Source organism: Nansenia antarctica (genome assembly GCF_963989245.1).
Source record: "Nansenia antarctica genome assembly, chromosome: 1".
NCBI lineage: Eukaryota > Metazoa > Chordata > Actinopteri > Argentiniformes > Microstomatidae > Nansenia > Nansenia antarctica.
The window spans coordinates 67,176,363-67,237,968 of NC_137674.1; the positions used below are offsets into that span (position 1 = coordinate 67,176,363).

General features: G+C 45.7%; 2 protein-coding genes across 2 annotated transcripts; one reads left to right on the forward strand and one right to left on the reverse strand.

The window, feature by feature from the left end:
* Window positions 1-7,887: 7,887 nt before the first annotated feature.
* Window positions 7,888-33,146, forward strand: slc24a4b (solute carrier family 24 member 4b; the record flags this gene model as incomplete). Its single annotated transcript, XM_080525247.1, has 17 exons — window positions 7,888-8,050; window positions 12,721-12,840; window positions 23,011-23,087; window positions 24,276-24,350; window positions 25,547-25,631; window positions 25,722-25,825; window positions 26,929-27,003; window positions 27,107-27,132; window positions 27,235-27,288; window positions 28,178-28,272; window positions 29,173-29,342; window positions 29,533-29,683; window positions 31,178-31,344; window positions 31,901-32,015; window positions 32,417-32,529; window positions 32,710-32,775; window positions 32,997-33,146. 17 exons carry the CDS (start codon window positions 7,888-7,890, stop codon window positions 33,144-33,146), a joined length of 1,806 nt encoding a protein of 601 aa, XP_080381373.1.
* A 10,162-nt stretch (window positions 33,147-43,308) lies between these two features.
* Window positions 43,309-44,253, reverse strand: tmem121ab (transmembrane protein 121Ab; the record flags this gene model as incomplete). The annotated part of the gene is made up of 1 exon (XM_080540446.1): window positions 43,309-44,253. The coding sequence occupies one exon, from the start codon at window positions 44,251-44,253 to the stop codon at window positions 43,309-43,311; it is 945 nt and encodes a 314-aa protein (XP_080396572.1).
* Between the last annotated feature and the right edge of the window lie 17,353 nt (window positions 44,254-61,606).

Here is a 61,606-nt window from a genome sequence, read left to right on the forward strand (position 1 = left end):
CTGGTCGAATGCAAGTCTATAGCAGGCCAAATACTTTTGTCTTACACGTGAGCTGTAGCAGCGCTCCAATTGGCTGTCTCCTATTTCTCGGCCGGGGCGCAAAAATTGCGCCCTGAATATCCGGTTGTTAAGTCTGACGTCAAACGTGACGTTTTGCAATTTGCGGCTCCAAACCAGAAATACAACATTGTGCGCGCGAGCATCAACGCCTACGTGGTGTTCAGGGACGACGAGGACGCGGTGAAGGCCTTGGAGAGGTACGCAGGAACCAGCTAGCTAGCTAACTAGCTAACTAACTGACTAACTGACTAGCTAGGTAGCTAACTAACTGACTAACTGACTGACTGACTGACTGACTGACTAGCTAGGTAGCTAACTAACTAACTAACTGACTGACTAGCTAGGTAGCTAACTAACTAACTGACTAACTAACTAGCTAGGCAGCTAACTAACTAACTAACTAACTGACTGACTGACTGACTAGCTAGGTAGCTAACTAACTGACTGACTGACTGACTAGCTCGGTAGCTAACTAACTAACTGACTAACTAACTAACTAACTGACTGACTAACTAACTAACTAACTGACTAACTAACTAACTAACTAACTAACTGTCTGACTGACTAGCTAGGTAGCTAACTAACTAACTAACTGACTGACTAGCTAGGTAGCTAACTAACTACCTACCTAACTAACTAACTAACTGACTGACTAGCTAGGTAGCTAACTAGCTAACTAACTGACTAACTAACTAGGTAGCTAACTAACTCACTGATATAGTGATATATAAGATGTAGTTAAGATGTAGCGATATATAAGATGTAGTGATATATAAGATATAGTGATATATAAGATGTAGTGATATATAAGATGTAGTGATATATAGATATAGTGATATATAAGATGTAGTGATATATAGATATAGTGATATATAAGATGCAGTGGCGGCTGGTGATAAACATTTTGGGTGGGGCACGGGTTATGGGGGCATGCTCCACGGGGAAGAATATCAACTTTAAAATCTGGATTTACAGTCGATTTTAGCATGAGAATATATATACAGTATAACTGAATTATTTTTAGATATAACTTATTAAAGGGCAAACTGCAAACACAACAAAAATATGATGCACAACAACTGACAAATCAACGGGAATAGTCTTTGTTAGCAGAGTAGACCTAATGTTAACAGAATGGACTTATACCCTTTGTCTATCTGTGCAGCGGTAAGGTGAATAATTCTAGCAGTACTGTCCAGACAGTTGTCTTGTTTAGCCATTCAACTAGGCATTATTTATTCAATGGAGAAAGACATGGAACACAATGCAATTGTGATAATAAATGTGTTCTTTGTTACTTCTTTAATTAAATTAAAGTGTACCTTTCTATTATCATACAATATTTCCTTGAACATGTAAACTCTATAATCATACAGTTGTCTTTCTATTAGTTGTCTCTGTCATACTGAACTGTTTGTTATCATCCTGAACTATCTCTGTTGCTCACCTCACCTCAGTTCTGTCTCTATTGCTCTCCTCTCCTGTTGCCTGTCTCTCTGTTGCTTTCCTCTCCTGTTGTCTGTCTCTCTGTTGCTCTCCTCTCCTGTTGTCTGTCCCTCTGTTGCTCTCCTCTCCTGTTGTCTGTCTCTCTGTTGCTCTCCTCTCCTGTTGTCTGTCCGAATATCGGTTGTTAAGTCGCGACGTGTTTCCGGGTCCAAAGTTGGCTGAGGCGCTGTCTTCTAAATGCCGCAATAATAATAATAATTAATTATATTTATATAGCGCTTTTCCGAGGCTCAAATACCCTGACAATATGGGGAAAACGGGAAAGTGCTGTGTCCCTTGTTGTATGAATAGATCCGAGTCTAAAAAACGATTAAACTGTCATTCTACAACTGTAGTACACTGGTATTCTGGTGCGGAGAATTTCTGGTTTGGATCCGGAAATTGCAAAACGTCACGTTTGACGTCAGACTTAACAACCGGATATTCAGGGCTCTCAAGTCTCACGCATTATTTTTTTTACTACCCCTAGTGGTAGTGGCCCTAGGCTGCAGCCTAGGTAAGCCTATAATCTGCGCATGCTCGGGGCGCATTTTTTGCGCCCCGACCGAGAAATAGGAGACAGCCAATTGGAGCGCTGCTACAGCTCACGTGTAAGCCAAAAGTATTTGCAGTGCCATAGACTGCCATTCAGCCGGCGCCCCGACTCCTCCCCTATGTATTTTCACAGTGAATTTTACACACACACAGATAAAATGTTTATTGTATTGGAGGATTTTTAATGAATGCTGATAGGCGCCGACAGAATATCAGCCGCATTTTATGAATAAACAATGTTTATTTTTAAAAAATCTTTTACAAGTACCAACTAGGAAGTGGGGCTGCGTTGGAAGGTGGGGGCGGCGCCCTAGTGCCCTCTATTGGCCAGCCGCCACTGAGTAGGACTGTGTAGGACATTACTGAAGGCCTAGGTGTGAAATGCACCGCCTGCCACTGGTTTTTAGTGAGCATCACAAAAACACAAAACAACAGGACGTAGGCTATTGCTGTCACCTTCCTTCACCTCAGAGCAGATGCTTTGATGCAAAACCACCACAAACAGCTTTGAAATAAAAGTGTGTTGTATGAAGATACATACACATTCATTTGGGATTGTGAAATAAAGCACATGAATCATCACAGCTACTATCATTCCAAAATACATTCTTCTGCCTCTAATCCTAGAAAACTGTTGTCCACTTTCTCTTCACTTCTTAATCCACCTCCTCCCCCTCCTCCTTCCTCCCTGTCCGCCGATGACTTTGTCACCTACTTTGAAAAAAAGGTGGACGACATCAGCAGCACCTTTTCCCCCCCACCTCTCCCTCCTCCTACTAACAATGCTAACACCCCTTCCAAACTCTCTCCTCGACACTCGGTCTCCGGATTGTCATCTTTTTCCCCCCTCTCCCCCGATGAGATTCTCACACTTACCACATCAAAGCGGGCAAACACATGCCCTCTTGATCCCATCCCCTCCCCCCTTCTCCAATCCATTTCCGCCGACATCCTTCCTTACCTTACCACCCTAATCAACTCCTCCCTATCCACAGGATCTGTCCCAGCGGCCTTCAAAATAGCCAGAGTAAAGCCTCTCCTCAAGAAACCTACCCTTGACCCATCATCTGTCCACAATTACAGACCTGTATCCCTTCTCTCCTTCCCTTCCAAAACCCTTGAACGCGCGGCATCTAAACAACTGACTGACTATCTCCGGAAGATGGATCACTTAGACCCCCACCAATCCGGCTTCAAGGCTGGGCACTCCACTGAGACTGCGCTCCTTGCTGTCACGGAAGCCCTCCACTCTGCCCAAGCTTCCTCCCTCTCCTCTGTTCTCATTCTCCTTGACCTGTCTGCTGCCTTCGACACAGTCAATCACCAGATCCTTCTCTCCATCCTCTCAGACCTGGGCATCTCTGGCACCGCACACTCCTGGTTTTCTTCCTACCTGGCGGGCCGCTCCTACCAGGTGACCTGGAGAGAATCGCTGTCTTCTCCACGAACCCTCTCCACTGGCGTACCCCAGGGTTCTGTCCTAGGGCCCCTACTTCTCTCTCTCTACACCAAGTCTCTTGGCTCGGTAATCTCTTCACATGGGCTCTCCTACCACAGCTACGCAGACGACACTCAACTCTTCCTGTCCTTCCCCCCGTCTGATGTACACGTGGCAACCCGTATCTCAGCATGTCTCGCTGACATTTCAACTTGGATGGCTGACCACCATCTCAAGCTCAATCTTAACAAGACCGAGCTCCTCTTCATCCCCGGGAAAGCCTGCCCTCTCCAAGACTTCTCTATCACAGTGGAGAACTCTACTGTAACCCCCTCCCTGACAGCCAAGAACCTTGGAGTGATCCTGGATAACCGACTATCCTGTGCGGAGAACATTGCAGCAACGGCTCGCTCCTGCAGATTCTTCCTCTACAACATCAGAAGGATACGACCATTCCTTACCAGAGAGGCAGCGCAACTCTTGACCCAGGCACTGGTCATCTCCCGCCTGGACTACTGCAATGTACTCCTGGCTGGGCTCCCCGCTTCAGCCATTAGACCTCTGCAGCTCATCCAGAATGCCGCTCACTCCGCTCCTCCACCTCGGCTGGCCGACTGGCCCCACCTCCTCTACACAGCAGTCGGGCTGCCCGATCACGTCTCTTCACAACACTGGCTCCCCGCTGGTGGAATGAGCTCCCCACGGCTGTCAGAACGGCAGAGTCACTACCCATCTTCCGTCGTAGACTGAAGACCCATCTCTTCAGGTTACATCTTAACTGCTCCTCCTGAGACATCTTCTGACCCTCACCACTACGTCTCCTAAAGACACCCGCTTTTCCCTCTACTGTGTCCCTAAGAACTTCTATTGCCCCCCTTGTACTGTTTCTCAGTTTCTCCAGTGAAAAAAAAGTTTTAGAAGAAGGTGATAGGGAGAAGGTTTTTCCTTCTATCAATGGCCCCGGGCCCGAGCTAGATTACTCTTCCTGCAACGAATCGTGGATTGCTGATTCACATGCTTAGTATTCAAATGTATTGATTGTAAGTCGCTTTGGAATAAGGCGTCTGCTAAATGCCAAAAATGTAAAATGTAAATGATAGAAGTATGTGGAGCTGGAGCATGCATTGCTTGGTTCAAGACACCGATTGTTCAGTGTGTCATCATCCATTGTTGCTACCCTTGACACTTGTCTCTGCTATACAAGGACATGACACATGCTTGACATTTAGTCCCAGCAACACGCAATCGCACTTGACTGATGTTTATTGTGACAAGCCCCCTGCCCCCCCCCACACACACACGCACACACACAGACACACACACCCACGCCTTCTGTCCAACATCCATGTTTTTGGAGATTGTACATATACTGTACATATTGTATTGATAACCATTGCCCCTGCTCTGCTCTGTACATATCTACTGTATGTGTCTTACTGTACATATCTCGCCCTTGTCTGTACATAACTACATACATCTTTATGGCTTTTATCTGAATAGATGCTGAATGCATTTCGTTGTCTCTGTACTTAAAAAATGGAATCTGAATCTACACACTGCTGTTCTACATACACACTACTGTCTACATACACACTGCTGTTGTGCTTCTGCTGCTCTGTCAGAGACCAGGAGGAATAGACACTGTGTCCTACCGACCGCACAGAAGGCAGAAAAGGCTGTGTGTGTGTGTGTATGTGCAGCTCCCTGGATAAAGCACTGTAAGCAGGTCCTGGCAGAGGTGCCCCGTTTCGCTGCCTGCCTGCCGTACGGGCTCTGGCCTGGGGGGGGACTAATCCCTTGGCAGGGCGTGGGTCACACATGTAGATGTGTGTGTGTGTGTGTGTGTGTGTGTGTGTGTGTGTGTGTGTGTGTGTGTGTGTGCTGAGGGGCCAAGCTGCAGGAGGAAGACAAGAACCTGCAGCCCGATAAAAAAATAAAAACCCTCACTGATGATAAAAGATGACTTCTTCACTTTCCCCCCTAGGGACATAAAGAAGACAGTGTTTCTGAGACCGGGGTGGGGGGGGGTGCGGGGTAGGCGGCTGGTGATGACCTGATGTCATGTAGGTCTGCTGGAGATTGTGAGCCGAGTGTTGTTGACTTTGACCTGGACATCCTCCGTGGTGGGGGGCCGGGTGGTAGAAGCTGTTTCTGACGTGTCAGCCTGCGACCTGCAGATAGGTGGACAATAAGTGTCTGTTATCTCAGCAGTTAAGGTGACCCAAGGGCCCAGGGGGAGTGGAGCAATCTCTGTTCTTCTTCTTCTCCTCCTCCTCCTCTCAAGTTCAGGTCTGCCCTTGCCCCTTTGAGACAGGGGTGTGTATGGTTTGTCATTGTGGTGTGTGTGTGTGTGTGTGTCATAGACATTTAATTGAACAGGGCAGCAAGCTATTTTTAAAAGTTCAACAATGGGAATTGAGTTCATTATTGCATGAGCGGTCTATAAATACAGCTGGTTAATAGGGGTGGCCTCAGCACACTGCAGTGGAGATATGGAGATCTGCTTTAAAGGCCCTATAGAATGAACAAGCTTAGCCAGGGCTGAGGGACTAGCGTTAGCACTGACACCACTGCACACATGTTGTCGTGCACACACACACACACACACACACACACACACACACACACACACACACACACACACCTACTTTAGCGGAGTCATATATTACAGTAGCCCAAAATATATTAAATGCCACCCACATATTGACATCTTCATTGACGTTGGTAAGTAGGTGCTTTGTCCAATCATCTCTCCTGCCTCTCAAGGTGACAGCTCAAGGTCACAGCAGCTCACACACCCAATGATATCGATACCCAATGTCACGTTGCCTTACCACAAGCATTACAAAGGCACACATCTAGAATACAATATGGTCACCATTTCTTTACTCCATCACTCACTGCTATAGGACTCGCTGACCAATCGCAATGAATGTTTCTAAATCTTGTAAGGACTCAACCTTTTCATAAAATGATCACTTTTGCTGAGAAAAATATTTCACTGTGCTTAAAATATTTTCTGAGGACAGGAACATAATATGTATTCCTCTTGAGCTTTAGGCTACTGCGGGGCCACGGACAAGACACAGTACCTCCAGTCTCAATCAATCCCCATGATCATCACACTGAGAATATCTTGTCAGAATGAGTCAGTATGTATGAGGATCCAGACATGAGGTTGTGTTTCTACTGCAGCAAACCAACTCAGTTGGTTCCTCTGGGTCGCATTATAGGGCTTGCTGCCTCGTCGCCTCATCCACACAGAACTCTAAACCTATATTTGGTCTCAGTGGCGACCGGCAAATAATGTGTGGTGGTCAACGACTGACAAGTTCTTGGCGGTGATCGATGCGCAGCTGTCAGGATTTCAAGGTGGACGTCCAGTTGTTCCAGTTGCAACGGAGGAAGAGAGAGAGAGAGAGAGAGAGAGAGAGAGAGAGAGAGAGAGAGAGAGAGAGAGAGAGAGAGAGAGAGAGAGAGAGAGAGAGAGAGAGAGAGAGAGAGAGAGAGAGAGAGAGAGAGAGAGAGAGAGAGAGAGAGAGAGAGAGAGAGAGAGAGAGAGAGAGAGAAAGAGAGAGAGAGAGAGAGAGAGAGAGAGAGAGAGAGAGAGAGAGCAAGAGAGAATGATCTATTGCTGCAAACTATCACGTGTCCGCGCATGACACCGATGGAAAAGTTGCAGTTGGCGGAATCCAGTAAGGTGTTTTATCCTATGAACCCTATGAACACTACATAGGACCGCACCTGGAACAGAGTTGATGATCCCCTCACCAGCACGCCTATTCTAGGGGAGGGGAGGTGCCCGACCTTTGGTACCCGAATCTAACAATTAACCTTGATGAGATCAGATTGGTGTCAATTAAGACAAGAGGCGTGTGTAGTTTTGCGACCACGTGCGGTTGAATCATTTCGCAGAGGATGAGGATGACTTCTATCTACGGTCAATAGAAACAAGGAGAGAAACATATACTTTCATGACAAATTCGGGATATCATTTTTTTCCATTTCAAAATGCTATGGAAGCATGTTTGCATTTACTGATATTTAAAGGGCAGAATCTGGGATCTTCGATAGATATGCTGAATTGATTGGAGACCTCGGAATTACCCGCCCGGTCATTGCCTCTTGTGGCACGGCTGTTCTTACAACCCAGCAGCTGAAGAGACAACATTGTCTCCAACCTGTCCCTCCACCACTTCCCCATCCGCGTCCCCGGCCACTTGAGATGAGGACCGCGTCCCGAGCCTGTCCTGTGTGAAAACGGGCCAATTCCTCCGGTCTCAACCCGCGTCCGTCCGCAGTGAGGCAGCAAGGACGACAAGTCGCTGTTGGACCGCGCTGCTGCAGCCATGGACCCGCAGGACGAGAAGGACACGAGCGTCTCGAAAAAGACCATAATTGCAAAGATTTTCAAAGTTCGTAAGCGGAGAGAGATGCTTTTCGTGCAAGTGTGTTTTGTCTGCAGTGTCCTCTTCGTGGCGTGGAGCATGTCAGCAATGCTGACAAAGACAGGTGAGTGTGAGCCGGGACGGGGAGGACGGAGCGGAACAGCTGAGCATTCTGCAGTGTAATCGTGCACCCTCATTAATTACATTGAGAAATTTCTTTCTTTCACTAAGCACATACTAATGCATTGCATCTTCAAGGACAAGCAAACATATGATTTAGTCTGAGTCATATTTCTAACTAATTTGAGTTTTTCCAGGGGTTTTAGCTGCAGCAGACGAGGGGAGGATGGGACATAGGGAAATAGTGCACGGATTCATCCGTCTTAATTATTCAGTCCAAAATGCGTAACGATGCGATGGTTCATATTAGTGGCAAGGGGATGTTCTCCCTGACCAGGGAACAAGTCATTTGGTCTCATTGTCAACGCAGACAATACTGCATGTATCTGACCCGCTACTCTAATGACAATACTCAATATACCTGTTATTGTAGGGTGGCCTTAACTCGGTGATATAGGTCATTGGATAATATTTTTCCCTCCCCGTGTTTCCGAGTATGCGTCTGTCTGTCCGTATGCCGCAGTGTGCGCGGCGGCGACGACACGTTTCTAATTTAAGAAGCACGCATGGTGGCTCGTACACCTCGAACAACCCACATCACCTACGATGCACGACGAGACTGGCAACATATTTTTGGTGCTGGTCGAGATTTGGTTTGAGCGTTGTCATGTCTATGGCGATGTCCCTGTGCAATGTGCCTGTGCCAGGCGCGAGGGGGACTAGTCTGGTGCATCATCAGTCACACAGCGGTGTGAGGCTCGTGGTGGTGGTCATGCTGCCCGGGGCTACACACACCACTGCACACTGGATCCCCTTAATCACTCTCCAGCATCATGCTTCAGGTTTCCGCATGAGGGTCGAGAGATACGATTACGCAGAGGCCATGGACGATCATTTGGGAAATAAACATCGGGCTTGTGCTCTAGCTGATGTATTATTCACAGCTGCTCAGAGGTGTGCTTGCTCTGTGCAAAGCTTTGAGTTTCAGATGGCTGGTCATGCGTTGTGTATGTGTGTGTGAGAGAGAGACGTGACCAACACTCAAAAGGACAAGCGCTCCCATGCACATGTCAAAACATTCACCTCAGGCACGTGTGAACATTGACATGCTCACAGAATCATGCACGATGATGTAACCTCATCACATAGACAATTGGCCCTGTGACTTGGCTTATGAGAAAGCGCATAGATTGTACTGAATCGAGATCAATTACAATAAATCATGTCCATCCAAATCCATGGTTTATGAAGCATTATTTAAGAGGGATGCAATAATCTTGGATGGAGAGCATCAGTTAATCCTCAAGTTTCAAAATTGATATTGCAAATATTTTGGTTCAGTGGAATACTGCATGCTTCCTGGCTGACACACCAGCCTGCCTGAAGCCTAGCACTTCACTGACAGGGAGGCAAGAGCTCTATCTGATTTGTCCTGAAGTGCTTTTAACCCTGACCCACAACCTCAAACCCTGAAGTGGTAGATCTGTCCATCTGCACCCACTTAGGCCCCTGAGCCTGGCAACGGACATAAATTGCCACACTGTGCAGTGTATGGTCGCTGCGGATGTATTGGGAGTTTTTATTAATTACATTAAAAAACAACAAGGCTTAAAAGCTTATTCTGGACTGATATCATACAGAAGAGCGCAAATCTCTTATCTCCAAAGGCAGGCTCTGGGGACCAAAGTAAGCTTTTTGGGGGGTCTGTAATGGTTTGCCGTTTCATTTAATCAAGCTTGGATGACACGTACAGTGATCATTGCTACAGGGAGTATTTTGATAGAGGGAATGACGGGAGTTTGACCCTCCTGAGGTGAGGTGGATGATCAGAGAGATGTGGAACTCCCATCTGACTGCTCTCCCATCACTTCCGAATACCAACAAGCATTACTCATGTCCTAACACACCCACCATGCCCCCTCTTGACTCCTATTGTATTGATGGAACACTGAGGAGTCGGTTTATGTCTGAGAGACTATGTAGAGTTGTGCTGAATAGGTCAGAAGGATGGGGTTTGAGTGATGGACTGTATGCAGGGGGGTTAGGCCTGTGAGAGAGGGGAGAGCATTTGTGTCTCTGTCTTTATTGGAGCAGGTGTGTGGTGGAGGGCAGGATAGTGCAGGTGTTTATAGAGGCAGAGCCAGGCCAGGGTCTGACAGGTGAATGGTGGAGGGCAGGATACTGCAGGTGTAGAGGCAGGGCCTGGGTCTGACAGGTGTGTGGTGGAGGGCAGGATACTGCAGGTGTTTATGGAGGCAGGGCCAGGGTCTGACAGGTGTGTGGTGGAGGGCAGGATACTGCAGGTGTTTATGGAGGCAGGGCCTGGGTCTGACAGGTGAGTGGTGGAGGGCAGGATACTGCAGGTGTAGAGGCAGAGCCAGGCCAGGGTCTGACAGGTGAGTGGTGGAGGGCAGGATACTGAGGCAGGGCCAGGGTCTGACAGGTGTGTGGTGGAGGGCAGGATACTGCAGGTGTCTATGGAGGCAGGGCCTGGGTCTGACAGGTGAGTGGTGGAGGGCAGGATACTGCAGGTGTTTATGGAGGCAGGGCCAGGGTCTGACAGGTGAGTGGTGGAGGGCAGGATACTGCTAGGGATGCTCCGATCTGGATTTTTGGGGCCGATACCGATCACCGATATTTTTCCTCAAGATCAACCGATACCGATACCGATTTTTAAAAAAATACATAACTGTAGGCCTACTGACTGGATAGCCTACATATTTTTTGCTTTTTAGACAAAAGTTTTGATCCATTAGGCACCAAGCAAACGCAGACCCATTTTTATGGCATAGTAAAAGTCTGGCCTATCACCCAGTTAGGGCCTGAAGCCCAAGTCAGTGATATGGCTGTATAAAAGACATCATAAACGTGGCCTTCATGGTTTACATACTGTTACATCCTCCTATGTTTTCTGTTCAGTTATCTGTCTTCCCCAGGAAAAAAAAAAAAAAAAAGATCGTTTTTTGCGATCGGCCATTTTTGCCGATCACCGATCGAGTCATTTGGAGTGAAATCGGCCGATTTAAATCGGTGGCCGATAAATCGGAGCATCCCTAGATACTGCAGGTGTTTATGGAGGCAGAGCCAGGGTCTGACAGGTGAGTGGTGGAGGGCAGGATACTGCAGGTGTTTATGGAGGCAGGGCCAGGGCCAGGGTCTGACAGGTGAGTGGTGGAGGGCAGGATACTGAGGCAGGGCCAGGGTCTGACAGGTGAGTGCAGCAGAGTGATGGTGACGGCAGGAGAGAGAGGGTGCAGTGTCAGGACGAGAGGAAGTGCGCTCACCAAGGAGAGCTTGTGGCACAGGAAGTGACAGAGATTGATGGGTGTCCTTGGTCTGTCTCCCTCTTCCCCTGCTGATTGGACAGCATGGGCGAATGACATCGCCCAGCTTTAGTGTGGCTCTCTCTATACACACACACACTCTCTCTCTCTCTCTCTGACAGACAACACACACACACACACACACACACACACTCTCTCAGACAGACAACACACATACAGTCACATACACACTCTCTCAGACAGACAACACACACATTCACACAGGGAGTACAGTTTGTCTCTGTTTGGGTAATTTCTTTGTTTCTGCCTCAAGGCTGCAAATTAGTTGTGGTTATCAGCGCCTATTCTTTGTAACCTGCCTTGTTCTTTGCTACAATTTTCATGGTTTCAGCCTGAAGCTTATCTGGTATAGCGTGCAGATGATGTAACGCATCATAATTGAGTTCCCTCAAAGCTTCATTCTTGTTGGTCTGAGCTTGATCATGACTTTGCTCTAAAAATCTGTACCCAAAGGAAGGGTTATAGTTAAAGCGTGAATTCTTTTGTGTATTTTTCTCCTCAGCCCACCATTTTCATGGTCGTGGAATATCATAAATGTTTTATCCAACAGAGCCTCATAGTTATTCTAACAGCAGGTTAAAATGTACTTCCTGGAATAGGCTTATGATGCGTTTTGACACAGAATGTATTCCTATGAGACTATTCCAGGAAGTAAATCTGAGCTCACAGCTAGGATACCTGAGGTGTGCATACACAAAGGAATTATATGTTGGGACCATGTCAATGGTGGGCTGAATATTAGAGAATATTATTATGTTTTTTTTGTGTGTAAAATTCTGCTTTAAGGCCGTAATCATTTTTTGTGTTGGTGGTCACAGTCGGGGGAGTCTAATAGCAAAGCTGGGTTCTGTGCTCATTAAAACCTAATTCCAACGCTTTAAAAACCATTGAAAAATCTCTGAACAAAAGCCACGAGAATTGAAAATGATCTATGTAAGGCTAATTTGCATGCAGTTGTCAGAAATTAAACCCCCAGTCGAAATCTGTGAGGCATTCAAACCTGTACTGAACAGAAAAAACTAATCGTGGCGGAATCCCAACCTACAATGTGACTCATAATCATTCTGTAGTTGGTGGAATAACATTTCAAAGAGAATGAATATGCATAAACATCCCCCGTAAGTAGCTCGCCTGGCACATGTCTACAGCATACTGTAAGATTCTCAGAAATCAAGTTGTGCTTTTATCTTATCAGTGTTTTGACTACCGGTACCTTCTTTTTTCTTTTTCTCAAGAATAATACCTGTCAATTTCAATGCTGATCTGGGATGTAGGTAGGTAGGTGATGATGTTTGATAAGAGTTTCTTTGTTGTGCGTCTTGTCTTGCAGGGCACGGGATGACGGCCGAGGTTGAACACGGGGAGCACGAGCGCTGGGGAGGGAGAAGACTGATGTCCTCGCCGCCCGATGACGGCAACGAGACAGAGGAGAGGAACTGCACGGAGCCAGGTACGTACGGAGGAGACAACACCTGTCATCCCTGTCCTCACACACGGGTGCTTTATGGTCGGGGGACTGTGACATTGACCAAGGTTCCATTGTTTTGAGCTGTTTGGAACTCTGATCACATAGTTCGTTGGCAGTGCACTTTTATAGTGCCTTATCCTGACGTTTGTGGTAGAGGGAGAGGTACAGCTCCGAATCCATTTGGATCCACATCCTATCAACTAAAAGGCTTTATGATAAGGTCAGTTATTGATCATTTTTTAGTGCACCCTGGGTACACTTATGGGTAGCAATGAAATGTATGATTTAGATATGTCGTGTAGTACACAGGAGAAAGCACTGACATTGCTCAAAGGACATTTGGCTTTATAAAACATTGATACTTGGTGTGTCTTCTCATTGATTAAACAATCCACGGGGTAACAATGTCCATCAGTGAAATATCGAAAGTATTTTCAGGACTTGTCTTTCTTTAAAAGTGGTGGCACCAGGGGAGAGACACTTTGGGAGGGGACAATAATACAGGCGCTATTTATAGCTCCTTTGTGACACTTTGTTTGACCCCATGAAGATTGAGTGTCTGTTTTCTCATTACTGGTCAGCACAAACCTATAAGGGCCTTTTTGAAGTCAGTGTAGCAACCTTTCTGCATCATATTATAGGGCCGTGTGTGCGTGTACCTTTAACTAAACTGAATTGATTTGAAGTCATTTTACACTGAGTATGATCTTGTGATGTCTGCAAACATTTAAGTTTCCATTGTTTCAGCGTTCAACTTTAAACACAGCGGAGGCCTTTGAGCTGAGTGCCAGTTGACAAGATTTTGGGCTGGAAATCGTACTTCTAATCCGCAGGGATTACCTTTGTTCCTTTCACAGGTCTTGCTCACTGCAGCAGACTGCACCACTCATCTCCCATCCCCACTCTTTCACCCCCCCCCACCCCTTCCTTTTGTTCCACCTTGTCGACACAATGCCTTTTATATGAAATCATGGCCGTATTTCGCGGCTCGCTCATTTAGTAGTACAGTGTTGTGATTCCAGGAACTGGCCAGCGTGATGGAGATGACCACCTGGTGCTCCGCAGTAGCCCCCCCCCCCCCCCACCCCCTCATCCCCCTGGGGCAGTACCCCCCCTGGTACATGATGGTGGTGGTGATGATGGTGATGACACCAGGGTAGAAGATGATGATGATGGTGGTGATGGCAGCAGGGTAGATGATGATGACACCAGGGTTGATGATGATGATGACACCAGGGTAGATGATGATGATGATGGTGATGATGATGACACCAGGGTGGTAGATGGTGGTGATGATGACACCAGGGTGGTAGATGGTGGTGATGATGACACCAGGGTAGATGATGATGGTGATGATGATGATGACACCAGGGTAGATGATGATGGTGATGATGATGACACCAGGGTAGATGATGATGATGGTGATGATGGTGATGATGATGACACCAGGGTAGATGATGATGGTGATGATGATGACACCAGGGTAGATGATGATGATGGTGATGATGGTGATGATGATGACACCAGGGTAGATGATGAGGATGATGGCAGCAGGTTAGATGGATGAGAATTATTATCTGAGTCCATCCCTTTTATGCCGAGTGGGTACACGCATCTAAGCCCTGCTTAATTAGGGGGCTGTTTGGAGGATGCATAGATTACACTTGGCCTGCTTTGGGCTGTCCTCCTCCTCATTATTTGTAAGCTGAGTGAAAGCGCTGTTCTTGTTTCATGAGGGGGGGTCCTGATGTTGATCGGCTTGTTCAGAGGCTCGAGTGCTGCTTGATGATGACCATTATCATTACAGCGAGCGGTTTAATCGTCATTCAGCAATATCATGAATTCGGAACACAAATGTTATTTGAATACCGAACGACTTTGCTGCTGAAATATGAAGCATAGAAGCACAATGACACAATAACATGTTGTTGTTTGAGTCGCTGCGTTCCCTGTCGGCGTTTTGCTGTTTCCTTATTCTCTTTTATGCCCATCACTCACAGGACTTGATGAGTTGTTACTCCCCCATCTCTTAACTAATTAAAATGAGCCGTTTAGAGATTTAATTCCCCTTTGGGCCGATAATTAATGGAACAAATTCTCCAAACGGTTTCTGCCTAATTTGACAGTTACAGTACAATAACTCTGGAATGAAAGCAATTGTCTTTTTTTTTATTATTACAAAATTCTAATGTTTTATGTCTTTTACAGGCTTTGTGAATGATGTGATCGGCCAAATGCAGCTTAGTTTTGACATTTAATTTTTCAACACTCAAATGTAGTTTTTTTGGTAATGATTTAAATCTCATGCAAGCTACTAATTTAACACTGAGGGAAGATGTGCCAGGATGCATAGATAGAACATATTGCACAACTCTTGGCCAATACATTAAGTGCTCCTCTTTCCCTAATTAACATGCTTACGGTTGTATTAGAACTGAACAACACAGAACTGGACAATAAAGCCAAGGTTTTAGCATGGCTCGGTTTGTAGTAATAATCCCAGAGGATTTTGATTCCAGTGGCTTTAGATACGCCATCACGCTAATCTGAGGGAGGAGAGGGGAGGGTTCCATGTTGCATGTATCATATTTTTTTGGCATAGAAAGCAGGGGTGGCAGATGAGTCACACTGCCCCAAAACTGTAACACCATCGCGCAGGCATCCCTGAAAGTGTGTGTGTGTGCGCGGGAAGGAGTGGGGTAGAAGTGTAGAGCGTTAGGGTAATTGGGTGCATTTGAAGGCAAGTGCAGGGGGGGGTGGTGCAGGGGCTTGGGCAGATGTGGTGGACGAGGCCTGGATGGGCCCATCACTGCTGACCCCCCTCCCTCAGTGTGGCCTACAGATGTGGTGGACGAGGCCTGGATGGGCCCATCACTGCTGACCCCCCTCCCTCAGTGTGGCCTACCCCACACTCCCTCGGTGTGGCCTACCCCCCACCCCCCCCCCCCCCCCCGCTGGTGTATCCTACCCCCCCCCCCCCCCCCCCCCCCCCGCTGGTGTATCCTACCCCCCCCCCCCCTCAGTGGCACGCATGTTTGTGAACTCCAGGGAAACAGCAGAAGGAGGCATTTTAAAAGGGGAATTACACAGCAGGATTATACTGCTGCTCATAATGGAACCTGACCTCACTTTGCTTGTCTCTGGCATGCCAACAGAAGAGAAGTAGTGGGGGGGGGCGGTAGGCCTTGGGAGGGGGGGAGAGGCCCTGGGAGGGGGGGATCGGGGGGTGGGGGTGGGGGGAAGAGAGGCCCTGGCCTCAGCACCTGCATCGGCTCATCTTATTTGCTTCAAACATGCCCGACCTGCCTTATGCATTTATTTATTCATTCATTTATATTCTATTCCGCCTCACGCCTTCGTGGTTTGACTCAACACCTTTTACATCGTTTAATATTTATGGATGTATCTAGTCCAACTGGTAGTTTTCTACTGGGAAATACTAGGTACTTTTTTCTTTTTTTTAATATATAGTTATTACATGACTTTGCCACACCACTACAAGTGTACAGTATGTATACAGTAATGTGTTTACTTTCTGCCTCCATTGTTGCACATCCATCTATTACCCAGGTGCAGTTGTGGTTGTGTTTCGCTTATTTTTCCTTTCCACAGCTGAACGTGTGCGTATCACAGCGCCCCCCCCCCCCCTTTAGGTTATTGAACCAGCAGTGTTCTGGTCCAACAAGCCCCCCCTCCCTTAACTACCCTGGTCCTCCACCTGTACTCTCACATGACCTCTGAACTGTCACTTGTTGTCACATGTTGAGAATGTACATGAGCATAAGGGGTGTGTGCGCGTGTGGTGCGCGTGGTGCGCATGTGTGGTGGGCGTGTGTGTCTTTGGCCATTCTGTTGTGTGTTTACCCAGCCGTGTGGGAAGGTTGAGGGAGATTGGAATGTGACCGGGAGCCACAGCTTGGTCTGTGTGTCAAAGGGCACGTGCCAACTGTGGGATCTGCTATGCTGACATGACTTCTGGGTGACATGACTCCTGTGTGCCACACTGCCACAGCTAACAGCACATTCCAGAGCTAGCGCCAGACCCAGCCGTCCTCCTGTGACTGTGACGTAGGCCTCCCCTTGTTTACACCGTGTCTCAGGCCTGCCTGTCACAATGACGCCTCCTGAAGCTAATGGTGTTTGAAGTCTATGGTGTTTGAAGCCTTTCTGACTAGTAATTATGAATGATAAAATCCAGGCTTAATCCAGTCTCGTGAGACTTGTCAAAAATAAGCCTGGATTTTCCTTTAGCAACGTTGATGGAATGCCCCCCTGGTCTGGTCTGAGCAGCCTGTCTGTACACAGAAATGGGTCTGCACCAGCAGACAGGCCTTATACTGAGACCTGTTATGCCTCAGCATAGTGTACATATATATATATATATATATGACCAACAGACTGTAATTTTGTAACACACTACTGTTGTTGGTTTTAGTGGATGTCTTGCTTGTTCTGTTTTCTTTTGTTTACTGCTCGTCCGACAGTTTATTGCAAACATGCCATTCCAACGTTATAACATGCGGATAGATCTAACCTAAGTTGCTTCCATTTTTATATACTTGTGATGGTCCTTATACTTTAAAACAATCTAATCGCTTAGACCTCCATGTTAAAAATGTGCATTTCAATATGGTGCCCAAAACACCCTGCTGTTCTTGCGCTACTTAATTTATGCACTCCAAACCAACTTTAAAATGTGAAGTAAACCTCCAAATTATGAACCCTGTAAAAAATTATTCTCATACCTATTATACATTTTAAACTATTTAACTTTTTGTAACTGAACTGAAATTGGAGTTGGCTAACTTAGTTTTTTTGCTAACTTGCAAGGCAAGTTTATTTGTATAGCACATTTCATACAACACGGGCAATTCAAAGTGCTTTACATACATTATTTAAAAATACAGCAAGAGCATAAGGAGCATAAGAAAATAAAAATTACAATGAATAAAAGCAAATATAAGAAGTAAATAGATAAAACATTTAAAATGACAATAGTTAATGGGAAAAATACATTGATAGAAGTGTTTGTTTAATCATAACTGGTACAAAACATTGCTTAGATTTTAATATTTTAAGGGTTATGGTTAGTGTGTGTGTGTTGTAACCCTAACCCAGGGCCTGTTTGATTTCTTCAGGGAGTTTGTTCCAGGAGCATGCAGCAGCGTGACTGAAAGCAGCTGCACCGTGTTTGGAAGTTACATTCTTAGAATGCTAGAAGAACTTACAGGAAGTTCATAGTGGCTATTGAATTGCTTGTTCAGTTGTACATGAAAATACATTTGTTTTATGAGCTGCAGTACTCAAATGTTGTAAATATGACACTTGTAAATTCAATATAGCCAGCTAAATCACTACCAAGCCAGAATAACAAATTACTTTTCACTGTGAGACACCAGTAAAAACATGCAATTTCATCCAATATTAAATCCAAAATGTTCAGCAGCCAACACTCCAGTCTCTGTTGCCTAGTGGTAATGACAATGCCTTCCCTCCCTTACAGAACAGAGCTCAAGTCCCACCTGTGGAAAATATATTCTCATATCTTGTTGCTGTTGTTTTTCCCTCTTTCTTTCAACAATTTAAGTACAGTATAAACATTTGCGTTTCCTATCGACTTACTTAGGTTTAACTACCTACTATAAGTTAGGTTTAACTACCTACTATAAGTTAGGTTTAATTGACTTCTAGTAGAAGACTCTTTCCACTCCACTGAATTACACCCAGAACCATTCAGCTCCAACACTGTTGAAGCTCAGAGAACTCTAAATGAAGAACCCTGAAGAATAATTGTTTTGATATTGTACAACTCAACATGGGTTTTAATGGTCACCAAAAGCTTATTGATCTTGCTTGAAGATATCTCATAGAATTATCACTGTTCTACTAACGTCTTTCTCTACCATTATACTTTTAGCCTGCTGAGCCGCACACAATCTCTGCTGCAACGTCCTTTTCTCGTGTATTTTATAGTCACCCTCTCATCTGAAATTGAATGAGTATCTGACATAAATGTTGATGAACATACTTTATGATTAACGAATCAGCTTATTTCCTACTCTCAGCGTTGTCTTTAATAATTATTTTCTCATGTCTCTCCGACTAATTGCATTTAGTGTGCGTGTGTGTATGCGTCAGAATTATTACGACAGAATTATGGAAACTTCTTCCCCTACCGTTATACTTTTATCCAGCTGAGAATGCACCAGGTTTCTACTAAAACTAGGAAACAATATTATATAACATTCACAATAGTCTAACTGTAAAAACAGAATGTTCCAATAACTGTTTCTTGTGAGTGTTATTGATTCATTGATGAGCAGTATACCTACAGTATCTAAATAAAAAAATCAGCATTCACAATCTCATGGTGGGTGTAAAGAGTAATCGATTATTCAATTGGTTTTTATATTCAAGGTGTTAAAATCACCAACCACACAATATCTGATGCAGTTTTCCCTCACTTCTTTCTTCAGGTATACTGACATTTGAATTGAGTTACTCTGAGTCTGCAGCACAATAACACCTCAATAACACCTCTGTTTGTTTGTTGTTTTCAACCTGTCTGACAACCCTTTGCAGCTGAAACAGCACCTAGCTCTGGTCTGTGGTGGTGGCCTCTCTCCCCAGACCCATTTACAGAGCTGCACATCTATAATAATCATATTTCCCCAAATTCACTTATGCACTGCATAATTCTTGTCATATTTTCTTTTCGTTTTTGTTTTCCGAAAGATTGTACACTTGACTCATCCTTTTGAATAATGAAATACTTCTTTCCTCCTTCCACCCACCATGAGAATTAGCTGTCAGACATCTAAAAAAGATGGCCTAGATATCAAAATGTTGCATCATTTCAACAGATGTGTTAGGATGGCTGTTTAACTTATCATAGTGTCTTTATAGTTTCTCACATCGGGTAAGGGGGACAGTCCTTTCTTGTTGCCTGAGGGCAAGATTATGCAGTAGTGGGATATGCAGATTTGAGTGTCTTATGGTGCATGTATAAAGCCTGTGTTTGCGGTGAGGAGAGCACTGGTATACTGTAGGATCCCAGATGTGTTCGGGGGGGAGGGGGGGGGGGCGTCGTTGTCTATCTCTCAGGGGAGATTGATGGGTGAGGGATTGATTGACCACCAGTTAGTTAATGATTTGGGATGCCCAATGCATTGAAGTGGTTAGCAGGACAGGGTGTGTTCTTGTAAACCCTCCAAAGCTTCCTTATGAGGGCTCTGTGGACTTAGTGATTACTTCTGGGGCTGATTAAGAGGGAAGGGAGAGGACGGGATGGAGGGGGTGGGGGATGGGGGGGCGGAGGAGGAGAGTGGAGAGATGAACAAAAGTGTTGCCAGTAATTTCTTGCATAAGCAGCACAGTCAAGTGTCCAAACAGTGAATCCATGGTTTGTTTATAGATGTGTAGCTTAACCCTCTCATGACTGGGTTGTTTTTCTTGCTTTCCAATTGAAGACTTCCCAAAAGCTTTCAAAGCAGAAACAGAATGACCATAACATATATATTTTTTGTAATTTTCAGAAGGACTGAGTACAAATTCCTTGACTTGGTGTTGGAAGATAGCTTGCTTGTTAATACCACACAATTTTTAGAGAACACATACACCTTATGTGGAAAAAGCATCTCAGTGCTTTTTAATTATTTTGGGCAAGAGAATTGCTTCAAATATGAGAATAGTACAACATCCCAGTCTTTACATCTTTCTCTGACTGAGTCAGCCCCACAAGCTGCTTTGGCAGGCATTGCTGTTGGATACATGTGATGTGATTATGTTAGTTAACACAATAATATTGCCTCTGTATAGCCTATAGTTTTCGTCTGTCAATGGCTAGGTTGGTAAAAGGTTAGAATATCATAACAATGTGACATTTGTTTATGTTCTGCCAAGTCGATTCAGTTCATACTTTATGGTTGTTGAAACTGATTGACACTATACTTGTCAAATGTGCTGCTTCTTTATACCCTTTAAAATATATATATGTTTTTATCTCTGCTTCACTTGTATTAAACGAAATGATGTATATATAAAACCCTAATTAATGCAGAGACATTTGGTTGAAACCGAGCATGGCAAAGTCACCTTGACCCATTTGGGGTATTAATCTATATGTTGCTATTCTGGGGCCAGGTTTGGGACGCGTCATTTAATCGAGCAGTGGCGGGCTGGAGCCGACTGTGAGCCCGCCTGTCCTCATGTGGGAAACGGCTGTGGAACCATGTCCGTGTCCGGACTGACCTCCACGTAGAGGGACACACGGGCAAATCCCGCAGGTGTCTGGTTCACTGTTTACACCGGCGACCCTCTCTGCACCGTCCAACTGGACGCACCCGTTGTCGCCCTATAAATACCTTTGAGATCGCCTATTTATACACACACACAGTCACACACACACAGCCAGACATGATTGTCTCGTGGCACGAAGGGGTTGTACCGTTAACTACAGATTGCTGGTAGTGCCATTTAATTATTGATTGTTTCACGGCAGAACTCCCGAGTCGGTAATTGGACGCTGCGTCACGGCGGAGGAACGGGACAGCGGGCAAAAGCGCACTAAGCCAAACAGAGTTATTTGTTGCTGGCTTGGCAGCGCTATTTGTGATTGCCTTAAGCTTTTCAGTCTTTATTGACAGATCAAGGAGATAATGTACGCTCTGTATTTTTCGACCAATCCCATGAAATATTGTTGTTTGCAGTATTTTTCAGGTTAAATACCACCTCTCAGACGCAGATGTCATAACCTAAAACCGGTTGCACTTGTGATCTCGCGAGCAGTAGGCTACACAACGATCCATTCTCCGCATTATGGATATATATATATATATATATATATATATATATATATATATATATATATATATATAGTCGATGCAGTAAAACAGTTTCCAGCACAGTATTCTAAATCCAACATCAGTGTCGTGTATGACAAATACAGTGTACGACCTTGGGGCATGGACATGCATGGTAGGGTGCGTCTGTGACCCCGCATCTACCCGAACATTTTCCTGCACACTCGCTCTGAACCGGCGTTAGTGGGGGGGGGGGTCAGGATGTAACGGGCAACATATCATATCCCATCAAAATAATATGGTAGATAAAGAGTTCGCACAAGCGGTGTTACCAAGCATTCACCACTTGAATTACTATGAATCATGAATGAGCGCCATCTAATGTTGATGACAGCGAATTGCATCAGGTGTGGGACGACAGGTGTGGGACAGGTGCACTGAGTCTTAGATGAGTAGTGTTCCGTTTCATGGGTAGCGTTTTGTGTTGAAAATAGGACGTAGTTATAACATAATTATAATTATGCTGATTTAGCTCTGGGGGGGGGGGGGGGGGGGCGGTATTCCATCAGTCGCTAAAGGAAAATCCAGGCTTATTTTGATGAATCTCGCTAGAGTTATAAAAATAAGCCTGGATTTTCCTTTAGCGCCGTTGATGGACTACCCCCCAGAGCTAAATCAGCATAACTATGACAAGTCCTGTTTTCAACACAAAACGTGTGAATACCCGCCTGGACAGTTTTCTGACTGCATTTTGTTCCTCACATTACCTGTTGTTATAAATACAAATCTGTACCTCATTTAAATGTAGACTATGCATTCTGGACATGTCGCTGTTTGTACGAATTTAACTTCAGTGTGTGAGGTCCTCCTGTGTGAGGCCATGCCTTCACACCTGTTAAATTACATTTTACCTGTATTCTGGACCCAGCATGAGGTGAGACCCTCCCCCCAGAGACGGGAGGGACAGACTGTGTCCCCCTCCCCCTAGAGCCAGATGCTGCAGGTGGGACCTTGGCCCTAGGCATTATGGGTAGATACGGGGTCAGCCTGTTCTCCAGCTGGGGCTTATGGGAGCTGATTCAGCAGGAGGAGGTTTTAGAGTGTCTGCTCGTCCGCTGGCTTACTGTTTCCCGCTACCACTGTTTTTTGAGCATTACCACCATTTTGTTTTTCGAGCATGGATGATGATGATGGTTACTTTTGCAACCCGACGAAGTCATTGATTGCCGAGATTGACTGTCAATGTCACCACAACGTGTGTGTGTGTGTGTGTGTGTGTGTGTGAGAGGGTAATATGGAGCCTGCTGTCACGGGATGCATGGTGACTGATGTTTTCTTTTGTTCTCCTCAGCAATAAAGGAGTTCCCCGTAGACATGTTCTCCAACGTCGAGCGCAAGAGTGGAGCCGTCCTGCTGCACATCGCGGCGGTAAGAGAACTCATGCACCTGCACTCTGGTGTTTATTTGACCCAAAGCCGGGGGGGGGAGGAGGGGGGTTTCCTCTTCTATCTCCTCACTCATGACAAACCCCTGTCCTGCTGTGCCCAAGCCTGCTTCCATCACCCGCTCTCCCAGCCAGGGCCGGCCACAGGCATAATCAGTCTGTGGTTGTTTAGGGCCACCACCGCTAGAGGGGGCCACACTTTTTCTGTCGATTTAGCGCAAGCTACCACCCACCAATCAAAACTCTGCTACCCCCCCCCCGTCGACAAAACACCTGTCAATGGAGAAAAAAAAGTGGGGGGGGGCACATTCACAGACCCAAGTCCCCGGGTCTGCTCACAGCAGATGATGCGTGTGAAGTTCAGATGATGAATTTGGATTGTAATGAATGAGATGTGGAAGGAATAAATCCTTATACTGTATAGCAGTCCTGCAGTGCCCCCTGGGGCCATCAGAGGACATAGCATGATGACAGGTCTGATCTATAATTTATATATATCACACCAGCTCTACTGAAATAGGATTTCCCCCAACCCCCCAGAATGGTGAAGGACAAGGCGTCCCATCGATTTGACTTGCACTGTACTACAATTCCCAGTTAAAATCAATGGATCATCTAAATTCAAAGGATGGTGTTTTTCATCCTTCACTTGACCTTTAGCAGGAGAAATCCTATTTTATTTATTTTTTTGTTATTTAAGGGGCAGTCCCACCCATATATATATTTTTTTAAATTTACATAAAAATTTTTTGTGATGGAGATAGTAGAGATTAGACAGGAATGATGGGTGAAAGAGAGAGAGAAGGGATGACATGCAGGATATGTCCGCGGCCGGAATTGATCCGGGAACCCTACGGTTACGTGGTCAACGCCAATTCTGAAACATGCACACTAGGGTCGGGCGGTTATACTGTATACAGCGTTTTTTGAAAATAGTAACAGTATTTGTCAATGCCGTCATAAAACCATCCTAAATTGCTTTATGTAATGAATGCCTTAAGATTGTTTGTCCAGCACCACTGTGTGGTTGAAGATGCTATGAAAGTAATTTTGTAAACAATGTAATTAATATAAAAATAAATAACCTGTTAAAAAAAAGACGTGTCACACAAACATGCACACAGACACAAAGGCTTTTAAAAAGGCTTGACTGTTCTTTCCTCTCTCTAAAGGCTCTCTATATGTTCCTGGCCTTGGCCATAATATGTGATGACTACTTTGTGACGTCGCTGGAGAAGATCTGTGAGGTGAGAGTTTCTACCCGCCCCCTTTTTGTATTTTATTTTATTTCTTTTAACATATGGTCATTAAGACCTTTTGCTAGCATATCAGCCCAATAGAGCTCTCAGGTCTTCTGACGCTGGCTTTCTCTGTGTAACACATGTTCAAAAGAAGAGATTTGGTGAGGCTGCATTCTCATTTTATGCACCCAAATTGTGGAATGCACTGCCAGTTTACATTAGGGATGCAACCTTAGCAAATATGTTCAAGTCAAGACAAAAAAAAAACATCTCTTTAAATTGACTGCCAAAGACGCCAATTGGCGTCTTATAGAATAGTAACGTTGACTGCCAAAGATTGGGATTTATTTATTTTTTCGCGGGGATCGCGTTATTGACATGTTCTACACCTAGCGAGTGAATTTCAGACTTGGGTGTAATGTATTTCGGTCCCAGATGGGGGCAGTAGTTCGATAAAAGCCTGGAGAAGGAAGTGGCTTGCTGTGGGTTGTAGTAATGGCGAAACGGATCAGGGTATGTGCCAAACGCGGCGCGGAGCATTGCGGCGCGGAGCATTGCGGAGCATCGCGGCCATCGCGCGACTCTTCAAACAGTTCAGAGTCGGACGATACAGAAAAAGTGCAGAAAAAAAAAAAAAAAAAGTTCTGCAGAAAAAGCTCGTTTTCTCTGTTTATTGGTCAAAATCAGGTGTTTTTGCTGAAACCACCCTATGTTCTACGGCCGATTTCTAAACACTCAAAGAGGCTAGAAACAAACTTTCTTTTTCTGATGAAAGAAGAGAGTCTAAAGTTTTGGTAGATATGTTCAATGTTTATGTAGTCCGAAAAGTCAATATTTGGTGGGTCTTCAAAGTTCAGCGAAAATGCCCCAAAAGTCTGGCAGTGTGGAGCTCTCCGCTCTGAACATGGCTGGCAGTCAAAGAGTTAATATTGACTTTCAATGACTAAATAATTAAATTATGATTATATAATGATTGGAGCTCTTTGAGCCGCAACGTTTGCAGGAAAAGCGCTATACAAATAAAAGTTACTATTATTGTTGATGAGTTTTCTGAAATCTTCGTAGCAGCTAAGACCTTTGCTGACAATGGACTTGGTGCTTTTAAAGCTTTTCAGTAAAACTCAGTGTTTTTGACATAGGACATTGTCATAACGATGATGCCCTTACCTCTCCTCTGCCTCTTCCTTTTCTCTCCTTCTTAGAAACTAGACCTGAGTGAGGATGTCGCTGGGGCCACCTTCATGGCAGCTGGTAGTTCTGCACCAGAGCTCTTTGCTTCCGTCATAGGTAGAATGTCTCATGCGCATACACACACACACACACACACAGATGGCAATTGTCAGGTCTGATTCTGGTTGGCTGCCTCCCTTTGTGCAGGTGTCTTCATCACCCACGGCGATGTGGGGGTGGGGACCATCGTCGGCTCAGCAGTCTTCAACATCCTGTGCATCATCGGCGTGTGCGGAATCTTTGCTGGACAGGTATGTGGGTGTGTGTAGGGGGGGGGGTGGTTAGTACACTCCAGAACTTTCTTCCGCAACTTCCATTGGTTGTGTCAGGTAGTGATGCGCTGAGGGAGTAGGAATGCCAGGGTTAGGGTTGGGAGACTGTGAGAGACAGTGAGAGACGGTGTCCTGTTAGGATCGGACGTGTGCTAACCTTTCTGGTGGCCCTACTATACTACAGTATCTCTCTACTCACCAACACCAGTTTCTCCAGCCTGTTGTGATTTGTGACTGTGAGAGAGCTGAACCAGGATGATTCACCCAAGATACGAGGATGGACTTTTATGTTCCCGTCGGCCCTGCAGAACAGATGGATTTGCATTTCCGTCAGCGGAGAGCAGTCGTGACTGGCATTTTGAATTGACATCCGGTTTTCACAGAAGCAGGGTTTTGTCAATTATGATGCAATTATTTGGAGCTGTCACTCTCTCCTCGTCTGTCTGTCCGTTGATGCTTATTGCTGGAGGGTGACATGGTGTTCCTTCAGTTCAACACTGCTGAGGATGAGTTCTTGCACTTATTGACATTAAGGGAAGGTTAGATGTGTTGAGAATGACTGTGACTTCAGAGAACTTTGAGAAGAACATGTCTGGGCTGGTCTTCCTGGAGTCTGTATGTATGACAGGGTCTAGTTAAAATGTCCCTTAGCAGTTTTTCTGCTTTTAGATTATGAAAGTGCAGATTGTACGCTTTCAAGTGATGTCATACATTGAGATCGGAAAATAGTTGAAGAATATATGCTTACTTGAAAGTTGGTACACCTCAAACCAAATACCGAAGAAACTCGCTCTGAATCGAAACAGACGCGTTTGCTACAATCTCGTTGGTAGCTAGCAGCTTAAAAGAAACCATCACCATTTGTTTTTACTGTTGTTAAACATTCGTAATAAAAAAGGTAGTCATTTGCGTGACTTGAGGATTGCCTACATGCGGACCTTTTCACCAGACCGTGTCATAGTGTAAAAAGGGTGATGGAGATGGCTGACTTTTCCAGGTTGGAGTGAACGAGAGGCAGGAGACATTGGGGGGAAACGTCCAATTTTCCGTGTCTTAACAATCGGTTTCTCACCTTCTTTTAGGTTGTGGTGTTGACCTGGTGGTCCGTGTTCCGAGACTCGACTTACTACATTTTAGCAGTTCTGGCGCTGATTGCGGTAAGTTTGACAGTAACACATTGCACATTGACACAGTTCAGTCATAAACAATGTCGTCAGTGTGTCCCTCTTCATACATTGCCCTTGTCCCTTCTCTCTCCAGTTCATCTATGATGGAATGATAGTCTGGTAAGTGTAATCCTTTTCCCTGTTTGGTGTCTTGTTACTCTGGTGTTATGGTGTGGTTTGATCAGTGGTATATCACAGCTTTGTTTGTATCTCTTGTCTCAGGTGGGAGAGTCTGGTTTTGGTGGTCTTGTACGCTGGCTACATCCTCATCATGAAGTGAGTTGTGTAAAGCTGCTTGCTGTGGAAAAAGCTCAGGGCTTGGGCTATTTCTGCACTACATGTAGTCATTTTGCGTACACTTGTTATCCATACATGAACGATACCAACTGTGGTGCGGTTTGAGGGAGCAGGCCGGTGTCTGTGTCTCTCTCTGTGTGTGTGTCTCTGTGCATGTGTGTGTTTGTCTGTCCAGCTGTTTGTTTTGGTTGATCCAGGTCAACTCATAATCTGTCTCTCTTAGCCCCGGTCTGCTCTTTCCACTGCCATAATAGTTTTAATCTTCCCCTCTGCTGTGCCTAAGAGCTCTGGCTTAACCGGATCTCTCGACTCCTGTCTGGTTTGGAGGAGTAATAAAGTGGTTACTCTCCCTTTCCATCCATGTTCACGTTCATACGACACCCACTGACTGTTGCAGACTATTCTGTCCGGAGAGAGATGTTGTGTAGCATCCCTGTTCCATATTGTTAGCCTCATTGCATAATTGCCTCAAAAGTCATATTTTGGCCAAATTATATTATTTATTTATTATATTGATATCTGCTAATCTCCTAACACTGCTGATTCACTGTGCATTATTGCCTATGCCATCAGAATGCTTGTTACATTCCAAAATCACTATCTGCCCAAGTCATCTCTTTGACAATAGCATTTTTGACACTACCGGTACATACAAAGCTTGTGGCTGACCACAAGTGAAGCATGACTTTTTTGCTATGCTACAATTATGCTATGAGGCATCAATGTTTTGCTACATTTGCTACTACAACAGGAACGCTACAGTTTGCTATAAGCAAGCAGCCAACAACAAGATCACAACAGAGTAACAACTGCAAACTTGGTCTAATAAGATTTTTACGTGTGTGTGTGTGTGTTTCACCTCTCCCAGGTTTAACTCTGGCATGCAGAAGTTCTTCACAGGGAAGGGGGGGAACAAACACGTGGCCAACGGTGGCGCCGCGGCCAGCAGCGAGATGGAGGACGGTAATGCTAGTTATGACTAGTTATGACTAGTTATGACAGTGTGTGGGATGACGACCCCTCATTACCGTTGCTGGGAGCAGGTAAGGCTAACCAGACAGGCTTCACCAAGGGTTCAATCATTGTGGTCTCTCATAGGGCTTACACACCGGCAGTTCCGAACGCCGGTTCGCGTTCGCGTGCCGAAACCTCCGAACGTTGGCGCTGTCTGGCGAACGATACACTGGTATGAACGCGGGCTCGTTCGTCAGACAGCGCCAACGTTCGGAGGTTTCGGCACGCGAACGCGAACCGGCGTTCGGAACTGCCGGTGTGAAAGCCCTATCAGAGACTTAATGATGTCTGATTCAATTGGGGCCGGGTGGGTGTGGGTGTTGGAGGCTTTAGTCTGGCTCTTAATTGGGGGGCGTGCCAGTGTTGCTGCCATTTTTCAGACTAAACTGGCTCCGAGGCTACAGTACTGTCTACTTCACCCACAGTCCTCTGCTCTCTCTCTCTCTCTGCCCTTCTTTTATCTGGAGTCAAATCTCCATGTGCAGGTTGTCAGCGCTCCAGTAGACCTGGCTCCGTGGTATCTATCTTTCCACTAATATTGAAGCGCCTGTCTGTTTAGCCTTACTAATCCTGTTGCTTATCGCCTGCAGTGTGTTTTTGTATGCTAGCTCGGGGGTATATGCTGCCACTTTCTCTCTCTACTCGTCAATGTTAATGTATGAATCAATGAAATAACGAATCAAATTAAGGAGGAGCCGGGCCGATGTAAAAGTTGGATGGGGGGCGCATTATAAATAAAATTAACATAACATAACAGGAGGCAAACAGATCAATGTAACCAAGGAAAATTGTATCGCAACATTTAAAAAAACACAACAACAACATTCTAACACGCGTCTCTGTCTCCAGTCAAGCCCACCAAGGCGTACAGCCGAGGCTCGGTGGTCATGGTGGATGAGATGATGAACGCCAGCCCCCCTAAGTTCCGCCTCCCGGAGGTGGGGCTGCGCATCATGGTCACCAGCCACTTTGGACCCAAGACCCGGCTGCGCATGGCCAGCCGCCTCATCATCACCGAGGTACGGGTAAGAGGACGCAGCGGGAAAGCAGCAACGTCCATGTTGGATCGGACAGCGCCAGATCGTTGCTGTTCTCTGACATTTACGTTTACGCCTTATTCCAAAGTGACTAAACAATCGATAGATGTGAGTAAGTGTCGTAGCAGGATACACTCTGAGCGATATGTTTCTTGTTTTCTGTCTCTGACAGCGTCAGAAGCTGGTCCAAGGAGCCAACGGCGTGGAGACCGCAGTGGTTGATGGGAAGGTTGACATTGAGAACGGAAACGTGCCCGAGGACAAACCTACCGAGGAGGAGGAGGAGGAGGAGAATGAAACCATTTCCCCCTTCCATATACCCTGTATGTGTATATATAAACATGTGTTTTTGGTTATCTCTCTTATTACGATGCTAATTGGCATTTGTATTTTATGTCGTTGGAAAGCCTGTTTATTTACCTTCACAATGATGTCCAGCTTGTAAGGATCCTGCATTTGTGGGATGAACAGCACAGCTGATTATGTGGGTAGCGCCCAAGTAACATTTGCCAAAGTTCTCTGACGATGCTAAACAGTGGGTTCTCCTGTTGGTATTCACTCTTGTTTTGAGTTGTTTGGTGGATTGGACGATTGATCTCTTATCAGTAACGAGGAACAAACAAAAGTTGCTGTAAGGGTGAAGAACCGGTCTTGCCTTCCTGGGACGCCAACAGAACTAGGCTCAAAACAAGAGTGAATACCAACAGGAGAATACACTGTTAAGCATTGTCAGAGAATTGTGGCAAATGTTACTTGGGCGCTACCCACATAATCAGCTGTGCTGTTTATCCCACAAATGCATAATCCTTACAAGCTGGACATCGTTGTACAGGTAAATAAACAGGCTTTACAATTATATAAAATCCAATGCCAATTACCATCGTAACAGAAAAATAAACAACCAAACACAGATCTCAAGTTTTTTTTACCCCGAGTGTGTCTGATTTGTGTTTAGCTGTCTGTATAATTGGGGGTTAGGGTTGTCTGTATAATTGTGTTTATCTAAAAAGGAACACAAATCAAATGTTCGGCTGGAAAGATTTGGCTCATCAGCTTCAAACGTACCCTTCCACTTCAGTAGACTTGGTTCCACAACCCAAATGAACGTCATATCATGACTAACTGTGGGGCGGATGTGGCACAGGAGGTAGAGCCAGCATCTAATGATCGCATGGTTGGCAGATCAGCGGTTCGAACCCCAGCAGGCCACATGTCGAGGTGTCCTTGGACAAGACCCCCCAAATTGCTCCCAATGAGCGGGCCGGCGCCTTGCATGGTAGCTTGCCGCCATTGGTGTGTGTGAATGAGAGGCTATTGTAAAGCGTTTTGGAATAAGGCGTTATATAAGTTAGTGGTTCTCAAACCTCTCCTCGGGGACCCCCAGCCACACCTGATTCAACTAATCAAGTTGAAATCATAATTGCTTTGTACTTGATTAGTTGAATCAGGTGTGCTGGTGGTGGAACAGATTAAATATGTGGTTAGTTGAATCAGGAGTGCTGGTGGTGAAACAGATCAAATATGTGGAGCAGCTGGGGGTCCCCGGGAAGAGGTTTGAGAACCACTGATATGTCAGTCCATTTAATTGTTATTCTCTCTGACAAGTTTTTACATGGCTGCCCAAATATCAATGTAATGATGATGAACAAAAAACATCCTTTGGTTGTGGACTGAGGCAGTGTTAGAATCTAGTCTGAGCAGACTGTCCTCTTCCCATGATGCAGCAGTGTTAGAACCTAGACTGAGCAGACTGTCTTACCATGATGCAGCAGTATTAGAACCTAGACTGAGCAGCCTGTCCTCTTCCCATGATGCAGCTGGCTGCGGCAGCATACTGAAGTGGCTGATCTCCTGGCCTCTGCTGCTCCTCCTCTTCTTCACCATCCCCAACTGTGCCAAGCCTCGCTGGGAGAAGTTCTTCATGCTCTCCTTCATCCTCTCCACTGTCTGGATTGCTGTCTTCTCCTACTTCATGGTGTGGATGGTGAGTCGCGCGTGTACGGACTGCTGTGCAGGTGCATGTGTGGGTGAGAGTGGACTGCTGTGTGTGTGGGTGGGTGGGTGGGTGGGTGGGTGGGTGGGTGAGAGTGGACTGCTGTGTGCGTGTGTGATTGCATGTGTTCCCTTTCACACGTTCCCACGTGTTCTGGGCCCAGTTGTTCAAAACGTTTAATCAGGATCAGAATGATCCCGATTCTTCTTTTTTGCTATCCAGGATCAGATCGAGCTGGGTGACCCTAAACCTGTACGACTCAGATAGATCAGATGGATCTGATCCTGGATAGCGAAAAAGGATCATTGTGATCAGTTATTTGTGTATATATACATATTGGTGTGTATTTTGTAACAATGTGAGTATATCTGCCCTACCCTGACAAGTTCCGGAAGAAATTCAATAAACATATTTTTTGAAAAGAGGATCATTCTGATCCAGATTAAAAGTTCTGAACGACTGGGCCCCAGGTGATGTGTCAGTCCTCAGGTGGTAACCCAGTGTGGTTACAGGTGATGTTTCAGGTGCTAACCCAGTGTGATTGCAGGTGACCATCATCGGGTACACCCTTGGCATCCCTGACGTCATCATGGGCATCACGTTCCTGGCAGCAGGCACCAGCGTTCCTGACTGCATCGCCAGTCTCATTGTCGCTCGGCAAGGTTCAGTACACCCTACTCCACCCACACCCCCCCTCCACCCCTGGTTCAGTACACCACACCACCCTCCCTCCACACCACAACACCACACCACCCTCCTCCACACCACAACACCACACCCCCCCTCCACCCCTGGTTCAGAACACCACACCACCCCCTCCACCCCTGGTTCAGAACACCACACCACCCCCTCCACCCCTGGTTCAGAACACCACACCACCCCCTCCACCCCTGGGTCAGAACACCACACCACCCTCCCTCCACACCACAACACCACACCACCCCCCTCCACCCCTGGTTCAGAACACCACAGCATCCACCCCTCCAGCCTCTTTGTCAAATTAATACTTTTTTTTTTCAATGTAAGCTGCGTGTGGTTGACTGACTCCTCCCTCCCCCTCCAGGCCTGGGGGACATGGCCGTGTCCAACACCATCGGCAGCAACGTGTTTGACATCCTGGTCGGGCTTGGCCTCCCCTGGGCTCTGCAGACCATGGCTGTGGACTATGGCTCAGTGGTAAAGGCTGGGGGGCTACTCTTTGAAGGGCTTAGAAGTGTTCTACTTATTTTCAAGTGAATGAGTCCTTAACCTCGCTCGGCCCTCTTATTCTGCTCATCCCCTCTCTCTCCCTCTGTCTCTGTGTCTCTGTCTCTCTCTCTGTCTCTCTCTCTCTGTCTGTCTGTCTCTCTCTCCTAGGTCATGATCAACAGTAGAGGGTTGGTGTACTCGGTGGTGCTGCTGCTGGGCTCGGTGGCTCTCACGGTGAGCTTGTACTGTTTGACATTGAACGCAGGTGGCAACAACACGGCCTGTCCTTGTGTTCTATGAGAAAGGACACTGGATATCCGTTATGATATTGACAAGTGTGCAATGAATGCATCAATCTGGGAGTAGTCGAACAAGCTTGCCACCGTAATCTAGTACTACTCACAATTTGTGTGTGTGTGTGTCGCCCAACCCCCCCCCCCCCACCCTCAAAACAGGTAGGGGGCATCCATGTGAACAAGTGGAAGCTGGACTTGAAGCTGGGGATCTACGTCCTGGTGCTATACGCCGTCTTCCTCTGTTTCTCCATCATGATCGAGTACAACGTCTTCACCTTCGTCAACCTGCCCATGTGCATGGACGCGTAGACGCACCACCATGCCCTCTGAACCAGGAACCTCAAAGCCAAGACATTACCAACCCCCCGACACGACCCAGCCTCACGTGACTGAACCTCAAGCCTCTCCTGTCTTTCTCTGTCACACAACCCCCCCCCCACCCCACCCTCGACCCCTGCCTCTTCATCTCCTTCCAGTCTATACTCTGTCTACCCTCTGTCTTTCCCGCCAAGGCTGTGATAGGAGGAGTCCCCCTCCCCACACACGTACACACACAGCACCTAAAGACTAGTCATTGACTAGACCTTCAGGGCTCTTTACCCTTGGCCAAACCCCCTGCATCTCTCTCTCCAGGTAGAGACCTAGCCCCCCCCCTCCTAGATCAACCCAAACCTTTTCCATGAAGCCACACAAGAACCCCACAAGATGGAGAGAACTCCCACCCCCCATATCCCCCAAACCTCACCCTCTTCCCCCACAAACCTCACCCTCTCCCCCCAAACCTCACCTTCTCTCCCAAACCTCCCCCTTCCCCCCCCCCAAACTCACCCATATCCCCTGGAGGAGGAACTTCACCGTGGCAGCTCTCCTCCTCCACCTCTGACCTGGACTCTTGGCCTGGTCCCGCCTGGGGGCCTTGTCCTGCGTGTATACCCCCCCCCGATCTGCAACAGACATTTATCCCCCCACCTCCCTAATCTACTCTGTTACCTTTCTCTCTTCTCTCTCTCCTCTTCAGAATGACATTTTGTCAGGAAGCTTTGTGTCAAAATGAGTCACAGTCCAACTCAAAGCAGACTGTGAGTGTGTATGTATATGCAGCACTGCACAATGTAAACTTGTAAACATACTTTTTTTCTCTTCTTTTTTGTATTGTTTATTGATTTTGATTTCTTTTTCTTCCTCAAACCAAGTAGGTTTGAAACTAGTATGAAAATACCAGGAGAGCTTCTTGCAATCATAGTGACATTGCCTGTTTCACAGTATTGAACTGCACATGGAAATGCTTTTCATGCTTTGTGCTGTAAGGAGATTGATTTCATGAGATTTGGTCCCTCAAAGGGGCGTCTGGCTGATGTTGGCGATTCCATAATCTATTATGCTGAAGTTCAGCATTCTTTTTTCTTTTTTTTTTTCTTTTCAGAGATTGATCTTTTACACATCTCCTCCAACCGCACAAACACTAGAGAAAAACAACTTGCTCCAGGTCTTGGGGATGCAACTAAGGTTGTCACGGTTGCAGGTGACTTGGACCGCAGCATGGAGATGATAAAACATGTATGAACGGATGGCGGCTGGAAGCTGGTCAGCACTTCTCACCTAGTTGTCTGCTCTGACCCCCTCTGGCCACCAGGGGGCAATGCAATCCCTCACCTTGATTGATGCATGGCAGCGGTGTCAACCACAGCCGTTCGGTTTTCAGGGATATTCGGAGCTTCAGAACTCCAGGAGGAGGTGGTGGTGGTGGTGGTCTCTCGATGTGATTACATGTAGATAAGCACTTTAACATGCAAGCTGTCGTCTTTTCATTCTGAATCAACTAGTGCTTCCTCCTGAGGGGTGTGTGTGTGTGTGTGTGTCCAGTATGTGTCCTGTGTGTGTGTGTGTGTGTGTGTGTTCAGGATGTATGTGTGTGTGTCCAGTATGTGTGAGTGAGTGTGTGTGTGTGTCCAGTATGTGTGTGAGAATGGCGAGGGTGTGTGTTGACCGCAGGCCCACATGCTCCATCTCCCCCCCCAACCCCCCCACCTCTCTAAAAGACTGGAGCCTCCAACACCGTGAGCACACCGTCTCTGTCTGCAGTGCATGCTGGGACATTAAACGCAGCTCCTCCGCAGCAACAGCGAAGGCTGAGGGCATCCGGGCGTTTCCATGGAAACAGAAACAGCCCTCCTTGCCCACTTTACAAAATCGGCAGCTACGTGCTACACTGCAATCTAGATATCTGACATCATGCAAAAACGCCTGCGGAGAGTCTGTTTAAAAGAAAAAAATGAAAGAAAAGAAAAAGACGGAACTAAAGCTTAAATAGGGGAGGGGGGGGGGGGGGCGCTGTTAGTGTTGAAAATGTGTGTTTTTCCTCTGCCAGTGTTGGCAGCAAGTACTTATGCAATCTCAATGTAAGCATTATGTATGACAGGCGGACCCCGGAGGTTGCCATAATGTTAGGGGATCCTTGGGAGAAGCCATGTGTTTCGAGGTAAACATCATCAGAGCTCGCTGGTGTGACTGACAAGCCGAGGGACCGAGGAGTCAGAGAGAGGACGTTCTGGAATGTTCTGGAACCAGGGAACGCTGTGCGTGGAGTCTGACCACCCCCCCCCCCCCCCCGCACGCGCACAAGGGCATTATTCTTCACCACTCCACCTGAGGAGCAGAGGGGAGGGCTCCCGCTGAGGACAACACACTTCACGGATAGTTTCCTCTGTTTTAGTCCGGTGGTTTCCCTCGGGACTGTTCTGAGACTGCTCCAAGGAGTGAGGGCCGAGGAGGAGGAGGCCTCTCTGTGACTGAGGACCGAGGAGGAGGTCTCTCTGTGTGACGGACGAGGGAGCAGATGTTTGGTGGGACCCCTAAGCTGCTACTCTGGGGTTTTGACTGCTGTGTTCTCTGGAAGGACGTGGCCACACGTGTCTGACAGACAGCCCAGACTCTACTGCACGCCCCCCTTGACCCCCCCACCGCTCTCTCTCCCCTGTATGTGTCCTCCTCAACCTTCAACTCATAGCAGAGCCCCACTGCACCATTCCCTGTGTGGGTCTTTCCCCCCCCCCCTAGAAGAGTGAAAGAGTATTTCTCTACTAGTGCCATTCTGATTATTGTTGTTTAATTGTTACGATTGCTGCATTTTCAATCTTTTCAGTGGGTGTTATTGTACATACATATATATTTTTTTGAACTTCTATGATGCGTGACAATGCTCGCTTCAGTCTTTGGATGACACAATGTAACCTGAGTTGATTCAGAATGTGGAATGTTTGGGGGCGGGGGGGGGGGGGGCGCGTTGGGTGTTGACAAATCTTTTTTTTGGGGATATATTTTGTTGTCGTTGTTGGTTTGAGCGGGTGGGCGTCTGTGTTCATCTGTGTGGTCCTGTCCTTGTTGCCAGGTGAGAGTGATGACAGCGCTGTAGTGATCACACTGCTCCACTGTCTCTCCAACTCATCCAACACGTGTACTATCTGACGCATTATGTTTATTATCACAAGTCACTTTTTAAAAAGTAGATTTCAGATGCCATAAATGTCGTAGCTCTGCATAATACAGATTGTATGGAAACGTGTACAAATAACCGCACACACATAGACACACACGTTAAACATGGCTATTGAACACGGAGAGGAACCGTATGTAATTCTCTTGAATGAATGCGACCCGATGCACTGTGAGCTCAATGTGATGTGGGAGTCATTTGTCGACAATAATAAATGATAAAAACATAATAATGATCATGTATTTAATGTAAAGTTAGTTAATATGAAACATTACTGAGGACATCTGTATAACTTATATGAATGTATTGTCTTGCTATACTGGACATATCCAACTGATGCATTTTACTGTAAAGCAATAATGTGAAAAAATAAAATGGCAAAATAATTCCTGTACATTTGTCTCGCAATTCCTTGACTATCAGATGTAAAACGATCACTAATGCCATTTATAAATGTTTTTGTAGTCTGCTGTGGTTTGATTTCTATTTCTTAGCTGTATCTCCTGTTTGAAATACACAAAAGGATATATTAATCATGACTTTAATCAAATCAAAGTATGTATTACAGTAGCAGTTGTATTTGATATTGATTGGAAACTGTTACATTGATAGAGGAGTCAAACTATATATGTGACACATTCTAATGTGTGGGTCCGCATGTCGGCAACCAATCAAAATGTTCAGACTTTTCTTTTGAAACACGGAACTACGTTTCAACCTTGTTGAGAATCACAACACAAACTCGCTAGTCAAGCCAAAATACTGCAACGCAATGGATTGGGTGAGTAATCCCCACTGCTACCTAGTTAACTATAAAGCCCAATGCACCCGGCGTGCGATTTTGTCACACGACAACATTCGATTATCAATTTACACCACCGAAGTGTGTGGGTGTGAATGGAGAATCGAATATTGTCGTGCGACAATATCGCATCGCATGCCGTGTGCATTGCGATGCGATAATGTCGCACGACAACATGAGAGAGAGGGTGCTCTTCTAAATGTATTATATTTTATATTTAACAATATCTTATACCTCTGCTTGGTGACCAGAGGGTGGCGCTGTAAGCTCAGGATTTCCAGAATGAAATGAGACTAGGAGCAAGAAGACAACTGTAGAAGCTAGAAGGCAACAGTAGGAGCTCCCCTCACACCATCACTGTTGAGACTATAATGGTTCTATGATGCCTGGAGTCAACTGATTAAAAAGTTAAACACAAAATCACCTCACAGATCGAAAAATACCGTAAGATGAAATCCTATATTCTATTTGTGTCCGACATAATTTCTAGGTCATGGATGAATACCAAGGCCTGGCTCAATTTCCATCCCAAATGCCTCTTTTCATCACCTGGCTTATTTTCATATGAAACCACTCTGCATATTTTCCCACCAAGATGGATGAACCATCTTCCAGTCCATTAAACAAACGCACAACTGGCAATCTGGCCGGTGCCACAACTGACCCCAACTAGCCGGTGGTGCTGTTCACTAATGAGCCACCCTGGTGGCCACCATGCTGCAGCTAACAAGCTCCTTGCTCTCAACCATGATCTTTCGCTCTGATGAGCCCTTCTTCTCAAAGCCCCTAACAAGCGTACAGTTTGTTCTGCTGTCCTTCATGAGCAGCTTCTCTGTACTCCACCGTTCCTCTCACCAAATCATTAGGAAGCGAATCCACATTTTTAGCTGACACATAGTCAGAAAAAAACACTTTGTTCTTCAGCCACATAACATTTTGTTCCTTGTTTGTTCCTTGGTATTTTTTTTCTTGTACACAGCGCCGCTGCTTCTGCAAATTGGCCTGCTAAAGTGATGGATGGTAAAGCAAACTGTTGTCGCCTATTGCAGCTACTGGGGGGGCATGCAGTTCAGCGCGTGGCTGGAGGTGGCTGACTGTTGCCCTAATGTCCCTAATGTGTGTTTACCTCACCTACCACTGAAAGTCAGAGAATAGCCTAAGCACTTTCATTCTCTGAGGTGTTCGTTTCAGAACATTAAGATTTTATTTTATTTTATAAAAAGTCCATTGTTTTTCGTACAGCATCATGTGGTTGGAAGGTTTCAATATTTGTGCATCAAATCAAGTCAAGTCTTATATAAAATGTTATGTTTTTTATGCTAAATCTGGAAATGTGTCTAATCTGGCACACATTTTAAATGTTAAACTCATCAAATATCAGCGATAGGGGACTCGAGTCACATGGCTTGACTCAAGTCGGACCTGGCAACCTACTGGACGTAACCTGTTACCTGGCAACCTACTGGACGTAACCTGGCAACCTGCTGGACGTAACCTGTTACCTGGCAACCTACTGGACGTAACCTGTTACCTGGCAATCTACTGGACGTAACCTGGCAACCTGCTGGACGTAACCTGTTACCTGGCAACCTACTGGACGTAACCTGGCAACCTACTGGACGTAACCTGTTACCTGGCAACCTACTGGACATAACCTGGCAACCTACTGGACGTAACCTGTTACCTGGCAACCTGCTGGACGTAACCTGTTACCTGGCAACCTACTGGACGCAGCACACCAGTAGAGGCAGATATCATGTAGAGTGTAGTAGACCATAATTACATTTGGATTCAAGGATTATTTTAGATGATGGTAGTAAGAAGAGAACAGCGGTATGCAAAGACTGCACCATAACGTCAAACTTCATCCCGTCACTACAAAACCCACAAAGAAAGGCAGCTACGTGACTGTGTCTTTTTAGCTAACTTTATTGGCAGGTCAAACGTTAGCTAACGTTAAGTGCACCTGTTGAACGTGTGTTATGTCCCAAGTCAGTTCATGTTTGACAAAACTCATTTTATACTTGAATAGTTTGAATACGTTTTCATGGTTTGATGTAGCCTAATGTTTAGTAATGTCAGTATTTAGTGGCATACTGAAACCATTATACTTGAATAGTTTAATGTAGCCTAATGTTTAGTAGGCTAATGTCAGCAATGTTTACATTTTAGGCTATAGCCTATATATATTTATTTATTTATTTGTAATATACTTTTTTGTTTGTTTATACATTTATACATATATATTCTTGTTGTTCATTTAGGAGGCTTGTTATTGACTTCCATAAAATGTCAAAAGTTGTCGGAAATGTTGAAAATAAATCTTCTTAATATAAAATAAAACTGTTCATGACCACTGTCTATTAGGCTAACTAACTGATTTAAATGTGGAAACTGTGGTAGATCATCAGAATTTCATATGACTTGACCTGAGCAATGACTTGACTTGCTTGATTCTCACCACAGTAACTTGTGACTTATACTTGAAGGTTAGGGCTTGAGACTTGCTTGTGACTTGCACATGTTTAACCTACTCCCACCTCTGCCAAATATATTTTGGAGTAGACCAAGAAAAGTTTAATAATCTCTTTATTGATGTTCGATAAATGCTAGACAGGTACATTTCCTTCAAGTGGCTCTTCTCTCCAAGGTACCAGCCAGTTCTTCTAATATTCCATCAGTATTCCTTGTGTTATGTGCACATTCTACTGCATTTTCATTCAAAGTCCCTCAGCTACCTACAGTACCTTCAGAAACTATTAAGTGCTCTCAGGGTTTGAAATTACCATTTGACCTTTTTTCTTTGTCTTTTAAACTCTTGTCTGAGAGCTTGCATTTAGATTACATTAAAATAAATGTGAAAAATGTGAGGTCAGTGATATGGCACTTTTGAAAAGTAGATTTATTAAAGTGATATGTCTGGAGACACCATTAGATTATTATTTCTTTAAATAACGACAGTTTTTTTAAAATAGTAGATCTAACATTGAGCACTGAGTATTCAGCCACAATTTGGCTGAAATAGCTATAGCAGGCCATTGAATGTGGTAGCACAATGGCTCTGTTAATACAATAATGTTAGTCAGGTAGGTTGTTAGGACAAGAATAAAGGCACTAGAGGAACTCATTCAGAGTCATGAATCCAGCTGCATCTGCAAGGCTGTCTGGCATCGTGAGGTTGCTGTGAGTGCGTTTTGCGTTTGTTAGGTTAGTAAAGACACATCAGTCATAAGCAGTACAGGCGCATTAGTGTTGGACAGGCTCCAAGGCATACATTTACTGCTGAAATATAGATTCATGAAATGTATGCTCAGAGAAACACACCTCTGACTTTGGTCGAGACAGAGAACGGCTGGCTCAGATGGATGGTAGGCCTATATGGCTCCCAATTGATATCATGGCAGTCTATTGTAATATCATCCGTAATTTTGGACATGTTTCATTCCCCCCGTGATACTACATGCTTTAATTCACATTAAACGCAGATATGCTCTATGTTGTCTACACCAGCCAAACAGCAAATGATGATATCATCCCTATGCTAAGGTTTTGAGTAAGTGAGTAAATATGTTACTAGTGTGAATGCAAAAATTACATTGCACAAAAGCATACATTTAAAAACACCTCTAGTGGATAAATAATGAATTGCAGATCCTCCAGGGAACTATGTTATTTCCATATAGATGGTGCGCAGTGGGTAGTAGTGGCGCTCAGGGCAACAGTGTGGATAGCAAAACAATTGGTTTTTGGGGCATAGAGCAGTGGATGAAGGAGCCGCATGGAGAAACCTGCCGTCAGCAAATCTGGGGTTGGTCAACAAGCCGAGAGGGCTTGCGCCTTTATGAACGTGGTTCTGAATTAATGTTGTTAATGTCGAAATTGAATATTTCATAACGTTATGAATGCTGATGCACAAGCCTGCTGATTTATGAATGAGTCTCTCTAGCTGCAATGTTCCCGGAATGGTGAGCTCCCACTGAGGCGGTTACTCAGGTAATTTATTCTGTACCCAAGTTTGTCATTTACCTTCTCCTTTCAACCACTTCAACTGACAATATTTATTCAAACTATAGTGGCAATATCTGTTTGTATGGTGCGTGTATGGAGAGAGAGAGAGAGAGAGAGAGAGAGAGAGAGAGAGAGAGAGAGAGAGAGAGAGACACAGAGAGAGATGTTATGATCATCTAGGCTAGTTTTTCTAGTATGGTGATGATGGTTTCTGTAGTAGGCCTACATTATGCCCTTAATTTAAAGGCAAACGTGAAACGTCTACATATAGTAGAGTAATGAATAGTCACTGTTAGTCCAACATTTTTAAAATAATATATGATACTCTACAAAAAAGGCGCATTTCAATCCTCCTCTCTCTGGCACTCCATCATAGGGCACTGAGGCTAAGCCTCCTACAGCTTGTCTACGAGCACTGACCTAGTTGGACATGGTTGTTTGAGTATAGAAAGGTACCATTAATCACATGTCTACCCTGAACACTCCATACAGCTTCGGTCATTTAGTTAGAAAATGTCTCCATGGGAATACTGAAACCATAGAAACTGCAGGCTGCAGTAACTCAGAGGAGACAGGTGAAGTTTGGGTCAGACAACAGGAAGGACAACAACAACGAGCACCTTTCAGTTTAAACCTTGATGAGAGTAACAAAAGGTCAGTCTTATGCAAACACAGTGATGTTTAAAGAAAAGTAGAGGGCAAGAATCAAGATTTTAATTCAATTAATAAGGGGTGACAACGGGAAGCAAAGAGTAACCTTTTGCTGGTGGACCTAAACGTCCTTCATAGTTACATTTCTCTCCTGATTACACTCAAGACTACATACGATACAAACGTTTTACTGTTTTAGTCTCCTTTTCAGAGCATAGAAAAGGTAAGACCAGTCTCTCAATAGTTATTTTAAATACTTTTTATTAAAACATCACTGGCCTCCAACATACACGTTTTTAAAGAATGTACAATTATTAATACATCAATAATAATAATAATAATAATAATAATAATAATAGTAAGAATAATATTTAAATTAATGTTTTATTAATTAAGTAGAAACTGTTTACAGTTTGTAGGTTGGATTGTACATTTATCTTTTTATCTTTTGTCAATGAGGCGATGTCTGCATTTCTCTTATTCTCAGACTACAAGGCTTAGTTGTGGAGGAATGTACAGTACGATAAATCAAAATGATATTTTTTCCCCTCTGTTTTTCTGACATCAACACACACATTTATCTCTCTTGGTCTTGCTCACAGCGTTCAGCCATAGCATTTAGCCACACATATACATGTCAGGTTCACACAAACCCCCGCTCTCTCTCTCTCTCTCGCTCTCTCTCTCACACACACACACACACACACACACACACACACACACACACACACACACACACACACACACACACGCACACACACACACACACACACACACACACACACACACACAATAACACACACACACTTGGATGCCTGGAGTAGATCGTATAGTGCTGAGCTCTGGTGCTTTTTATCAGACATTTGGTCGTAAAGTGTCACACTGATAGAAGCACAAGATAGCTCCTTTCTCAGCACAACCAAGCAGAGGCTGAAATTCACTCTTCCACCTCCACCCATCTCTACCACAGCTTAAACACACCCTACACAACCTCCTCTCCTTCCTTTCTGTCTCCACCTCAACTGAAGTGCTTGTTCACGATGAGTGGTTCCTCCTTTGTAAGTGGGACTGGACTACAAAGGAAAATTCACTCAATGGACAGTTGAAAAGTGGCATTTGAAAAAAAAACTAAGATTTTGTTTTAGGGAGGAACAAATTGTCCAATTTACACAACAAACGTCATCCAGCTGTGGAATAATTATTGATAAAGATTGTTTCTTAATAAAGTTTTAAAACTGTTAATTTAAAAACACAGTATGATAAAAACCCACATGTCCGCTCTCTCTCTCCTGTCAGAGTTGGGCAGATCTAACAACGTCAGACAGATAAGCCAGGCTGAAAACATCCCTCTGGTACATCCACAGCAGTTCAGATGGGCTTGACAGGAGTAGAATATCATCCTCTATTTGCCCCCCAAAACTCTCCCAGGCTGTTCAGAACCAGTCCAAGGAGCGGTCAGGGGGATTCAGTAACCGGTCCCGTCAGTAAGTGGTCCCGTCTGTGTCCAGCGCTCGCGGTCATGTGTCGATGACGTCGCCGGCGGGCGAGGGTTCGTGCGGCAGGCTGGTGGCGTTGGGCAGCGGCTGGGTGTGGCCGACAGAGTTCTGCTGCAGCTCCAACGCCATGGCGTTCTGCGGGTGGGGGAACTCCTTCACCTGCCGCCGGTACTCCAGGAAGGTGGAGGCCTTGGTGGCGATGGCTACTACGTTCTTGCCCACGAAGATGGTGGACACGCGGCTGTCCTTGAACAGCACCATGTTGACGCCCCGGATCAGGATGGTCACCACGTTGATGGTCACCAGGCTGAGGACCGGGTACAGCATCATCTTCTGGGGCGACACGTGCTCCCCTTGCATGCTGATCTCGCTCAGCGACACGCAGGGCAGGATGAGCAGCAGGATGTAGCAGTAGAAGAACATCAGGCCCTCGGCCCAGATGGGCAGGCCTGTCCTCTGAGGCTCCCACAGGTTGGCTTGGATGTCCAGGAGGTCCAGAAGGTCCAGAGCCACCCAGAACAGCCTCCCTCTCATATCCTCCTTCTTCCTGAAGGTCCTGACGTACTCCATGCTGTCCAGAGCCACCAGGACTAAGTAGAGTCCCGGCACGCACACCGACAGCAGCAAGGTGAGGGCTTTCCGGGCCACCGTCTCCAGACTCTTGCGGTCGGCCTTGCAGTTCTGGAAGACGAAGTAGAGCTTGATCTCCAGGACGAAGATGTAGAGGAACCAGAGGATCATGGCGTAGCCGCGGCGAGCCGTACGCACCTCGGCGCCCACCCACACCGCCACGTAGCGCAGCACGATGAGGAAACACACGTCGCCCACCAGGACGATGATGCACACGCCGATCTTCCTCGGACCCTGGTTCTGCTCCACCAGGTAGGCGTCCATGAAGGCCATGCTGGTCATGATGACGATGGTGGTCAGGCACACGTGGCGTTTGTCCGGGGGTGGCAACACCATGGCGAGCGGGGCACGCCCTGGCTGGCTCTCGCTTCAGGAACGCCGCTTTTTCCGAAGTCGAGGAGAGGAGAGCAAGTTCAGAATAAGGGACACACTTGTCTCGTGTCCGGTGGGAATGCGGTCAATGCGTTAGTCCGTTAGGCAATCCCCTTTGCGCGAGCGAGCGAGTCTTGGGAGTCTATTGGAAAAAGAGGAAGGTAAGAGCAGGGGGTGTGGGGGGGAGAGTGGGGTGGGGGAGGTCAAGGGGAGAGTCTGTGCTGGCAGGTGATCGCTCTCAGGCCATGCGTATACAGGAACATCACCTCATTACTCAGCGCAGTTCCATTGATCCTCCTCAGCCACTAAGCAGCAGCCACGCTGAGGGCCTCAACGGCTGACGCACCATGACGGATACCGCGATGCTAATCCAGGACGCGCCAGGGAGGAGGACGCATAGAGAGGAGGACCGGGGTGGTGGGTGTGCAAACGGAGTGCAGGGCACACTGGGTGCAATGTGTGTGCGTGTGCGTGTGTGTGTGGTACAGTGACGAGAGAGAGAAATGTGAGAGAAATCACGCCGTGGTCAGTGCTGGGACCAGTGGTGCAGTGGTGTGTGTGTGTGGCTCTGTGCCCTGGTGCAGTACGAGTAGTGTGTATGCGGAGTGTGTGAATGAGAGAGAAGAGTCTGCAGCGGCCAGTTTCCCCCAGCAGCCATAAATCACAGAGACAGCCGGGTCAACGGCCCGTGGGGGCCTCCGTCCGACGCCCGCTCCCCCGGGGGAAGGCTCTCACGCTGGGCCGCAGACGCATCCTCTCTCCCCCTTCTGCCACGTGTCAGCCACACCGCAGACCTGGAGAGGATAAAGAGAGAAATTGGGTGGGGGGAGGGAGATAGGGAGATAGGGAGATGGGGAGGGATCGAGATCGAGAGAGAGAGAGAGAGAGGCAGAGGGAGAGTGAAAGAGAGAAGGAGGGTGGGGAGGGAGGTAGAAAAAAGAACTGTCAGCGCTCCTGGGCTATAACTCAGGGCTCGTTGCCAAAGGGCCCTCCACATGCTAGTGTGTCAGGCATGGTGTCAGCATGGCTCAGAGTGAACTACAGCGAACTGGTCTGTCACACAATGGGGAGGAACATACTGGGTAGGGCAGGACTCTTGGACTGTCATCACGACCTCACTGGTATGATGGTTGGTGCCTGAGGACCTGGTCTTTGTTGACTCTGTGTGACAGGTGATAAGAGGTGATGGCGCGTAACCGGATTTTAGATAAAAGATAAGACAAAGGATTCCATTTCATGTCAAGTCCTGCATTCACTCCCACACTTCCGCAAGACGAGGGTCTAAAATAGTGTGTGCAGCAGAGTACATTTCTGATTTTATTTTATTTAGTTTTTGACGTTTTTGACGTTTTTAATTGGACAGATCCTCATGCAGAGTGTTGTTTCATCTCCAGTATGTGTACTATACGTAAGGTAACACATTCTCTCTAATGAATGTTTCATTTATTTTATTGAATTATGTTTTGTAGTTAGTTCCTTTAATATTCCTTTTGACGTGTGTCGAGGGCCAGTCGAGGTCACGAGTGCACTCATCTAGTCTGCTCCGAAACATTTACAGCGCCGTGTTAGAAGAAAAACATAATGGCTGCCAGCCGCTACACATTGCCAGCAGGAGATCACCTCATCCATAAATAACAAGCTACGTCTAAATATGAGCACAAGGGGGGGAAGAACAGGGGGGGGAATCGAAACAAATTAATTGAGCAGAAATGTCTCCTTCAATGTAATTTAAGTCAGCTCACGCTGTCACGGTCAAACATCCGTGAGGGTTCATGTTGGTTATCATCACGTCTGGCAAGGTCAGTCAGGTAGAAAGACAAGAAATCACTAGGTTATCTCTGTCAACTTGTTTACATTGTATGTTAAGTTGTACGCATATTATTATTAGTAGTATTATTATAAACACCTTAATAATTTCGTATTTAAAACAAACAGAGAGGGAGAGGGAAATCTCTGTCAACTTGTTTACATTGTACAGTATGTCAAGATGTACGCATATTATTATTATTATTATTATTATTATTATAAACACATAATAATTTGGTATTCAAAACAAACAGAGGGAGAAGGAAATCAAATAAAAATGCAGATACATGCTCCCATTACTCACACTGTAACGAATAACTAAACCATTAGTCACGAGGAGCCTATTTGCTTGACAATACACAATAGAATATGACAATTATTATAGAATATTCTCTTTTAGTGGAGAAGGCAGGGGCTCATCAGGAACACAAATGCAGTTTGCCATCTGTGAACAGCAGCTTCAAAGAGCAGGAATGCAGTGCATCATTACACAGAGAAACACAAGGCCAGGGCTACACACTGGACATGTCCACAAGCACATACTAACCATACTAAATACTATTTAGAGTCTACTGTTTTGTCAAATGTATTCAATAAGCATTACACATTTCAACATACTACACCTAATTCAGTCGGAGAAAGTAGCTGTGTATCTGTAACTCAACCATGTTATTCATGGTAATTGGTTCAATTTCTCTCCTGCCGCCCTCCTTACCTGCTCCATTGAATTATGGGCCTAACTTCCGAAAGAACTTCCTGAAGTGCGTCCAGTGAATTCATACTACATGAAATCTAGTATGACGTTCAGGAATGTTAGGGTTATAATACAATTTATAATATTAGGGTTATAATAACATTTCTGTACATTTCATCATACTGCAAAACTTTCTAATCTTGCAAACGCCTAATAAAAAGTGTGCAGTGTGAACCTTCAGACATGTATACGTGCATAGTGCAGGTGCTGAATAGGTTTGATACGTGCAGTGTTAACCAACTGCTTTATGTAGGCTACACTTTTATTTGTCCTTTGTAAAAAAAAAAAAAGTGCATGTGAAGAGTTAGTCATAGAATAAAGATAACATTACTGCTTGTAAGGCAGCCACATTTTGACAGGAGTGAACAGCCAGTGTGTGCCTCGTTTGTAATCCCAGCAAGTACTTGAACATTTAAAGCCTATTATGTAGAATAGGGCCTAAGTGAGAGATTAAATTCATAAGATGGTGATTAATTGACTGATTAGCTGAATGCTGTGGATCATTAAGGTTCTATAAGGAACAGCGCCCCTACATATACATCACATCTTCATTTAAACGTCATTAATTATGACTGGAGTTTCAGATTGTTTCCCTAATGAAGGGATTACAGACGTTGAGGTTCCGCCGGGATAATACGACCCCGCTAAAGTGGACGGTTTCCACACCTTCGTAATTACGACTTCAGCTGTAAAAAATGGGAATCCTAAAATGTCATCAATGTTTCAATGATACATGGTACCCATATGAAAACGGAAAACGGTGATGATCTTTGGCAGTAATGGATGGCTGTTAATCCTCTCTGTCACTTTGTGTAGAAAATCGCCTTAGTGTGGGGGAACGTGGAGTGAAGTGCATTGCGGTGCTTTGCTTATCAATTCTATTAAACAACCCGTAATATGCACAACTCACTGCTGCGGATTCACAATGGACCTCCTCACTGTTAGAATGCCAATAAGTAGAACTGAAGCATTGTTCAAAGCATTGTCCCTTGATATGTGGACTGACAGACATGTTATTGAGTGCATCATTTTGCCTTGATATTCATCACCAGACATCCATATGGAATAGGGAATTGCAATTTTTGTGTGTTCAACAGTACATCCGACAGTGTCATATTATATTAGGCTGCCACATTGGGTACCATAAAAATATCATGTGGTTGTTGGCACTGTCTGTTGTGTTAGCAGGTCGGGGAGTATTGGATTTCCTCTTTTGATTTCCTGATCCGCCCTGCCACAGACTATTACGGTTATATTAACCTTGTTTATCCTCATTAGTGGATGTTTCGTTTCATTGTTTCATGTGTCGGTATGAGGGCTGACTATTAAAGAATTACCCTTTTATACACCATTTCAGTGACTCTGACCATGTTCTTATGTTATGGCTGGCTTTATGCGTACGGCTTTTTGAGCAGCACTTTAGGGTTTAGTCTCTTCTGTTTTCTTGGGACACTTTCAGCCATAACACTGTTCAACCGACTCTATGTCTTCGGCATCATCCTCCTCCTCCTCCTAGTCCTTCTCCTCCTCCTCCTCCACGTTTGGTGGTTCTACATCTCCAGAGAGCTCAGACACCCCCATGCATCACCTGTAGGACAGAGGTCAGGCCAGCCTGTGGCAGTAATGCAGCCATTTGTTGTTTTGCCAACAGCCATAAACCACCAGTGACGATAGGAGGAGGGGACAGGTGTAACCAGGATGGGAAAGGACGAAATGTTGTTCAGGAGCTTTATTACCTACATAGTTTACTGTGAGAGAGGCACCATCTTACTGCCAGGAGGTCTTTAAGTCGGACGGGCCCAGTTCGCCCAGCGTAGCCTTATTTGACGAATAGGCCGTACTTTCACTTTCTTCAAGGCTTTTTCTTTTCTATTTTGTTTTAGTGTTCTCTCACAATTCACACTTTTTTTTTACAATGACACTTGGGTGTTGGTTGACAGATGTGTTTGTGTTTGTGCTCAAGGATAGACAGCTGTTCCGACCCAGTAGGAATTCTCAACAGTTGAAACAAGTAAAAAGTAAAAATATTTTGGGCCGGTTTCACACTTTTAATATACAAATCTCCATTGAAAAAAGAATCTCCAGTCTCCTTTTTAGTCTATAGATGAGGCTTAAACCTTCATCTGTGAAACCCGCCCGTCGTTCTTCTGGTTCTGTTCCCTGGAGTTAGACTTCCGTTCGTGGCCGTGTTTATTTCACCCCTCTAACCATCGTGATCGTCTGCTCCTCTGTGGGGCTCAGTGTCTTCAAATCACTTCCTGTTTACTCGTCTAAATGACTGAGATGTTTATGCTGCCGGGGATGTGCGTTGCTATGCGTTCGCTTGACAACGGCCTCCACCCATACAGCCCAGCTCTCTCCTCTCCCACTCAAACACCTGAGGTTGATGGTTGTGTTTACTTCCCTGTCAGCTCGACTGCCGTGGGACAGCTTGTTCCCCCCCCCGCCCCCCCCCCCCCCCCCTCCTGTCTCCAGAGAGAAGTGTTTTGTCTGATATGTACGTCTGGCTGTCTTCATTAGGACCAGAATGGGATCCATATGTCTGCTTGGCTCGCCGCCATCTTCATCATCTCAGCAGGTGCTTTCTGCAGCCTTTTGTGTTGGAGAGAACAGCCAACAGCCAACATCGCTCTGTCAGTTCTGTGAAAGGTAATAGATTGCCTCAGCTCCTCCCAGCAGGGTTGACACATGCACACACACACGCATGCACACACACACACACACACACACACATGCACACACACACACACAAACTCACACACACATACGCACGGATGCACGAACACACACACACACACATGCTCACACACCCATACGCATGGATGCACGCACACACACACACCGTTTTAACATCTCATTGAAGGGGAAGATGCTGACAGGATTGCAACGCGCGGCTCACGTCTTTCCACCATCCATCATGTACTGATCACATGCTGTCACCACACGCTGATCTCATATATCTCTCTCATGCTGTTTTTACCGCAGTGAAGTGTCATACCCCGACTTCTAAAGTACCTCTTTATACCCCCTGCTGGGGCCAATGACTGGCCTGTGTGTTTTTTGCAGATGACTCTTTGATTGCCCTGTTGCATAAATGCATGTGTGACATTACACACTATATGCGTTTTTGTTTATTTCAAATCATCATTTACTTAACATATTCAAACCCCAGGACTGATTTCGCCTCATGGGGCTTAGCCTTGCTCCCAATGCATAATAATTCCTAGTGTGTATTAATCTAAAGGCTTGCGGTAGTAGGATGTTGAAATTGCTTGCTCTCTTTTCTTTTTGCATTTTGTTATCATTATTTCAAGCTCATGTTTATTCAGGTAATTTCCCCCCCCAAAATGCGAAGAAACTCACCTCATGCAATTTAATGTAAGACACTGGTGGTGTCGCAAGAAATATAATTCTTAAGTGTTCAGCTATTGCGACTGGTCTTTAAACTCCATTCTTCTCTCTCACTTGACATTATTAGAGTGGTATCGCCGTATAATTTGCACATAATTGCTTTTGAAGTCGTGTCGGGGCAGAATACTGAGTGGGAAACGAGCGAGCGACTGATGAGACTCGTACGGGGGAGTGTGTGTGTGTGTGGTGTGCGTGTGTGTGTGTGTGTCTGTGGGGGGCATTAAGCTTATTTCAGCATCCATTTGGATTGATTGAGGTTGACTTTCACTCAGTGGCAGTCTTTTATATTGAGCCACATACTCTTTCAACACACACTGTCCTCTTAAGCACATCAACTATGCTTCTATAGTGACTGTTGGAATAGATCAAACGTTCTTCAAATCAAATACATTGAGCATGACAAAGGATGGACGGCTGGGTATGGGCTCGATCATACCCCCCTCTCAGGCCCTGTACGTCAACCTTAAACGTCTCTGGAGGCCAGTGGAGGCTGTATGGAGGTGGAAATCAGAGGACACACGTGTGTTTGATCTCATTCCATTAAATTCCATGTCATTACAATGAGCGCCTGTCCTCCGATTTCTACCTCCATCAGCAGTCCCTGCAGTAGACAGGGGTGTTGTTTTTTTTGTCGTTTTTTTTTAACATGATAGACACACATATTTTTTTCCCTGCTAGAATTTAAAAGGCAATAATGTGCCGAAAATGTCACTCTGGGTGCATTCTGTATTGGAAGCTGAGGGAATTATCAAAGCCTCCGTGCCAATGTGAGTCACCGTCAAAGTGAGCGCATGCAGCTCTCTGACATTGCCTCTCCTATCAGTCAGTCATTAATGCAGGGGAGGAGGACTGGAGGAATAACTTGTGTCAGGCCCAATCTCTCCCTACACGTGCACGGAATGACAGAAGAAGAAGAAGCGCTACCCAAGCATCGTCTTTAATCAGTACCATTATCCACAGCTGTAACACAAAGCCTCAAAATAAATGATGTTGAAATCTTAACTGTTCCTTGACTGGATCCGTTTCCAGACAACCGGGACTATGTTCGGTGTCAACGTACGCCCCCCCCCCCCCCCTTCACATTTCCTGTCAAAGGTACACAACATGCTCATCAACCTAATAGAGACAGGTACTCATTTAACGACGATTGCAATTATTGGAAAATGACAGTTCTGCTGAGCAGACTGCTCATATTCAGATCCCTCCACCACACCTTAAAACTTAAAATAAAGTATCTAATAAAGTCCAAGTCCTCCCTTGGTGAGAGTTAGTAACATATATTGATTTTCTTGTGCAGAATTCAGCTCATTAGCCTAATGATGGTTTGGGTTACTAATCACCCAAGGGCAATAGTGATTTTTATCCAGCGGTTATGCAGGCAGATCCATTTAATCTTTCTGTCAATGTTTTTCCCCCCAAATTACTCTTTTGCTGTGCCTTGCAATGTCTCTCTCCAGACGGTTGCCATTTCTGTTCACGAGTCCCTGAGGTTGGAAGTGTTTACTCCATTGCAGTCTCTCTGGCATTTCGAGTGTATCCCTCGAAAAAAAAAAGAATGTGACAAAGAGGTAACCTTGCAGTCCTGGACAGGCTCGGCCATTAGACAATAATGAGGATTCTGGATATGAATGCTGCCATAACCACACAGCAGGTTTAACATACACCTGGTCCCCCCGACCTGTTTCACATACCCTCAGTAAACACACTCATCTTCCTCTCCGGGGGGGGGGGGGGGGGTGTGCTGTTTAAGACAGATGTTTAGTGGAGGGTGACGGGGGGGGAGAGCAGTCACTGTCACGCATTGGGGGAAAGGTGGATAGAAAGAGGGAGGGAGGGAAGGAAGGAGGGAGGGAGGGAGGGAGGGAAGGATGGAGGGAGGGAAGGAAGGAGGGAGGGAGAGAGAGTGAGGGAGTTAGATAGAAAGGGGTGAGATGGAGGAAAAGAAACTGACTGAGTGAATGAGAGGAGATAAGGTGACAAGCTGAAGCCGGGATCGTTGGGAGGATTTAAAGCAGGTAATGAGTTCGGTCCAGCGATCCCAAGAAGCTTCACAGAGGAAACAGAATTAATAATAATATATCCAGAGATTTCCAGAGACCAAAAAGAGGCAGGATTGGGATCTGTTATGTATGTTTTTTTCCAGCCCCTTTGTGGGATTCATAATAACATTTCTTATAGCTCTTTGTGAAACAGGAGTTTCGACAAAACGCGGCGCACCTTTCAATGACGTTCAACCAACCATGCTCTGTGTCCCCAAGGCGACTACTGCTCCCTATGATAATTAAATGGAAAGCAGTATTTCACTCAGGATTAGACAGCGTTTGCTCTGCGACGAGCCACCGACTGTTGACTTCCATAGCAACCAGTCCCACCGAGGGACGGTAGGGACAGACGTAAAAAGTTGTGGAACTGCGCTAGTCTCATGGCTCAGTGTGTGTCATCCAACTCATGTTTACCCAATTAAATTGAATGTATTGTATTGTATTGTGAGTGAGAGAGAGAGAGAGAGAGAGAGAGAGAGAGAGAGAGAGAAAGAGAGAGAATGAATGAATGCTAGGGAGCAAGTGATAATTTATGACTGCCACACCCTATAATTAGCAAAAGCTAAATTGCGTGTCAATGTTGGAGGCAGTTAAATAGAGCCCTGCTTCTGTCAAAGGCCATTACATACCAAAAAAAAAACAGCTGTCCACAGTGTGTTTTCTACAGCCTCTCTTTTTCCTAGAAATTATGAGCTGTCATAATAACACAGCTAAACTGAGAGACCGCGACTTGACTGATTTAGACCCATTTTGGCAAGCCCTAACCGCCAACACTCTCAGTTTAATTAATCCCTAATTCTCAATTACTCGTTGGCTTTTAATCAGTTAATGAAACCGGCCAACCTCACAACCAGTAGGCTACAGCACATTTGGAAATAGTGAGCAGCACATTGAGAAAGAGAAGAAGAAAGAGCCTTTTCAAAACTGGCTAAGATGTTCTTCTTTATTCCGCGATGAGACCCATATAGGCCTCAGGCCCTGTCCATAGATTAGCTATTCTGTGTAGTAGGTGGGAGGTCAGGATAAAGATCAGAGTTTATTGCTGGCGAAGAAGAGGGAATCATCCGGGGAGAGACCTTTAGCAGGTGGTGGATTGATCTCTCAGGCTTTTAACTCACTCCACGCTGACCGGCCCTATCAGGGAGAGAGGAGAGAAATCAATCGACTATCTGACAACACACCTCCCCCGTGAGACAGCCTGTCGGTTCCTCTGTGATACCCCCTACAGTCAGGTGGTTTCTGGAGGGGGTTTAGACCAGACAGTCTGCTGATGATGGCATCCATGTGGCTTTGATTTTAGAGGTCCTGGGTGTTTTTTAGAGGTCCTGTGTCTATCGCTACAGGAAGTATGTTTAATTCTGTGTGTATCGCTACAGGAAGTATGTTTAATCCTGTGTGTATTGCTACAGGAAGTATGTTTAATCCTGTGTGTACATGGCTACATGGAAAGCGTCACAGGTGGGTCACCTGACATGCAACTTGTAATTGTAGAAGGGTAAACTCTCTGAAGTCAAATGTACCCCCGCCCAGAGGGGAATGTCTTGAGGTGTAAAATCTGTGATGTCATGAGTTGAGTTCAACGAGATGAACGATGATTGGCTGGTCCTTATCAATGGCTCCTGGTTTCAACGCTGTGGTATTCAGGATGGTATAAAGGTGGAGGTGAGAGGATGGTAGATGGTATAAAGGTGGAGGTGAGAGGATGGTAGATGGTATGAAGGTGGAGGTGAGAGGATGGTAGATGGTATAAAGGTGGAGGTGAGAGGATGGTAGATGGTATAAAGGGGGAGGTGAGAGGATGGTAGATGGTATAAAGGGGGAGGTGAGAGGATAGTAGATGGTATAAAGGTGGAGGTGAGAGGATGGTAGATGGTATAAAGGTGGAGGTGAGAGGATGGTAGATGGTATAAAGGTGGAGGTGAGAGGATGGTAGATGGTATGAAGGTGGAGGTGAGAGGATAGTAGATGGTATAAAGGTGGAGGTGAGAGGATGGTAGATGGTATGAAGGTGGAGGTGAGAGGATGGTAGATGGTATAAAGGTGGAGGTGAGAGGATGGTAGATGGTATAAAGGGGTTCTGTGAGTGAGGTCACCTTTGTTCCTGGGTGCTGTTGTAGTTGTCTTCATTTAAGTATCAGAGTGTTGTAATTATCATTGGTCATCTCTCTCTTTCTCTCTATTCTCTATACTAGAATGTAACTTTTCTCTATGAAGTATTTGTGCCTTGTACTTTATATGTACAAGTATCCATTATATTAAAGCCTCATTGATTCATTCTATTTGACCTGACCTTGTTGCACTGACTCACAGTGATCATTTATTTGAGTCAGATCATCAACATTAGATGGGGTTTTGCTACAACATTAACCGTGTAATAATAATCCATGCCATATGTAATAGACGGAAACGGATTGTAGAACAATTCCTACAAGGCCTACACGATGTACCAAGGACAGCGCAGTAGAGGTGAAAGACTGAGCTAAAAAGCAAACTTGGCTTGATTGACCATATGCAAAAGATATCCCACTGTTGCTGAGGCAACCGGTCTCCTAGCTGCGGTGTGATATTAAAGACCACGGAGCTAACGTCAACGAACTGCCACACTGTAAACTCTCTCTCTCTCCAACCCCCAGGTTAGATCACCACTGAGCTGGGGTTTAACACCGGAGCAGGAGCCAAGCTAGCTAAGTTATATCCCTCCCTCGGTTATTCATCAAATAAAATATCCCCAGCCATCCACTCTCTGTTAAAGATTATTCAAATGACGGATCCCTCATCTTTGGAATTAGACTGTAGAAGTATCGGCTCATAAATTGACTTTACCCAATAACACAGTCTGGCTTCTGCATATCTCTATGATATATATACAAACATCCTGTGTGTCATAATGCACTATTACCCCATCCTGAACAGGGAAGGGAGCGGGTGGGGGGAGGGGGGGGTTGCATCTTTGTCATCCTGAGAGATTAGAGTCATAAAACTCTTGCAGGGGAGTGACGTGACATTTGGCCAGGCAGTAAACCCCCACCACCCAATCACATCTTCACACTGTAAAAAACACACCACCCCACCACCCAATCACATCTTCACACTGTAAATTCAGACTCGGCATTTAGAGGTTTGAGTCAAGTACATATTTGCATGAAATTGAACATGCTTATATGAGGCTATAAGTGTGTGTGTTTGTGTGCGTGTACGTGCATGTGTGCAACGTGTGTGTGTGTGTGTGTGTGTGTGTGTGTGTACAGTGCATATCTGACAGCAGCTGGTGAAAGCGGGAACAAGTCGGCAACCAATCGAAATGTTCCAACTTTTATTCAGAAAAGTTTAAATAATTGTAAACGTTGTTGAAGATCAATGACACGCTCACTAGTCAAGCCAAAATATTGCAACGCAATGGATTCGGTGAGTAATCCCCAGTACTCTACACTGCCTATGTAGCAGTGGGGATTACTCACCGAATCCATTGCGTTGCAATATTTTGGCTTGACTAGCGAGCGTGTCATTGATCTTCAACAACGTTGACATTTATTTACATTTTTCAGAATAAAAGTCCAAACATTTGATCGGCTGTCGACTTGTTCCCGGTTTCACCAGCTGCTGTCACATGTAAAACGGTGTGTCTGCATAGCGGCGCGCGTGTGTGTGTGTAGGTACAATACGTGTGGACGTGCTAACCATCAAGGGAAAAGGGACAAGGAATGACATTGACAAGTGTCAATGTGCTTGTAGTACATCTCTGCCTTCCCCCCTGAGACGCAGGCAGCTGATCGCTGATAGCAGATGTGACTGTAATTGCGGAGGGGAAGCTCTGGTCCTGTCTCTGTCTCCTCTCCCTCTTCTGCCAGGAACTAACGACCCCAGAGCCCCAATCAGAGCATCTAATTAGAGGCCTTATCTCTGTCCATCAGTGGGGCTCCGCACTGCCATGCTGCCAGGGAGGAGGGGACATAGTCCACACATATGGTGGAGGGAGAGGATGGGGAAGGGGGGTGGAGAAAAGGTTGGAGACGGTGGGGGGTGCGGGGTGTGGAGGAGGTGGAGGGTGAGACAGAGTGCTGAGTGAGAGAGAGAGGGGCTAAGAGATAGAGACAGAGAGAGGGGCTGAGAGAGAGAGATAGAGAGAGGGGCTGAGAGACAGAGAGAGAGAGAGGGGCTTAGAGAGAGACAGAGAGAGAGAAAGGGACTGAGAGAGTGAGAGACAGAGAGAGAGTGAGAGGGGCTGTGAGAGAGAGAGAGAGTTAGTTAATTAGTCGTAGGTGTGTGGGAGAGTGAGTTGGAGTGGTTGGAGGAAGGGGGGTAGGAGGATGAGACAGGGGAGTGAGGGAAAAAAGGCGGGGGTGGAGAGAGAAGGTGAGAGAAAAAAAAAAGAGATCGGGAAAAAGACAGTAAAAGAGAGAGAGAGAGAGAACCTCTGAATGCTTCTTGTCTGGGCACCTCTTCAAAATCAATTTAAGAAATTACCATGCAGCCAGAGTTCTATCATTAGGATTTTATAATTTCATCTTCCTCCTCCGATGCCTTTATCCCCTGGCCCCGCGGTTCATCTCTGCAGCACAGCCCTGGTGAATAATTAACCGCCGCCGTGAGCAGAGAGAAGATGAGTAGCACACACACACTCTATCATTCACACACACGCGCGCGCATCCGTGCATTCCTTAACAACACATTTTTCTATTCACACATACACACGTGCGCACACACACACACACACACACAAAGATAGACACGCACACACACACATGCTGGCAGGCGCACACGCATGTTCACACACACACACACACACACACACACACACACACACATTCTTATAATTCCCACACACTGGCTCTCTGTCTCTCTCCCCTCCTAGACTCCCTCTTGGCTTTTTAGCCCAGATCACAGGAGGAGTGAAGGGCAGGGAGGGGGGGGGGTGTCCTCGTCCTTCGCCGCTCTTGATCCCTGTGTGACATGTCTGAACAGTGGGAGGCGAGGAGGGGGGCGTGCTGGGTGAGGCAGTACCCTAATCTCTCCTCTCCTCCCCTCCCCTCCCCTCCCCTCCCCTCTCCTCTCCTTTCCTCCCCTTTCCTCTCCTCTCCTCTCCCCTCCCCTCCTCTCCTCTCCCCTCCTCCCCTCTCCTTCCCTTTCCTCTCCCCTCCTCCCCTCTCCGCTCCTTCCCTTTCCTCTCCCCTCCTCCCCTCTCCTCCTTTCCATTCCCCTCTCCTCCTTTCCATTCCCCTCTCCTCTCCTCCCCTCCCCTCCTCCCCTTTCCTCTCCTTCCCTTTCCTCTCCCCTCCTCCCCTTTCCTCTCCCCTCCTCCCCTTTCCTCTCCCCTCCTCCCCTCTCCTCTCCCCTCTCCTCCTCTCCTCCCCTCCCCTCCTCCCCTCTCCTCTTCCCTCTCCTCCTCTCCTCCCCTCCTCTCCTCTCCTCCCCTCTCCTCTCCTTCCCTTTCCTCTCCCCTCCTCCCCTACTTCCCTTTCCTCTCCCCTCCTCCCCTCTCCTCTCTCCTCCTCTCCTCCCCTCCTCTCCTCTCCTCCCCTCCTCCCCTTTCCTCTCCTTCCCTTTCCTCTCCCCTCCTTCCCTTTCCTCTCCCCTCCTCCCCTCTCCTCTCCCCTCTCCTCCCCTCTCCTTCCCTTTCCTCTCCCCTCCTTCCCTTTCCTCTCCCCTCCTCCCCTCTCCTCTCCTCCTCTCCTCCCCTCCTCTCCTCTCCTCCACTCTCCTCCCTTCCCCTCCCCTCTCCTCTCCTCCCCTCTCCTCTCCACTCCTCCCTTCCACTCCTCTCCTCTCCTCTCCTCTCCTCTCCTCTCCTCTCCTCTCTTCTTGGAGGATCCATCCCTGCTACCCCAGCTGCTTATCCCTGGGGTAGCTGCTCTGGTCTGCTCTTGTCTGCTGCCTCTGCAGTTCCCAGACGTGTTGGTTCAGTCTTCAGGTCTTAAGGCCGATTTAAGCTTCTGCGTTGAATTTACGCGCGTCTACGCCGTAGCCTACGTAAGGGGTCTCGCACTTTACACTTCTACGTAGGTTTGCTCTGCAATTACACCGTCACATCGCTAGGTGGCAGTGTGTTTTCTATGCCCCTGTGCTGTGCCTCTTCCGGTTAGCTATCATTCTGACAATGCCGACGGTCGGTGTACTCATAGCGGCATAATAGCGATCAAAAAACGTATTTTTGTTATGCTTGTTGTAAAGAAAATGTCTATAATGCATTGAAATGACAGTAAACTAAGATAATAAGATGGTTATCATACATTTTCAAAACTTCATTAATAAGTAATTACAGAAAAAGTAAATGACATTTCTGTCATGACTTCCGCACTTACGAGAGAGTCGGAATGTGACGCTACCAAGCGGACCAATCACAGTTCTTATAGATAACTTAACATTAAATATGTCTATCATAAATATAATTTAAACCCAACGAACAGCCATGGGGCTCCCTGTAACTAATCATTTATTTCTAAATAAACAGGATTGTACATCTCGTAAATGTGAATCGTGCTCCTTATAGGAAGGCTGTGCCTGACGCTTCCATAGGGCGCTCTACTCAAAGCGGCATAATAGCGATTTTTTTTTATGCTTGTTGTAAATAAAAGTTCTATGATGCATTGAAATGACATTAAACTAAGATAATACGATGGTTATCATAATTTTTCAAATCTTTATTAATAAGTAATTACAGAAAAAGTAAATGACATTTCTGTCATGGCTTCCGCATTTTGGCCGACGAGAGAGTCGGAATCTTGTCGGAATCATGTGCTACCAAGCGGACCAATCACAGAGCTTACGGTTGCGTAGAAACTGACGCGTACTTACATTTTTGGAGAGGTGCGCGTTACTCTACGCCGTAGGCTACGCAAGGCTACACCGTAGCCTACGCCGTGATGTGTGTGAGTGGAAATATCTCCTAGGATCAATAACGAGACTCCTCTGGCCAACTCCTTAACCCTTTTCAGAGTTTTTTTATATGACTATTACAGCGCACTCTATAATTTAGCTATTGTGGCTTAATCCTACTTGAGAATTATGTCCAGATAGGCTCACTGCTGATGAAGTATACATACCCAGGATACTTTCAAACCTATCAATTACCTCTATTAATCAAATTAATATCAGATCCGCTGTGGACAAGTCGAGGAGCCATCCGTCTCCATTTGTTTTGCTTGCTTTAACTGTTGGGCGATTAGAAAACACAAATTAGAAATAGTGTGTGAATGTTTATAAATTATGCACATTCCCCCAAAGTGTTGACTAATTGAAACCATTAGATTCTTGTCATTGGCTGTTAATTTGTTTTTCCTTGTGTATTTATAGCCATAATTTGTTTCTGGGGAGAGGACCAATGAAACATGAGGTGATTACGGTGAAGAGGAAGTTCGATGCAGTTCAGTTGCAGACTGGGGCCGGGGACTGGGGGGCTGTTCGATGGGGAGATGTAGATAGACCACCATAGGGTGCACACTGCACACACTGCTCTGTCACCTCACACAGACAGCTGGCTCACCAGAAATAGACACCCGAGTCATTAAACCCGTGAGAAACGAGGCCTTTATGGATCGAGAAAATAGCCGGTTTGACCTTTTTTTAAATATGAAAGCCTTGATGAGATCATGCAGAGATATCATCGTTAATATAGCAGTAGGGAGCTGGAGAAATAACACACATCAGCAGGCTGGGGAGCAGTTCTGACTGTGAGGGGGAAGAGCCCTCTTTGGTGTCCAGGTGGATGGATGGTCCACTATGTCTCTGGTTATGGATGGATCTCATGTCTGCGCTGTGAGCAGGACACGGTCCATCGGCTGCCCCTGTAGGAGAGCTCTTTGAAGAACTACACAGAACCCCAAAAAACATTCTTCAAAGGATTCTCCTCTTCTACAAGGACAAGCCATAGAGCCCTTCATTTCTGAGCACACTCGACATATTTTAGCTGAAAAGAGGATTTACCCTCCTTGTGTTCCACCTCTCTGACACACGCTCCACAGGTCTGTGGGGTCATGATGAAAGCTTACTATCTGTCTGGTTCTGGAACCTTCCTCTTTGGTTTGGGTTTAGTTCTCGGTATTATCAGGTTTTCATCAGCCACTTGTGTCCTTTCAACTGCAAAATAGGGATGTGCATAACTAAATGTTTTCATATTCGAATAATCGATTGTTCGACGTATGCTGACATTCACAAAGACAGCCATGGATCATCTGCAAGAAATCACATAATATCTTAAACGCAACATTTTTTTTTTTTTAACTGTGAACATTTTTATTCTGGTATTAATCCTCATGAATTTCAACTTCTGAATACTTAAATGAGTTGTTATTAACATAACAATAATGCAAAACAGAAAAAAGGCATGCGCTAATACCCTGCGCTCGCATTAGAGCAGTGTGCACATTTTGTATAGCTGTCCAGCTTCAGACTCTTGGAAAACAGGGACCAATTAAATGTTTTTACTCACATCAAAACCTGAGGAACTGTCCCATCCCTACTGCAAAATGTATGATATTGTTTTTAGTTATGGTGGACAATGTTAAATAATGAATTGCCTTCACATATGTAGAACACTCCAGCTTGATCGATACCAATGCCAATCGATACCAATCGATACCAATCGATACCAATCGAAACCACTTATCTCTTATGTTCAGAGAAACAAAATGGTTCCCTCATGTAATAAATACCGTATTTTCCGCACTATAAGGCGCACTTAAAAGCCTTTAATTTTCAAAAAAACCGACAGTGCGCCTTATAACCCGGAGCGCCTTATATATGGATCAATTTGTTAATTGGTTGATCCATACTGGTTGTACACGGCGCTCAAGGCGCTCTGTCAAAATGTTTCAGTACGACTGGTAAACTACAAAGCCGCACCGCTTGCAGCATTACGGTAATCAGTAAACACCGGTGTTGTGCTTACTCACAGTCCCACACCACTTGTGTGTATAAAGACCTCAAGTAAAGAAGACTAAACAGAGTTTCCGAGGGAACAAAGCGAGATGGCCTCAGTTAGAGGACAAACTCGAACAGTGGGATGTTGAACAGAGAGCCGCAAGTAGAAGCGTCTCTACAGTCACTATTCGAATGAAGGCAACAGCGCGAGCACGGGACATGAACATCGCTGAATTTCGAGGCGGTCCTTCTTGGTGCTTTCAACTTGAAGTTTTAAAGTACCCACTCGATATAATAAACAACAGTTTAACGATCACTAAACACTTATCATTTGTGTATTGGATTCATTATTCTCGTTAGCCGGAGGCTACCGGTAAGGGAGGGTTGACTTGTAAACATACTTTCGTTTTAGCTCGTGTTCAAAAGCAAGAACTGTGTGTTCATCTTG